Genomic DNA, 72,089 nt, shown 5'->3' with positions numbered 1-72,089 from the left:
CAGTTGATGCACACCCCCGCCAAGTCCTTGCAGTGTGCAAACTTAGCGAGCGGGACTATCTTGGTCAACATGTCTGCAGCATTATCGTCTGTGATAACCTTCACGACCTTGATAGTTCCCTCATCAATAACATCTCGAATAAAATGAAATCTGACATCAATGTGTTTAGTGCGCTCATGAAATCTCTGATTTTTCATTAGATGAATAGCACTCTGACTATCACATCTAAGAGTTGATTCCAGCTGAACCAAACTCAATTCCGCTACTAAACTTTTCAACCAGATAGCTTCCTTTACCGCCTCCGCTGCTGCCATGTATTCTGCTTCTGTCGTAGACAAAGCGACAATCGACTGCAAAGTCGACTTCCAACTGACGGCACTGCCAACGAGGGTAAAGATGTATCCAGTTGTGGACCTTCTTCTGTCAAGATCTCCTGCATAGTCAGAATCCACATAACCGAGAATTGAAATACCTGTACCACTTTTTCGAAAGGTAAGACCAACACCAGAAGCTCCTTTGAGATATCTCAATATCCACTTGACAACTTCCCAATGCCTCTTTCCTGGGTTGGACATGTATCTACTTACCACACTTACAGATTGAGCAATATCTGGACGTGTGCATACCATAGCATACATAATACTACCAACTGCACTGGCATAAGGAATCTTTGACATATGCTCCACCTCATCCTCGGACTGAGGCATTTGTGACTCTGAAAGTTTAAAATGAGGAGCTAATGGTGTACTTACAGGCTTGCACGTTTGCATATTGAATCTTTCGAGAACCCTTTCAATATACCTCTTCTGAGAAAGATGTACAACATCGTCTTCTCTTGAAATCTCCATACCAAGGATTTTCTTTGCAGCTCCTAAATCCTTCATGTCAAATTCCTTACTCAATAGTTTCTTCAAAGCATTTATCTCTGTAATGTTGTTAGCAGCAATAAGCATATCATCAACATACAACAGTAAATAAATCATTGAGTTACCAGACATCTTCTTGTGATACACACAACTATCAAATGCACTCCTTGAGAATTCATGTGTAGTCATGAATGCATCAAACCTCTTGTACCACTGTCTAGGGGATTGCTTCAAACCATACAAAGACTTCTTTAGTTGGCATACGTGATCTTCTTTTCCCTCAGCTAGGAAACCTTCAGGTTGATCCATATAGATTGTCTCTTCTAGATCACCGTGTAAGAAAGCAGTTTTGACATCAAGCTGTTGAAGCTCCAAGTCAAATTGTGCAACCAATGCTAGTAGCACGCGAATTGAGCTATGCTTCACGACCGGAGAGAAAATCTCATTGTAGTCAATTCCCTCCTTTTGGCTGAAACCTTTTGCAACCAATCTCGCCTTGAACCTAGCATCTTCCACTTCAGGAATTCCCTCTTTCTTTCGGTAGACCCACTTGCATCCAACTGTCCTCTTCCCCTTTTGTCTTTTCACTAAGACCCATGTCTGATTCTTGTGAAGAGACTCCATCTCTTCAGTCATGGCTAACCGCCATTGTGCGGCATCCTTGCAAGAAGTTGCTTCAATATACGAGGAGGGCTCCAGATCTTTAATCTCTTCTTGTGCAGCTACGAACGCATATGCAATCAAGTTTGCTTGATTTATAAGGCGTTCCGGTTCTCGTGTCTGCCTCTTCTCCCTCCCCTTCGCAATTGTGTATGGTTCATTGACAGCAAGTTCTTCAACGCCTACATCTTCTGACTCATCTTTAACCTGAGTCTCTTGATCCTTTTCCTTGGCAAGCTCCACCGGAAGCTCCACCTGCTCGTTGTTCTTGTTTCCTGAAAACTCCACGGAAACTTTACGGGGATCAAGTATAGAGGATTCATCGAAGGTGACATCTCTACTAACTATAAATTTGAGTAAAGACAAACACCAAAGTTTGTACCCTTTTACTCCATCCACATACCCTACGAATATGGCCTTCTTAGCCCTTGGTTCAAGCTTTCCTTCATTAACGTGATAATAAGCTGGACACCCAAATACTCGTAAGTATGAATAGTTAGAGGGTTCACCTGACCATACCTCATTCGGAGTCTTAAAGTCAATTGCCGATGCTGGAGATCGATTGACAATATGAGCAGCAGTGTGAACTGCTTCAGCCCAAAATACTTTGGACATTTTGGCTTGTAGGAGCATACAACGAGCCTTTTCAAGAAGAGTTCTGTTCATTCTCTCGGCAACTCCATTCTGCTGTGGGGTATGCCTGACAGTCCTATGTCTTGAGATCCCATGAACCTTGCAGAATTCATTAAACTCTTCATTGCAAAACTCCAAGCCATTGTCTGTGCGAAGATACTTGATTTTCCGCTCCATTTGATTTTCAACCAAAATCTTCCACTCTTTAAATGCTTCAAAAGCATCACTTTTTGCCTTCAAAAAATACACCCAAACCTTTCGTGAGAAATCATCAATAAAAATGAGAAGATACCTCTTTCCGCCCTTCGATGGAAGTTTAGAAGGACCCCATAAATCTGAATGGATGTAGTCTAGCACTCCTCTTGTCTTGTGTTTGCCAGTGCTGAAGCTGACCTTCTTCTGCTTCCCTAGAACGCAGTGCTCACAGAAGTCAAGCGTGCTGATCTTCTCACCTTCCAAAAGTTTACGATTGCTCAACATCTCCAGTCCACGTGCGCTCATATGACCCAGTCTCATGTGCCATAGTCTTGCCTTGTCATCATTAGATAACTGCACTGTAGATGCATTTGCAGAGCCAACAATGGTGCTTCCGGCCAATGTGTAAAGGCCGTTCTCCAGCTTGCCTTTCAGCATGACTAAAGAACCTTTAGTCACCTTCATAGTTCCTGCTTCGCTCATGTACCTGTAGCCTTGTTCATCCAGAGTACCCAAGGAGATCAAATTCTTCTTCAGATCAGGAACATGACGGACTTGTGTAATAGTCCTCACGATTCCATCATGGCAGCGAACCCGAACTGAGCCAATGCCAACTATTGCACAAGTTGCATTATTGCCCATTACTACGGTTCCTCCACTTTTCTCGTAGCTGCTAAACCAGTCTTTTCGGAACGTCATATGCAGAGTACAAGCAGAGTCTAACACCCATTTGTTTTCATAACTACTATTATTATTACACGATGTTGTTAGTACATAATCATTATCAAAATTATGTACCTGTTCAACTGTAGATGCACTCGCCTTTTCCTTGGACTTTGACATTGGGCAATCTCGTTCAAAGTGCCCCTTCTTGCCACAACCCCAACACTCTGTATTCTTCTTGTTCACACGAGACTTTGATCTGTGCTTTGATTTGGTCTTTCCCTGTTGGCTAGTCCGGCCTCTTACAAAGAGGCCACTTGCCTGGTCATCTCTATCTCCTTCAATGTGCCTCCGCACATCACTAGAGTTAAGTGCCTGCCGCACTTGCTCAAGCTTGATAGGCTCCTTGCTATACATCATTGAATTCTCAATATCACGATATCCTGAAGTCAATGAAAATAGCAAAGCACATGCAAGCGTCTCCTCCTCCCTTTTAATTCCTGCAATCTGTAAGTCCATGACAAGTTTATTAAACGCATCTAAATGATCTTGTAACGAAGTACCTGACCCCATCTTAAATGTGTGAAGACGCCGTTGTAACAACATTCTTGTTGTCACTGATCGGTCTTGGTATAGCCCTTCTAGCTTTTCCCACAACTGTTTGGCCGTCTCTTCGGTACCCGTACTCACTTCACAAAGCACGTTAGGTGCAAGGGATAGTTGGATTGCACTCAATGCATCCCCTTCAATCTTCTCCTTGTCGGGAGCTGATATATCCGTAGGATACTTTCCGTCAATAGCATGGATTGAACCTTCCCTCCGCAGTAACGCCATCATCTGGATCTTCCAGATATTGAAGTTGTTGCGTCCATTGAATCTATCAATTTCAAACTTCATGGAACTCATATTTGCTTGTTCTTTCTCCTTGGATCGTTAAAGAATCCTGTCGCTCTGATACCAATTGTTAGCGGAAACGTAAAAGAAAGAACACAAGATTTAACGTGGTTCGGATCAAAATAATCCTACGTCCACCAGAGAACAATTGCCCTTTTAATATTAACAAAGGAAGGGGAGATTTCCCAATTACACTTAAGAGAATTTCTCTCTTAACTCTCTACTCACTACAATGTATTGTATTATTTTGGGATGATTTCTACAAGTGAAGGAGTGCATCTATTTATAGAGGTAAAGACCTCCTCTTGATGTCATTGCTGACATCAAACTACCTCCTCTTGATGTCATGGGTGACATCAAAGGAGGAAGCTTCCTCCTAGCATCCACACCAACTCTTTCCACCAACTCTTCCAATTGGCATGCCATTGTTGACTAAACATAAACCAACATTTTCAGCATGCCATTGTTAACTAAACATAAACCAACATTTTCAATCTCCACCTTGGTTTGCGTTTCGAGCGTGTGAACAACTCTGGCCAAAACTTCTAAGCTTACTGGGCAACCCCGTTGTAAGAAACAAGAAGAATCAAACCATTGTTGAACATACCACCTCCACCTAGCAACTGTTCTCTATTAGTCAGTTATTCATATGATCCATTAACCGTCTAAACCCTTTAAAAAATCATATCCTTACAAACAATTCCCAATAGCGAATATTGCATATTGCTAATTGGTCATGTCACGATTTGTCAAAGTGCGTTAATCTTCTTTTCACAAGTCAGTATTTTTGGGTCTTTCAAAGCCAAACCTCGAAATGAACTTTCCGTAAGTGATTACATTTTCTTAAACTTTGAGTTTTTAAAAGAAAATTGTGCCTTCTTCATTCTATTACTTGAAATTGAAGCCATAATTTTCACAGATTTATTGTAAATGCTAGGGAATCGGACTCAACAGTTTTAGAATATACCGAGAAGGTTAAACCAGTCATTTTTTCCGTATACAATGGGCCTATTAACAGCAATACTAACCACTAATATTGATTCTACATCAAAAGAACATAGGTTCGTTGTTGCTACGTTGTCCAAGTAAAGTGGACGAACTTCAACAATTAACTTTGGAATACATCAAACCTATGAGAAGCTTGCAAAGCTACCAAAATATAAGTTAATTTTATGTTGCTAAGGTTTTCTAATATATGATTTTATTTTTGAGAGGAGAAAAATTCCAATTATAATATGTCTAAGTCGCTTAAATATTACTCTTCATTTTATGTCCCCTTCCATTTTTCATTGTTGGTTTTCACCTAATTAATCAAGTAATTCTTTTTGTGTTTTTTTAATTTAGCTTTCACTTTGCAAGATGTTTTGATAATATTTTTTTCTCTCTTAGACTTGTATATACACAGAGATAGTTACGTTGATTATTTCAATATTTTAGTTTCACTTGGTTTTTAAACTTGATTATGATGTTTGTAGTTGTGTACATTGTTGCAATTCTTTTGTCTAAGCCCACAAATTTATTAGTTTTAAAATATCTTATAATATGAAATAAGTCATAGCATATAAGACATATTATGAATTTGGGGCACATGCATAGATTCTTCATAGAAAATTAGCTTATTACAGAAATTTACGAGATTCTGTTTCAAATTAGTGCATAAGTAGTTCAAAATAAAACTTGTCACACCCCTTTTTACCCCTCCAAGAGATAAGTGTAAAATGTTATGGATTGTGGGTTAAAGAGCTTTTCCAATTAAAGTGACAAATTTGAAGTAGGGATTATTTTATTTACAGAGTCGCCACTTGGAATTGATTTCTACTGGTGTTCCAAGTCACCTTTTATTTGAATCCCTATTCAAAAGTAGGTTTGACTCTATTATTATTGGTCTGCGAAAACAAAGTCCGGGTAAGGAATTCTGTTTACCGGGGAGAAGGTGTAAGGCATTCCCTGAGTCTCGTGGTTCTAGCACGGTCTCTTTATTGACTACATTTGGCTTGAATTAAACTTGGATAAACTGTGGTTTATTTGATTTTTATGCTTTTCTTATGTCCGTTTTTATTTATTTTTAAAAAAAATTAAAGAAAAGATTTGAATAATAATCTACAACTTAACTAATGAGAGAAAATTATTGTTATGAGTACTAATTTAAAAGATGAGAGTAATGAGAGAAAATTATCAATTGACATTACTTAAAACTAGTAAGATGTGAGCTTGTCTTGACATTGAATGAGGCAGCCCACTATTGGGTTGATGGAGTCAAATGGGCTCATGTCCAAGACAAAATTCAAAAGCCCATATGCTTTTGGACTTTAAATCTGCAGATATGGCCTTTTAAAGCTATGTTACAGATTTGACCATATCTTGCTATTTGCAATCCGTAGCCAACTATTTACAAAAATAAGTTTACAGATTGTCTTTCTAATCTACAACTTAACTACCTTACTAAATAAGTATTTTTTAAGAGATAAGAAAAAAGATTATTGGGACTCTAAAATATAATAATAATAATAATAATAATAATAATAATAATAATAATAATAATAATAATAATGAAAACTTAGCTTGGTGACAACAAAGGGACAAACATGGTTACAAGGGTTCAAATTTTAATATATATGCTCTTTTCAGACAACAAAATGTCAGTGGAATTATATCTAATGCTTTGCAAAAATAAAAATAATTAAATATGCTTAACACAATTTAATTAACTAACATATCATTATAACATTAGCAAACATTCAAGAGCATATAAAAATGAATTACAATAGAAGGATAAAGCTACTAATATTTTTCAGCTTCATTATCTTTCATTCCAACTCGATTTTATGAGTTTACATGGTCCGAAAATTACCTGGACAGCAGAAAGAAGAACAAATACAGCAAAGTCAGCTCTTTCCAAAATCAACAGCAAAACAATTAAACGGGTAGCAACAACAGCAAAAGACAGCGACAACCGGCAGATTCAAACTCAAGAAAATAAACTAGAAATACCCCAGCAAAACAGTACAATTATGTAACTCCAGAAAAATCTTTCAAGACTACTTTCACTTAAGAATCAACTCACAAAAGCTGCTAAGGGATATTATAGCTACTGATTTTTTCTCTTTTTTGTGTGTCTAGAGCTCCCTCAGTAAGATGGAGTGTCCTCCTTTTATATCAAAACAATCAGCTATTTCAAAAAAAATTAAAAATCAATCTTTTTGACAGATTTTTCTACAAAATCTGCTCTTAAATTCAAAATGCCAGATTTTCTGGTTCAAATCTTGTCAAGTATTTCAAACAAAATCTGCTCTCCACTATTCAAAGACAGACTTTTATTCAAACACTGTCCAAAGGTCTACATTTTCTTACCAAACAATTTGACTTTTGAGTGTTGTACTCAAAGAGTCTTGAAGTAGTAAATAAACAATCAAACAAGTACCATATACTCTTAAGTATTTTTCACTACCTCACTTTTATCAACACAAAACTATTTTACTACTTCAACAAGTGCAAAAACAGAAAATTTGACATTTCAAACTTCAAAAACTAATGCTAAAATAATTAATAATAGACAAAAATAAGATCTGAAAAAATAAAAATAAAATAAAAAATCAGCCACGAAAAATAATAGGATTTTTACCATTTTATAATTCAAGTGACCGAAAAAATGGTGGTATGCCAAAAGAGGGTGTTCGGGGAGGTCGTCGGAATTTGGCCGGATTTTGATCGCCGGATTTTCATGGTGAAATTGACATCAATAGCTAGGTCTTGAGGAGCTCTATCCATTGATGTGAGTATTGTGGGCTAGTAGTGGTTGGAGCTTCAAGAATTTGGGCAAAAAAGTGACAGGAAAGTTTCCTAGATCTAAGATTCAAGAAGTTTGAGGGATTTTTGAAGGATTTGGTTTGGAGATATGAAAGGAGAAAGTTGTGGAGATTACATGGTGTGAATTTGGAGGTGTTTGGAGGTGGTTTGCCGCCGGCGGCGATTTTCGGCCAGCGGCGGTGGGCGGAGCTGGGGCGGGGTAGAGAGAGTGAAGAGAGAGAGAAGAGAGAAGAAGGAGAAAAGAATTATGGGTGAAAATGAGGATAATTTTCAGATTTTTGAGGCTTTAAATACCTAAGCCAAGAGTGAATGAGATCCATTGGATCAAGATGGAATGGATGAGTATGATTTGATCTTGTTTCATTTAGTGAAACGACATAGTTTTGAGCCAAAACTACGTAGTTTCAGACCCTTTCAATGGCAACCCTTTATCTTGCACTCTTGGACATTTTTTCTTTCAAATTTGGCCAAATTTCTTCCTTAATACTACTTATTAAACTAATTTTACACAAATAAATTAATTAGATAACTTATTCTAATGATCAATTAACTAGATTAATTCACCAACTGAACAACTAGTTAATTCTTAAAATGCACAAATGAAGAAAGAACTATTTTTTTTAGTATTTTATGATAGGAAATATGCAATTAAAATCACAAAAATTGAGAAAATAATTAAAATAACAAAACACTAATAACTTTAGGAGGTGTTAAATAGTGCAAAAATTAGGTGTGCACAGCTGCCCTTCTTTGCTCGAGAACATGAAGAGTTTTCGTGCAAAGAAAAGTGAATGCCATAGCTAATTTTTGCTCACATGTCACTCCAATGGAAGCAAATTTTTTTTTTTGAAAAAAAAGTGACCGAACCTTACTTCCGAGGCTGCCTACATATCCTTGGCTATAAAGAAATCAGGTCAGTGTAGTTCTGGAAAAACTTGGTAGCTGGGACTACTGGACACTAGAGTTAAGACTGTTTCTGCTGTTGCTGTCGTTGTTGCTATTGCTGTTACTTGCTTCTTACATCAAAAAAGAAAAAGAGAAGAGTACTATATATGTCTGCAAACTAAGAGTACAAAATTCCTATCTATGCGTCTTCTGGAGTCAAATCTTGATTCTTGACCTGCTCGCTTGCGTTGACCTTAGATTGGATTTTGATACTCTTTGAAGAAACGATTATGACTCTACCTGAGCGAAGAGTACTTCTACCCGAAAACTATGAGCTGGATCCCCCTAGGCGAAACAATTCTACCTGAGTTAAGCTACGTAAAACACCCTGAGCGAAGAGTCCTTCTACCCGGAAATTATGAGCTGGATCCCCTAGGCGAAACGGTTCTACCTAGGTTAAGCTACGTAAAATACCCTGAGCAAATAGTACTTCTACCCGGAAACTAGGAGCTGGATCCCCCTAGGCGAAACGGTTCTACATGGGTTAAGCTACGTAAAACACCCTGAGCGAAGAGTACTTCTACCCGGAATATGAGCTGGATCCCCCTAGGCGAAACGGTTCTACCTGGGTTAAGCTACGTAAAACTTTTGAAGAGTACTTCTACCCGAAAACTATGAGCTGGATACCCCTAGACGAAATGGTTCTACCTGGGTTAAGCTACGTAAAACACCCTGAGCGAAGAGTACTTCTACCCGGAAACTATGAGCTGGATCTCCCTAGGCGAAATGGTTCTACCTGGGTTAAGCTACATAAAACAACCTGAGTGAAGAGTACTTTTACCCGGAAATATGAGCTGGATCCCCCTAGGCGAAAAGGTTCTACCTGGGTTAAGCTACGTAAAAACAACCTGAGCGAAGAGTACTTCTACTCAAAACTATGAGCTGGATCCCCCTAGGCAAAAAGGTTCTACCTGGGTTAAGCTAATGTAAACCAACCTGAGCGAAGAGTACTTCTACCCGAAAATATGAGCTGGATCTCCCTAGGAGAAAAGGTTCTACCTGGGTTAAGCTACGTAAAAACAACCTTAGCGAAGAGTACTTCTACCCAGAACTATGAGCTGGATCCCCCTAGGCGAAATAGTACTACCTGGGTTAAGCTAATGTAAAACAAGCTGAGCGAAGAGTACTTCTACCCGAAAATATGAGCTGGATCCCCCTAGGCGAAAAGGTTCTACCTGAGTTAAGCTAATGTAAAACAACCTGAGCGAAAAGTACTTATACCCGGAAATATGAGCTGGATCCCTCTAGGCGAAAAGGTTCTACCTGGGTTAAGCTACGTAAAAACAACCTGAGCGATGAGTCCTTCTACCCGGAACTATGAGCTGGATCCCCCTAGGCGAAAAAGTTCTACCTGAGTTAAGCTGCGTAAAAACAACCTGAGCGAAGAGTGCTTCTACTCGGAACAATGAGCTGGATCCCCTAGGTGAAAATGTTCTACCTGGGTTAAGGTTTGGTGACATTCGTTCTTTTAAAATCACCATTCTGCATGCTGTGTTCCTGCTTCAAACAAAGAAATATTTGTGAGTTTTCAAAGTGGTGGTTGGTTTTGTGGCCTTGATTGTTTTAATCAATTGATCTCGGCCCTTTCAACTGAACCTGGTTGCTTCCTGAATACCGATTGCCTTTCTGACTCTGGAGAAACTCTAGCTTATCTAGACTTTGTCATGATGATTGGTTGGTGGAAATCAACCTTTTCGACTTTATCTTGCCTTCGTAGGCCTTTTCCTTCTGATTTCTCTCTTTTTTCTTCTTTTTTTATATTCTTTTTTTTTTCATCATTTTTTTTCTTTTCTTTTCTTCGGAGCATTGGGGAACTTTCGACTCCTCAAACTTTGCTGCAACGGCTAGTCGCGTGGGACTTAACCTTTTCCAATTTTATTTCGCCTTCGATGGCCTTTCTTTTCTGGCTTCTTTCTCCCAACTTCAAATTCAGAGCATTTGGGATGCCTTGGCTTTTTTCAACTCTTTGCCGAGACGGTTAGCCACATGGGACTCAACCTTTTCAACTTCATTTGCCTTTATAGGCACTCCATTTGATTTTCTCTTTCTAAGAGTTTTGATTACGAAGCATCGTCCGCCATGGCTAGTCGGGGTCGACTTGATGCCCGTATGAGACTGGGTGCCTTTCTGCATATTAGCTCGCACCAAATGAGAACCCTATAAATCAGTCTTGCCACCCTTTCTTTGTCTTAGTTTCGGAACAGTGTTAAACCGAAAGGGATTCAAAGAAAACAAACAATGGAATGGAGAATGAGTTTAAAACAAGAAGTGTCCCTTCCGGGGAAAGGAAAGAAGGACGTATCTGGAGTACATGCGGACTTCAATGAACATGACATGCCTTTTGGACTGGATGCCTGATCTGTGTAAACCGTCCGACTCTCAGAAATTCATCACAATTTTTTCCTCAAAATCGAGAAACCTTGCCAGGACTCTGTCGGTGCCGATGACTGTAAGGATCCTCTTTTCGATCAGGGGCGCCCTTTGCGGGTTTTCACAAGTTGACCTCTCTTATTTTTCTTCTCACCTTATAGTGCTCTTTACGAGTTTTCACTAAAACGACTCTCTTATTTTTCATTTCTCTTCTTACCATCGCCTCATGGTGCCCGTGTGAGTTTTCACCAATAAGACTCTCTCATTTTATTTCTCTCATTTTTATTGCATCGAATCCAAGTAGTCTTCTTCTCTGATTGAAGGATTTGGTTTGGAGATATGGAAGGAGGAAGTTGTGGAGATTACATGGTGTGAATTTGGAGGTGTTTGGAGGTGGTCCGCCGGCGGCGGCGATTTCTGGCCAGCGGCGGTGGGTGGAGCTGGGGCGGCGTAGAGAGAGTGAAGAGAGAGAGAAGAGAGAAGAAGGAGAAAAGAATTATGGGTGAAAATGAGGATAATTTTCAGATTTTTGAGGCTTTAAATACTTAAGCCAAGAGTGAATGAGATCCATTGGATCAAGATGGAATGGATGGGTATGATTTGATCTTGTTTCATTTAGTGAAACGACGTAGTTTTGAGGCAAAACTACGTAGTTTCAGACTCTTTCAATGGCAGCCCTTTATCTTGCACTCTTGGACACTTTTTCTTTCAAATTTGGCCAAATTTCTTCCTTAATCCTACTTATTAAACTAAGTTTACACAAATAAATTAATTAAATAACTTATTCTAATGATCAATTAACTAGATTAATTCACCAACTGAACAACTAGTTAATTCTTAAAATGCACAAATGAAGAAAGAACTATTTTTTTTAGTATTTTATGATAGGAAATATGCAATTAAAATCACAAAAATTGAGAAAAATAATTAAAATAACAAAACACTAATAACTTTAGGAGGTGTTAAATAGTGCAAAAATTAGGTGTTCACAAAACTAAACAACAAGAAAAATAAAAATTACAATTAGGTAGCATATTTATGTTTAGTGCATGTGAGTAGATGGACAATGGCTCATTTACATTTGACTATTTCTTCTCCAACTATATTTCTAATATGTATCCCAAGCTTCTTCATGTGAAGTGAGACTACCAGCCAATTCTAACGAAGTATAAAAATATTTTGCACCAAAATCTTTCATGAAATAAATAACTATAAATATGAATGTCCAATAAATTATTACCACACTACTCATAACTTTGTTATTATGTATTTGTGTACCAATAGTTAATTCTGTGAATTCTCATTCTATTATTTTAGTTTGTTGTATTCCTCAAGTTACATAAGTACATGTAGAAAGCAACACTAAAATCAATCATTTTGATAAATATATCAATTCCTTCTACCCTTTTTTCTTTATCTCACTTTAATAAATTAAATCTCACTTTAATTTATTTCCACATATCATAAATATTTTTTTATTGAGTTTATGTTGCCTCTACCTAAATCCCGTTTATCCAAATGGGGAGAGGAAGAAGAGTTCATTATTTGTGATAAGGCTAACAAAAAGAAAAAAAACATGACAATATGAGGAAGATATCAATTAAGAAATCAAATAACGTCCTAGAATGGCACATGAGACATATGGATCTTTCCCTTAAATTTGTTACGTAATTTTTAGTAGATAAAAAAATAACTAATATGCAATTCAATCTTACATATCCGCTAATGAGATTTGAAGGTGTATTTGATAAAGATGTATAATTCGAGTATGACATGTATATTAAAATAGAAAAGGCAGGGGTCAAGTATTCTAGAAGGTACCAATCAAACTTGAAAAGATAATTATACCAAGGCGCAATTAATATTATTATACATGAATGATACAAGAAGGTAAAGTTGATCAAATTAATTACTCTCCGATCCATATTTATAATTCTTTTTTTCTTAATATACATTTAAATATATAATTTTCATAAAAAATAAATAAGGGTATTTTAATTATTTTAATAAAGGAACAACTTATTAAGTAATTATTTTACTAAATACATCAATTGTGTGTTACACGTTTTAATATTTCTATCCAAACAAGTAGCTACTTATTATAAGTGAATTCAGCACATAAAAAAGTCTCTAGCACCTAAAGCTTATCTATGTACAATTATCATCTAATCTAAATAAGCTTTAAGTAAGTGGCTCACGTGCAACGCACGTGTCGAGAAACTAGTATATATATATATATATAACCCTTTGAAACTTAAGTGGTAAGAGTTGACCGGAGTTTAACTTTTGTGTAGACAACTCTGGAATGATGTTTTGATGATTCCATAAACTTCGTATGTTGGATTTGGACTTAGGCGTATGTCACGACCCTAAACCCGGACCCGATCGTGATGGAGCCTCTCGTGAAGACAAGGACAACCAACACTTTTCCATTTCAGTTTTAATCAGTCAAACAATAAGAATTAAGTCTAAAACGTAGTAAATAATCCAAAAGTAAGCAATGAACATTATAGTTTGCGGAAATAAAATCCAACACATGCCGATACTGGGTGTCACTAGTCATGAGCATCTATAGATACACTACAAGTCTGAAATGTCTACCAAGCTATTATAGAATAACTGACAAAGAGGAAGAAATGAGATAAAGGGGGAGAAACACGGGACTGCGGACGCCAAGCAGCTACCTCGTGGACTCCGAAATCTGTCGGGAGCTCTCAACCCTTGCTGGTAGGATCAGCAACGCCTGAATCTGCACAAGGGGTGCAGGGAGTAAAGTGAGTAATCTAACTCAGTGAGTATAATCATAAATAAAGACTGAAAGAAAGAAATCACGTAAGGCACATTATAGGCTATACAGATGCAGTAAAAGCCAGTAAAAACAGTGAAGCAGTGATAATGTGTAAAGTCATTTTAATTCAGTTCAAACTTCATGAAATGCCTTTTTAACAATTAAGCAGGTAAATGACAGACAAATAAGATAGATAAACACATAAAGGATTGCCCCTCGGGCACAATGTCAACAATACCAGCCCCTCGGGTTATATCTCACATCACAATGGGTACCCGCGCTCACTGAGGGTGTGCAGACTCCTGGAGGGGCCAATTACTGCCCAAGGGCAATATCAAACCATCTCATGGAATAATCACATAGGTTCTCGGCCTCATATAAACAATCCACCTTGTGGCGGACAAATATTAGGCCCTCGGCCTCATAATCACAATCAGTGTATCCTTACATCATAGGCCCTCAGCCCTACTCAGTCAGAATCTCACAGCCACTCGGGCAATAGTAAAACATAGTGCTCAGCCCAAAATATCATTTAAGTGTTAAAGTAGAGTATACATGGCTGAGTTATGAAAAATAGTGGATTATAGCATGACTAAGTTCAAGTATAAAGTCAAAACAGTGAGAAAATATCAATAAAAATCCCCTAAGGGTTCAAATAGTTGGCACCAGGCCCAAATATGGCATTCAGCCCAAAACATGATGTTCACAAATAGATTTCAGTCAAATATGCGGTTAAATAGTCATTCGGGACGGACTAGTCACAATCCCAACAGTGCACGACCCCACGCTCGTCATCAAGCGTGTGCGTCACCGCAATATAGCACAACGATGTGCAATTCAGGGTTTCATACCCTGAGAACATCATTTACAATCATTACTCACCTCAATCCGGTCCAAACTCTAGCCCGTGAAGCTTTGCCCCTCGAATCGGCCTCCGCTTGTGTCGAATCTATCCAAAATCAGAATCACGATGTCAAAATATGCTAAGAGAACGAAACCCAAGCGAAAATAATCAATTTACAACACAAATCCCGAAATTACCAAAGCCCGACCCCTGGGCCCACGTCTCGAATTTCGGTAAAATCACATCAATGAATTCCTTATCACTCCCTGAGTTCATTCATACCAAAAGCATCAAAATCCAACCACAAACGACCCCTCAAATCCCAAATTCTAGGTCTCTAATTTCAAGCCCTAGTTCTTCAATTTTAGGCTTAATGTCCATGATTAATTAGGTAGATTTCACATTAGAATCTAGTTTTAAGTCCATGAATCATACCTCCAAGTGATTATCCTTGAATCCCTCTTCAATCCTCTTCAAAAATCTCCAAAAATGCTCAAAAATGGTGGAAATAAACCCCAAAATCGCGGACAAGACGACTATTTAAACATTCTACCCAGGCCTTATTTCCTTCTTTGCGAATGCGGTCAAAGCCTCGCGTTCGCGAAGCACAAATCAACTTTGGCCAAAATTTCCTCTTCGCGATCGCAACCTGCCCATCGCGAATGCGATGCTTCCTCAGACAACTCTTCGCGAACGCACCCCCTCTCTCGCGAACGCGATGAACAACTCGACATCCAAACAAACTGACCAATTTCCTCTACGCGAACGCGGAGCTTCCCTCGCGAACGTGATGCTCGATCACTCAACCCTTCACGAACTCAGAGCCTTCCTCGCGAACGTGACGGTTTAAATACCAGCCTTCACTAACTAACCCTTCACGAATGTGAGGACCTACTCGCGAACGCGAAGGTCTAATTCCGCTGCAACACACAACAGTTTTTCTGCAATTCCAAACAACATGAAATGGTCCGATTGACCACGCGAAACTCACCTGAGGCCCCCGGGACCTCAACCAAACATGACAACATATCCCATAACCTCATTCAAACTTGTTCCAACCTTCAGAACACTAAAAAACATCAAAACACCAAATTCGCAATCAGATTCAAGCCTAAAAATTCTAAAATCTTCTTAATTACGCTTTTGATAAAAAACCTAACCAAACAATGTCCGAATGACCTGAAATTTTGCACACACACCCCAAATGACACAATGGAACTAATGCAACTCTCGAAATTCCATTTCGACCACTATATAAAAATCTCACCTCTCAACCAGAAATCACCAAAAATCCAATTTCGCCAATTCAAGCCTAAATCTACCCCGGACCTCCAAAACTCATTCTGATCACGCTCCTAAGTCCCAAATCACATCTCGAAGATATCCAATCCATCGGAACTCACATCCAAGCCCTCTAAAACATAAGTCAACATCTGGTTTACTTTTCAAACTTAAGCTTCCTTAGAAGAGATTAAGTGTCTCAAACCTTACCAAATCTTTTTCGAACCTGAGCCAACCAACCTGATCACATATAGAACCGATAGACAAAGCAATACGAAGCCAAAATGGGAGAAATAGAGCAGCAACTCATGGGACGGCTGGCCGGGTCGTCACATCCTCCCCAACTTAAACAAACGTTCGTGCTCGAATGAGCCAAGAAACATACCTGAAGCCTCAAACAAGCGAGGATATCTGCTCTACATCTCCCACTCGGTCTCCAAGGTGGCCTTCTCCACGGGTCGACCTCTCCACTGCATTGTCACTGAAGCTATATCCTTTGATCTCAACATTCGAACCTGACGCTCCAAAATAGCTGGTAGCTCCACATCATAAGTCAAATCACCATCCAACTGAACCGTGCTGAAATCCAGAACATGAGATGGGTCCCTGATAAGTAGGGATTTTAACGAGTTTCATGCTCCTTCTTGCCTATGCTTTGATTATAAATCGTTACAAAATAGTCCCAAAAGGCTCATAAGTTGTGCTTGATTACAGGTTTGATCGACAAAGTGACGAAATATCAAAGATCGGCTCAAAAGGAGTGAAATTTGCTCAAGTATCAAAGTCAAAGTAAACTGAGGGCAAAGAGGCCTAGTGTGGACCGCACAAAGTCGAATGCGGCCGCACTAGGTGATTCAGAGAGATGACAAAAACCAGGCTTCAGGCAATGCAACCACAGTACACATTGCGCGGTCCGCAATAAAGGTTACATGACCACACTACCTTTTTGTGTGGTCCGCAGAAGAGATATTCAGAGAGATGGAAAATGCCAATGCGGTCCGCGGTCATGGTTGTGCAGACCACGATAGCTGCCTCCGCGGTCATGGTCCATTCTACGCGGTCCACGGAGCCCAAGTCAGAGAGCCCAGAATTGAAGTCCAAGAACCTAGCGCGGCCGCGGTCCATTTTATGCGGCCTGCGCTGACCCCACAGGGGTATTTTGTCCAGTTTTTCCAGGCTAGTATAAATAGAACATTTCACCAGTTTTAGGTCATGAGATATATCCAGAACTTAGCTGCGCTTGTGGGAACTTCATCTGTAGCCATTTTTGGCATCTTAGCTTCAAATTAATGATAGATTCTTGTATTTTAATTTAGCATTTAATTAATATGCCTTGTTCTTAATCTATTTCTCTATTTTCTCCTTCAAACATGAGTAGCTAAATCCATTAGCTAGGGTTGTGGCTCAACCATAGTGTGGGTAATTGATGGGTGTTGCCATCTATTGTTAGATTGACTATGAGTATTTGTTATTTGGGTCAATTTTATGATTTAATCTATGAATTGGTGGTTGCAAATACTGGTTTGTGCTAAGTTTACTTGGCTCTTCTTGAGAAAGAGAGCCTAAGTCTCCAAAATTGACCCAACAAGGAATTGGGATGGACTCAAAAGAATTGATAGTCCCAATTAAAGGGTTAAACCTCGAGAGAGTAATTACCCAACTTGAACCCTAGTTGCTTGAGCTAATTTGCCTACCCGTTTAGTCTTGAGAGAGTCAATTGGGCAAAATCACTCTCTTTACCGAGAGGTGTGAGAGCGGGTAGAATTGTGCAACGGTTATAGCATAATCCCCAACTATGACAATCAAACTTTAGTAATATCTACCCATAAAATAGTCACCTAGGTAATGTCACGACCCTAGTGCCTTTCTTCCCATTAGATACAACTTAGCAATTATCTCGTAGTGTAATCTAGTTTCGATTAATAGTTTTATAATAGTTGTTTATAATCAAAAACCCAAAAATGTATGGGAGTGACATTAGAAACAAATACATAACTCTTGTCTAGATAGATACTCGACTCCATTCCTAGCTCCCTATGGAAATCGATCCCTACCCTCATATCGGGTAAAAGCTATTGCAACCCTCTCTTCCTACCTTTTTGTAGTGTGGAGTTGGCAGCGATCACTTTTTGGCGCCGTTGTCGGGGAGCTAACGGTTTTGGCTATCTATTTAGTTAGTTTTGGGTATTGTTCTTCTTTCCTTCTTTGTTACTTACTTGTTTGTGTCATTACTCAGGTACCAACATGGCTTTAAACAACGCTAATGATCCTCTTGGAAACGTGATAGCGGGGGAGGCGGTAGATGATCTTGAAAACAATGAGGTGCCTCTTGCACCTCAAGGTCAATAGAGAGGCCGAAATGCCAATGCTAATCCAAATGACAATATTCCAGACCCTCCCCCGATTCCTCCAAGAGTGGATCCTAGAGTATTACCGAACCAGGGCTGCGCAAGTACTATTGTCCTACCCCGAATCCAGGCGGGCAACTTTCAGATAACCAATGTAATGTTGACCTTACTTGAGCAACGTGGGTACTTCAAGGGCGCTTCAAATCAAAATGCCTACAAACATCTCAAGGGGTTCGTAGATACATGCTGGGGGAGTAAACAGACTAATGTGTCTGAGGATGCGTTGAGATTGAGACTTTTCCCATTCTCACTTCGAGGAAAGGCATTGGATTGGTTCGAGAGACTCCCCAACCATTCCACCACAACTTGGGATGAGTTTGCGGATAAGTTTATTGCCAAATTATTCTCTCCTAGTCATATGGGGGCACTTCGAGATGAAATATTAGCCTTCAAGTAAGATTCAACGGAACCTTTGCATGAGATTTGGGAGCGGTATAGAACGATGGTGAAAGAGTGACCAAATAATGATATAACCGAGGCCATGATCCAATAAACCTTCTAACGGGGCATAAATACTACAAATCAATGCATTGTTAACCAATTGGCCAGGGGAAATTTTATGAAACTTTCTTATGAGGAGGCATGTGATGTACTTGATGAAAGTGCGGACACTTCTTTAGCATGTCAGAGTAGAGAAAATGTTCCTTAAGGTGACCTTACGGTTATCCATTTGCACAAAGAATTATATGATCACGAGCAAGTGATAGCTGAACTTACCACTACGATGAATCAATTGGCTAAGGCACAGTTGCAACAAGTTCAGAATCCTCGCCAAGTGAATGCCATGGAGGGTGTTAGTATGCTTGTCAACAAGAGAAGGTGGCCTAGAAGGCAACAAAATCAAGGAAATTCTGAGCAATTTGTTGATGAATATGATGGGTGTCAAAATGATGGTTATGATGACCAAAGTGAAGAGGTACAATATGTCAACAACTATCAAGGCAATAGAGGCAACTCTTCAAACCAACAATGGCGACCCCAAGGAAATTGGGTCAATCAACAACAAAGTGGTGGCAATTGGAACAACAACCAAAACAACAATTGGGGTAATCAGAACAACAACCAAGGCAACTAGAATGGAAATAACAGCAACTGGGGCAACAACAACAATCAAGGCGGGTGGAACAACAATAGAAACCAAGGCAACTAGGGGCAAGGATTTCAAACGCCCGCAATGTACCAACAACCGAACAATCCACCCACTTCCCTTCTCAAGATCCTAGTTCATCTGGTAATGATATGGGTAGAATTGAAATGATGTTCGAGCAGATGATGAATAGGAATCGGATGCACAGTTAGCTTCTTACAACACCTCTATCCGAAACTTGGAGGTGCAACTAGACCAAATCTCTCAGTCATTGAATAATCGCCCGAAGGGTGCTCTACCAAGTGTTACGGTAGTGAACCTGAAGGGTAAAAATAACAATCATGTGATGGAGGTTACAACAAGAAGTGGGAGAGGCGATGATGTGAATGCCTTAAAGCAAAAACAAGTTGTGGATGAAGATGTTGAGTTGCGGGATGATGATGTACCTTTGATTGTTAAAGATGTGGTTGAATAGAATGTGAACAATGATGTGAGGATTGATATTGGTGAGGCCGAGGTAGAAACCCAAGATGTAGTGAACCCGTCTAGGGAACACGTGATTGACATGCCCGAGCTGGTTGTGCCAAAAGCCAAGGCTCCTCTGCCAAGGCCACCTCCCCCTTATCATCAAAGGCCCGCAAATCAGAAGAATGATAATCAGTTTAAAAAGTTCATTGACATGATGAAGAGCTTATCTATTAATATGCCTCTGGTGGAGGCACTTGAACAAATGCTGGGTTATGCAAAATTCATGAAGGACTTGGTTACAAAGAAGCGTTCTATGGATTATGAAACTATAAAGATGACTCACCAAGTTAGTGATAAAGTGCATTCAATGGCCCCGAAGCTTGAAGATCCCTGTGCTTTCACCAGTCCTTACACCATTGGAAGTGCAGATTTTGCCAAAGCTCTTTGTGAGCTGGAAGATAGTATCAATTTGATGCCCTACTCGGTTTTCAAAACTTTGGGTATCGGGCAACCTAGGCCAACTTTAATGAGACTTCAAATGGCGGATCGATCAATGAAGTGAACTTTGGGCATTATTGATGATGTGCTTGTCCGGGTGGACAAATTCATATTGCCGACCGACTTTGTGATTTTGGATTGTGAGATGGACTATGAGGTTCCTATTATCTTGGGCAGACCTTTCCTTGCAACAGGAAGGCATTGGTTGACGTTGAAGCGGGTGAGCACACTTTCCGAGTGGGAGATGAGAAGGTCATTTTCCACGTTTGCAAATCTATGAAGCATCCCAATAGCACCGAGGTGTGCTAATTTGTAGACCTTGTCACAGCAGTGATTGTGGATGATACCAGTGCTATGATCAATGTGGAAGATCCTCTTGAAGTAGTGCTCTTGAACATGGATGTCAATGATGATGCAAGTAGAGTGGAGTGTGTCAATGGCCTACATGGGATGGTATCTTATTCTTATGAGCCGCGGAAGCTATATTTGGATCTTGAAAATCAGAAAACTCCACCAACAAAGCCATCAATTAAGGAGCTACCGGTGTTGGAGTTGAAGCCACTTTCTCCACACCTCAGGTATGAATTATTGGGTTCAAATGCTACTTACCAGTTATTCTTTCTTCTTGCCTTACTAACATGCAGGTTGAGGCCACTTTGGCGGTGCTTCAAAAGCGAAAAAGGGCAATTGGATGGACTCTAGGTGACATTCGGGGAATAAGCCCCACATTTTTCATTCACAAAATCATCTTGGAGGAGGATGCAAAGCAGTCTTTGGAGCATCAAAAAAGATTAAATGAGGCGATACAAGAAGTGGTGAAGAAAGAGGTTGTCAAGTGGTTAGACGCCGGTGTGGTTTATCCTATTTTTGATCGTTCTTGGACTTCTCCGGTGCAATGTGTGCCGAAGAAGGGTGGTATGACTGTGGTGACCAATGAAAATAATGAACTCATCCCTACTCGCACGGTCACTGGGTGGAGAGTATGTATGGATTACCGGAAGCTAAACAAGGTGACCCGAACAGATCATTTCCTATTGCCATTCCTTGACCAAATGCTAGATCGTCTTGTGGGGCATGCTTTCTATTGCTTCTTGGATGGTTACTCGGGGTACAATCAAATTTTAATTGCCCCGAAGGACCAAGAGAAGACAACTTTTACATGTCCTTACCGCACATTCGCTTTCTCTCGAATGCCGTTCGGATTGTGTAATGCTCCGGCAACCTTCCAACATTGCATGATGGCTATTTTCACCGACATGATGGAAGATATCTTGGAGGTTTTCATGGATGATTTCATCATGGTTGGGGATTCTTTTGATGAGTGTCTGAAAAATTTGGATAGAGCATTGGCCCGGTGTGAAGACACAAACCTCGTACTCAGTTGGGAAAAATGCCATTTCATTGTTGAAGAGGGTATAGTGTTGTGTCACAAAATCTCGAAGCGAGGAATTAAGGTTGACAAACCCAAGATAGAGGTGATTTCAAGATTTCCTCCCCAATTTCTGTCAAAGGGGTGGGGAGCTTTCTTGGGCACGCGGGTTTTTACCGGAGGTTCATAAAAGATTTTTCCAAAGTGGTACACCCTTTGTGCAAGTTGATAGAGAAAGATGCAAAGTTCTTGTTCTATGAGAGTTGTATGAAAGCATTCGATCTTCTCAAGCTCAAGTTTTCTACCCCATCATTACCGTACCAAATTGGAGCTTGCCTTTCGAGCTCATGTGTGATGCTAGTGACGTTGCAGTTGGGGCTGTTTTGGGCCAAAGAATCAACAAAATGTTTCATCCGGTGCACTATGAAAGCAAGACCATGAATGAGGCTCGAAGGAACTATACAGTCACCGAGAAAGAGTTGTTGGCTATTGTGTTTGCTATGGAAAAGTTTTGACCTTACCTTATGGGAGCCAAAGTTATAGTGCACACCGATCATGCTTCCCTTAGGTACTTGATGACCAAGAAAGACTCCAAGGCGAGATTGATGAGATGGGTGTTACTTCTTCAAGAGTTTGATCTAGAAATTGTTGACCGGAAGGGTAGTGAGAATCAAGTGGCAGACCACTTGTCCCGTTTGGAGGAGGAGGGGAGGCCTTGTGACGGCCTTGAGATCAATGATTCATTTCCTGACGAACAACTCCTTGCGGTGTCAATGAAGGATATGCCATGGTTTGCCGATGTTGCCAATTACCTTGTGACCGGAATAATCCCATGTGAGCTCTCTTCTAACCAAAGGAAGAAGCTCAAGCAGGATAGTTTGGATTTCTATTGGGATGAGCCATACTTGTTCAAGATTTGCACGGATGGTGTGATTCGTAGATGTGTCCCGGAGGAAGAACAATTGTGTATCTTAGCGGCTTGCCATTCTTCACCCTATGGTGGCCATCATGGTGGGGTGAGGACCGTCTCGAAAGTTCTTAGTTGTGGATTCTATTGGCCCACCGTGTTCAAAGATGCGGACGATGTGGTGAAGAGGTGTGATGAGTTCCAAAGAGCGGGTAGAATTTCAAAAAGAGATGAGATGCCTCTCAATATGATTCTAGAAGTGGATATCTTTGATGTTTGGGGCATCGATTTCATGGGTCCATTTGTTAGCTCTTGTGGGAATACTTACATTCTCGTGGCAGTTGACTATGTCTCAAAATGGGTTGAAGCCTTGGATTTGCCTAATAATGAAGCCCGGAGTGTTGTGGCATTTCTTAAAAAGAGCATCTTCACAAGGTTTGGCACTCCTTGTGCGATTATTAGTGATGGGGGGTCTCACTTTTGCAATAAGGCTTTCGACACGTTTCTTTCCAAGTACGGTGTCAATCATATGGTTTCTACCCCCTATTATCCTCAAGCTAGTGGTCAAGTGGAAGTCTCCAACAGAGAAATTAAGAGCATCTTGTCAAAAACTGTCAATGCTAATAGGACCGATTGGTCGAAGAAGTTGGATGACGCTCTATGGGCTTATCGGACGGCTTAAACTCCGATTGGTATGTCTCCGTACCGGTTGGTATTTGGAAAAGCTTGTCATCTTCCGATTGAGTTAGAGCACAAGGTCATGCGTGCTTTGGGGAAGTCGAATTTAGAATGGGATGTTGCGGCAAATCTTCGTGTTGAACAACTCAATGAGCTCGATGAGTTTAGATTCCATGCCTACTCAAGTTCATTCTTGTATAAGGACAAAATGAAGTACCTCCATGACAAATATTCTCGGGGTAAGGAGAAAGGTTGGAGATATGGTTCTCTTATTCAATTCTCGGTTATGTCTGTTTCCGGGTAAGCTCAAGTCAAAGTGGAGTGGGCCATTTGAAGTTGTGTTTGTGACCCCATTTGGTGCTCTTGATCTAAGGAACAAAAATGGTGAAGTTTTCAGAGTTAATGGGCACCGGGTCAAGCATTATCTTGGAAAATTTGATAACAGCCACGTGGTGGCACTTCTTCATCTAAAGAGATGTGATGGTAACATGCGTCGTGCCGCGACGTTAAATCAGGCGCATCTTGGGAGGAAACCCATGTCTTTTTCTTCTTGTTTTCTTTGATTTTCTTTGTAGTGTAGGATTGATTTTTGAGCTAATTGGTTGTGAGATGTTGCAGGGATTGTGTTGATACAGTGCAAAACGTTTTGGAAAAATTGAACAGTCTCTGAAGTTGCCAGTGCGGACGCATTGCACTTTGTTCGGTCCGCACTGGTGAAGGCCAAGTGAAGTACTCTTTGAAGATTGCCATCACGGTCGCATTCTATTTAGTGCGGACCGTGGTGGACCTCCGTGGCCGCGGTCTGTTTTGTGCGGACCGCGGAGGTTGACTTCTCAAGCTTCTTCTGAACTAACCCAGCGCGGTCCGTGGTTCGTTTTGTGCGGACTGCGGAGGTTGCCTTCTCAAGCTTCTTTTGAACAAACCCAGTGCAGTCCGCGGTCCGTTTTGTGCGGCCGCGCTGGTAGTTATGACCGGCTCCCATAAGTTTTTCTATAAATTAACCTTAGGGGTCACCAGTTACCCTTTTCGAAAAACTGATTCTCAGAGACCTAAAAATTACTGTTCATCTTCCCTCTTCTTCGTAATAGCTTGTTTGCATTGTGTTTCTTCACTTCTTTTCAAATGTCTGGTAACAATTCAACCATTTCTTGTTGTTTTAATTATTTAATTTCATTTTATGCCCTTTTCTATTAACTGTGTAGACTTCTTCCCCCCTCCCCCCCTTAATTCTTCAATTTTGATGATAGTTTAGTTTAACTGTTAAATTTTGTGTGCCTGAGGATTATTATTAACTGGGTAAATTGAGTAGGAACAAAGTTAGGTGAAAACTTGAACAAAAAGGCAAAGCCCATGAACCCTAACTCAGTGCCTTGGCTAAGCACCCTCCGCGAACTGTAGTCCCTTTTGTGCGGTCCGCAGTGCTCTGATGCAGTCCACTGTACCACTTTGTGCGAACTGCAATGCTTATGTTCTGAAAGATTGACTTGTTGCCCAGCGCAGCCGCACTGCATTTTGTGCGGTCCGCGCTGGCCCACCGCAGCCGCGATGCAACTTTGTGCGGACTGTGGTGGTGAGATTCAGAGGATGAATTTTTAGACTTAACCCCCAATGCGGACAACAGTTACTTTTATGCGGTCCGCGGTGCCTTCAGTGCGGCCGCACTCCTTTTTGTGCGGTCCGCGGTGTACTGTGTCTGCAACATCTTCTGAAACATTTAGGCTTCTATTTTGAAATTCATTTTCCATAACTGATTCATTTCCTGTGCTGATACTAACAAAGCTAGATGTTTGTGCTTGCAGAAAATGGTTAAACAACAAGGCAAAGGCTCGAAACAACCCGGTCGAGGTGATTCTTCCCGGGGAGGGAAGCAAAGGATGGTAAAACTCCCCAGGCTATAAAAAATATCAAAGACATGAGGAAGGCCATAAAAGCGGCTAACAGAGCCATTGACTACTCGGGGAGTGAGTACGAGCCCTCCCGGGAGATCTCTTCAAATTCAGTTCCACTATACATACCGTATCCGGAGAGGGCCATACATAGAGACACTCCTCCCTCATCCCCCGATGCTCAAGCTTCAATCAACATTTCTTCTGGGTTGTTTGAGGGCTCAGCAGTAGGTAGTGGGGATGAATACTCTACCTCTCCAACAACTTCAATATCTGGAGAGGGTGCTAGAGGTGATGAGGGAGATGGGGAGTTACCTGTGGGTGGTGTGCCTCAGGTTGGGGGTATTGACCTGACTAGAAATCCCGCTGTTTAGGATGTTAGATTCGTCAGCCAAGTGGCATTCCACAAGTTTAGGGAATGGTGGCCGACACGAAAGTTGATTATTGAGAGGAGCTTCATTGGCAGAGACCCTCTACCCCTACACCCCAATGTACATAGACAGTTTTGAGCTCGAGTGGGTTGGGAGCACTTTAAAGATAATTGTGTGAAGGCGAATGAGCACATGGTCAAGGAGTTTTATAGCAATGTGGCCCACATCTTGAAGGGCACTAAAGTGACCAAAGTGCGAAACAAAAATGTGGTATTTACCGGGAAGGCACTAAATGAATACTTGGGGTTCAATGAAGAAGAAGAGTCCCTTTATAATGAAAAGTTGGCAATGGGCGAGGAGGTTCGTCCGTGGTTAGCTTCATACCTGGCAATCCCGGGTACGGTTCCGGAGTGGTTGCAAGCAGGGGTCAAAATACTTTGGAGGACCTTTAACTTTGAGGCTAGGGGGTGGTTGACTTTTGTGTGCAGTCGGCTCGACCCCACTACCCATGATCAGACTATTCCACTTGCTCGGGTTGTTCTTGTTGCATCTATTATGGCGGGATACCCAATCAACGTGGGAAATGTGATGTCCCGCATCATTTCTGCAGTGGGGGTTGAGCATGACCGGAACTACCCTTTTCCCAGCACCCTCACTATGTATTTCCGGGACCTGGAGGTGGAGAAGAGACCTTTTGACATCAAGGTCAAACTTGTGGCTTTGTTTTCGTGGTATAGTTTGAAGGGGTCAGATAACCCCAAGGACAAGAATTACAAGCCGCCTGCTTCTGCCCCAACTGGCCAGTTTGAAGAGCTGGTTACGGTAGAGCCCTCCACTGAGCCTGCCTCCACAGTTGCTGACATGCCTCCCGGACCTTCCACTACTACTGGCCCCTCTACTTCAGCTGGACCGGGGATTCCATCTTCCCAGGCCCATCCTATCACCGCCCACCAGCTGAGCCAGACACTTCATAGCTTGAACAACTGGATGGCGATTGCTTCGTCCAAGTTATCTATATTGACCTCCACCATTGCAGCTCAGTCGTCACCACAACCAGTGTAGGTGCTCCAGTCTATCGAGGATTCACTTAAGGAGATTCTTGCCAATCAGCAGAAAATCCTTGATTCTCAGGCTGCCTTGGCTAAGGCAGTGGATTCACATGGCAAGGCCCTGAAGGAGCTTTCCAGGGAGCACAAGAAGCTGCGCAAAACACGGGCTTCCAAGGAGTCTATGAAGGAGCTTAGAGCGGATGTGGACAGACTGAAGGCAGACCAGCTGCCTTTAGATTTTCTATTTGAGGACCCAGCTCCACCAGCAGTACTAGTAGCAGAGCCACAGCAGGAGCAGACACAGAGGCTTCCTAAGAAGAAAAGGAAGCTCCCTAGTGCAGATGAGGTGATCAACCAGTTGGCGGACAAACTGGAAGCTTCCTTCAGTCAGCCACAGGATGCTCCTGATATTCAGCCCGTCCAGGTCCAGGCCCCAGTCCCAGCAGCTAAGCAGCAGGAGACCGGGAACCAGTCTAAGGTTCCCACACATACAGAGAACCCGGGGACCATTGATGATCCCATATAGACGGACATGGCGTAGGGAGTTCCCATATCCTTTCCTTATACTTTTTGGTGCTTATTTGTTTAGTTGGCATTGGGGACAATGCCAGCTTTTATTTGAGGGGGTGCGCCCTACATTTATGGATGACTGTATATATTGTTACATTTTATGTCCTTTTGTTCTTCTATTGGTCTGTATATAACTTTACATTTAGCTACTTTTATCGCATTTTTTTCTTCTTCCCTTTGGTCTGTATATAAAGTTACATTATTATATATATTCATCCCCCATTGTATATTCAAATCTTCTATTGTACATATTCATTCTATCTTCTATTTTTGTAAAAATTCCTCGTTTTAACTTCTTAGATAGGCTTGTAGCTTTCTGTTTCGTTTTGACGCTTCAATAAGCCTTTGGTTTTCTTAATGCCACGGTTCTTTCCAAAGGTGGAGTATTGTGTGAACCGGGTGGCTCTTCCCGATGATGGATGGCGTGAAAACCTTCTTAAGGGTTTGAGTCCGTTTTTTTGTTTTTATTTTTGGTAGCTTATAGTTAAGGGTACCTCAAGCAAAGCTTCATTTGGGCCTAACATATTTGCCTTTGATCCCATGATCAAAGACAAGTTGTTGTGTTTAGGATGGTGAAAGTCCTGACCTTGAGACTCTTGTGTTGACCAAACAATCATCATGTGGTCTTTCGGGACTATTGTGTGCTCAATCGTGTCTAAGTTTGTTGTGGGCCCCCAACTCTATATCTTTAGCAATCCTTGAGCTTGTGTGGTGAGAAATTGAACTGTGAGTCCAAGTCCCGAGCCAATGATTTATAACTTGCCCTGTATGTCTATTGAGGCGAAATCTTGAGTGAAATTTAACTTGAGAAGTGATTATAGGATCTCCTTGATCCAAATGATAGTTGGACAACTCCATAGCCCACCAATGATATAATCCCTAGTTAACCCTTTTGAGTCTTAAACCTTTTTCTTTCAAGAACCAATACTATAAGCCTATATCCGTTCTAAAATATACCCTCTTTTGGTACCCGATCTTCCCTTGAGCAATAGCAAAAGTTTAAGTTTGGGGGGAGAGACGAGAGAGGGAACAAAGTGGTAAAATGTACTAAAGCGAAGAAAAGTAAGGCAATGAAAAAGAAAAGAAAAGAAAAAGACAAAAAGAAAGCCCAATGTGAAAAAGAATAAAAAGAGATTCAAGAAAAAACAAAAGAGAAAAAAAGGTGTTGAAAAAGTTGAAAAAAGGAGAAACGTTTTGAAGTGCATAAGAAGTGCCAAATGAGTCAAAAGAAGTGCTTAAGGGAAGATGGAACCCATTTAGACCAAAAACATTTCCTACCCTGAACCAAAAGCCTTCACATTGACTCCTCAAAAGGCCTATATGATCTTGAGTTGAATGACGCTTACATTAGTGGATACTTACATGAGGGGCAAACATATGGTACTTAGAGCCGGATTTGTGGCCTTTCCTTGAGAGAGATGAGTGAATTCCCGTTAACCTCGGTTTGTGTGCTAATACTCTAAAAGGTGAGGTTTGCTTAGGGAGAGTTGAGGATGTACGAGTTTGGATTCCAAAATGACAAAGTAATTGAGAGAGTTCTTTGATGTAATGAGTCAACTCTTGATGCTCTTGTGTCACACTTGATCCATAGTTTTTCAAAGTTTAAATGTTGTGAATGATTCATTCGTATTGAGGGCAATTGTTAGTCACAATTGATGCTTGTTGAGGTTAATTTAGGATAGTTGGGAATACTTGGATTTTCCCTTAAGGGGTAGGTCTTATTTTGTTTGCTTGAGGACAAGCAAAGACTTAAGTTTGGGGGAGTTGATAAGTAGGGATTTTAACGAGTTTCATGCTCCTTCTTGTCTATGCTTTGATTATAAATCGTTACAAAATAGTCTCAAAAGGCTCATAAGTTGTGCTTGATTGCAGGTTTGATCGACAAAGTGACGAAATGTCAAAGATCGGCTAAAAAGGAGTGAAACCTGCTCAAGTATCAAAGACAAAGTAAATTGAGTGAAAACAGTCCTAGTGCAGACCGCACTAGGTGATTCAGGGAGATGACAAAAACCAGGCTTCAGGGAACGCGGCCACGGTACACATTGCACGGTCGGCGGTAAAGGTTCTACGACCGCACTACCTTTTTGTGCGGTCCGCGGAAGAGATATTCAGAGAGATGGTAAATGCCAATGCGGTCCGCGGTCATGGTTATGCGGACCGCGACAACTGCCTTCGTGGCCGCGGTCCATTATATGCGGTCCACGGAGCCCAAGTCAGAGAGCCCAGAATTGAAGTCCAAGAGCCTAGCGCAGCCACGGTCTATTTTATGCGGCCCGCACTGATCCCGCAGGGGTATTTTTGTCAAGTTTTTCTAGCCTAGTATAAATAGAACATATTACCATTATTAGGTCATGAGATATATCCATAACTTAGCTGCGCTCGTGGGAACTTCATCTGTAGCCATTTTTGGCATCTTAACTTCAAATTAACGATAGATTCTTGTATTTTAATTTAGCATTTAATTAATATGCCGTGTTCTTCATCTATTTCTCTATTTTCTCCTTCAAACATGAGTAGGTAAACCCATTAGCTAGGGTTGTGGCTCAACCCTAGTGTGGGTAATTGATGGGTTGCCATCTATTGTTAGATTGACTATGGGTGTTTGTTATTTAGGTCAATTTTATGGTTTAATCTATGAATTGGTGGTTGCAAACACTGGTTTGTGCTAATTTGACTTGGCTCTTCTTGAGAAAGAGAGCCTAAGTCTCCAAAATTGTCCCAACAGGGAATTGGGATGGGCTCAAGAGAATTGATAGTCCCAATTAAAGGGTTAAACCTCGAGAAAGTAATTACCCAACTTGAACCCTAGTTTCTTGAGCTAATTTGCCTAGCCGTTTGGTCTTGAGAGAGTCAATTGGGCAAAATCACTCTCTCTACCAAGAGGTGTGAGAGTGGGTAGAATTGTGCAAAGGTTATAGCATAATTCCCAACTATGTCAATCGAACTTTAGTAACATCTACCCATCAATTAGCCACCTACGTAATGTCACGACCCTAGTGCCTTTCTTCCCATTAGATACAACTTACCAATTATCTCGTAACATAATCTTGTTTCAATTAATAGTTTGATAATAGTAGTTTATAATTGAAAATCCAAAAATGTATGGAAGTGACATTAGAACAAATACACAACTCTAGTCTAGAAAGATACTCGACTCCATTCCTAGCTCCTTGTGGAAATCGATCCCGACCGTCATATCGGGTAAAAGCTATTGCGACCCTTTCTTCATACCTTTTTGTAGTGTGGAGTTGGCAGCGATCAGTCCCCAATATACTTCTGGAGCATAGAAACATGAAATACCAGATGCACACTCGACAAGCAGGGTGGCAAAGCAAGCTCAAAAGCCACCTCCCCAACCCTCCGAAGCACCTTAAAAGGCCCAATGAACCGAGGACTCAATTTCCCTTTCTTCCCAAATCTCATAACAACCTTCATGGGCGAAACCTTCAACAGAACCTTCTCCCCAACCATGTAGGACACATCCCGAACTTTCATGTCAGCATAACTCTTTTGTCTCGACTGCACTATACGAAGCTTCTCCTGAATCACCTTCACCTTTTCTAAAGCATTCTGCACCAAGTCTGTCCCCAATTGCCTAGCCTCACCCAGCTCGAACCAACCAACTGGAGATCTACACCGCCTCCCATACAAAGCCTCATATGGAGCCATTTGAATACTTGACTGGTAGCTATTGTTATAATCAAACTCTGCAAGCGGTAGAAAATGATCCCATGACCCTCCGAAATCATGACACAAGCACGCAACATGTCCTCCAATATTTGAATAGTGCGCTCGGACTGCCCGTCCGTCTGAGGGTGAAAAGCTGTGCTCAACTCAACCTGAATACCCAACTCTTGCTGCACAGACCTCCAAAACTGCGAAGTAAATTGAGTGCCCCAATCTAAAATTTTGTAAACTGGGACACCATGCAAACGAACAATCTCCCGGATATAGATCTCAGCCAACCACTCTACAGAATAGGTAGTACACACAGGAATGAAGTGCCACAAATCCCACAATGTCTTTCTTCATTATTCTCCACAAATAATGCCGCCTCAAATCCTGATACATCTTCGTGGCACCCAGATGAATGGAATACCGCAAGCTATGGGCCTCCTCCAGAATCAACTCCCAAAGCCTATCCACATTGGGTACACAAATCCGGCCATGCATCCTCAACACCCAATCATTACCAATGGTCACATCTCTGGCATCATCGTGCTGAACTCTGTCCTTAAGGACAAGCAAATGCTGATCAACATACTGGCGCTCTCTGATGCGCTCATATAAGGAAGACCGAGAAACCACACAAGCCAATACCCAACTAGGCTTCAAAATATCTAACCTCAAGAACTGATTTGCCAAGGCCTGAACATCAACTGCTAGAGGTCTCTCCCCAACTAGAATATATGCCAAACTCCCCATACTCACCACCTTTCGGCTCAAAGTGTTGGCCACCACATTGGCCTTCCCCGAATGGTATAATATAGTGATATCATAATCCTTTAGCAAATCCAACCATCACCGCTGCCTCAAATTAAGATCCTTCTGCTTGAACAAGTGTTGGAGACTATGATGATCAGTAAATATCTCACAAGACACACCATACAAGTAATGCCTCCAAATCTTCAACGCGTGAACTATGGCAGCCAACTCCAAATCATGAACGGGGTAGTTCTTTTATGGGACTTTAACTGACGAGAAGCATAAACAATAACTCTACCCTCCTGCATCAATACACACCCAATACCAACTCTCGAAGCATTACAATACATGGTATATGAACCAGAAGCTGATGGCAAAACCAACACTAGTGTCGTGGTCAAAGCTGTCTTGAGCTTCTAAAAGCTCTCTTCACACTCATCCGACCATATAAATGAAGCACCCTTCTGAGTCAACTTGGTCAAGGGCGATGCGATAGATGAGAATCCATGAACAAACTAGCGATAATAAACCACCAAACCAAGAAAGCTGTGAATCTTTGTGGTTGAGGACGGTCTGGGCCAACTCTGAACCGCCTCTATCTTCTTCGGATAAACCTGAATACCCTCGCTGGACACCACGTGCCCAAAGAAAGCCACTGAACTGAGCCAAAACTCACACTTGGAGAATTTTTCATAAAGCTTCTCATCCCTTAATCTCTGCAACACAACTCTCAAATGCTCCGCGTGCTCCTCCTGACTATGTGAACACACCAGAATATCATCAATGAAGACTATGACAAATGAGTCGAGATAAGGTAGGAACACATTGTTCATCAAATGAATGAACGCTGTTAGGGCATTGGTCAGCCCAAAAGACATTACCAAGAACTCATAATGACCATATCGGGTCCTAAAAGCTGTCTTAAGAATATCCGATTCCCTAATCTTTAACTGGTGATAACCCGAACGTAGATCAGTCTTGGAGAACACTCTCGCTCCCTGAAGCTGGTCGAATAAATCATCAATGTGAGGTAAGGGATACTTGCTCTTGATTGTTACTTTGTTCAATTGCCTATAATCAATGCACATCCTAATAGTGCCATCCTTCTTCTTCACAAATAGAACCGGCGCATCGGAAGGTGACACACTAGGCCGAATGAACCCCTTATCAAGGAGTTCCTGAAGCTTCTTCTTTAACTCCTTCACCTCCGCTGGTGTCATACGATACGTCGGAATAGAAATGGGCTGAGTGCCCAGCACCAGGTCAATACCAAAGTCAATATCCCTGTCCGGTGGCATGCCCGACAGGTTTGCAGGAAACACATCGGGAAATTCTCTCACAACTGGAACAAAATCAATACTGGGAGTCTCTGCACCGACATCCCTCACAAAGGCTAGATACGAAAGACAACCCTTCCCAACCATACGCTGGGCCTTCAAGAACGAGATCACTCTACTAGGAACATAATCAGTCACACCTCGCCACTCAATCCATGGCACACCCGGTATAGCCAATGTGACTGTCTTGGCATGACAGTCCAGAATAGCACGACATAGATATAGCCAATCCATGCCCAAAATGACATCAAAATCTGTCATACACAATAATAAAAGATCCACACGAGTCTCCAGACTCCCAATAGTCACCACACACGACCGGTACACATGGTCTACAATAATAGTATCACCCATCGGGGTAGATACATGAACAGGTGAAAAAAGAGACTCACATGGCGTACCCAAATAACGACCAAAGTGTGATGACATATAAGAAAAGGTGTCACCTGGATCAAATAATACAGAGGCATCTTTGTGGCAGACTTAAACAATACATGTAATAACAACATCGGAAGCAATAGCATTGGGTCTGTCTGGAAGTGCATACAAATGGGCCCAATCGCTACCTGATCAACCTCCCCCTCCAGGACGGCCCCTAGCTGACTGACCTCCACCCCTAGTTGGCTGGGTGGGTGATGATGAAGTAACTGGCGCTAAAGCCAATGACTGACCCCTCTGCTGAGATGGACCCGCCAGACGACGAGGACACTGCGCCAACATAAGACCCATCTCTCCACACTCATAGCAGCTCCTGGGTGCTGGAGACGGGAACTGAAGGGAACCCCTAGCACTGGAATGACTAGCAGATGCACTCGGCATAAAAGAGACTTGAACTGATGGAGCACAGAACAAACTCTGAGCTGGAAGGGCACTAAGTGATAACTGTCCCTAATGAGAACTATGAGAACCATGACCCGATGATGCCCCACAATAACCTGAGTGAGCTGGCTAAGCATGCCTAAAGGGACAGCCACTACCGTGCTGAAACTGACCTCTCGAAAGAGCACCACTATAACTACCAGATCCTCGAGGCCTCTTGGCCTCTCTCTCCTCTTGCTCTTGGCAACGAATTGACTTAATCTTGCGAGCAATGTCCCCAACCTCCTCAAAAGTAGCACCAGTCACCCTCTCCCTGGTCATGAGAATATGAAACTGATAAGTGAGGCCATCAACAAACCTCTTAATCCTCTCTTTATCTATTAGAACCAACTAAATAGCATGACGAGCTAACTCTGAGAACCTAATCTCATACTGCGTCAAAGTCATCTCACCCTGATACAACTACTCAAATTGTCTGCGCAGCTCCTCTCTACGAGACTGCGGTACATACTTCTCTATAAAGAGAATGGAGAACTGCTGCCAGGCAAGGGGTGCTGCACCAACAAGCCTACGCCTCTCAAAAGTCTCCCACCAAGTGAAGGCAGCTCTAGAAAACTACTAAATAGTGAAAGCGACACCGCTGGTCTCCAGAATACCCGCTGTACGAAGAATCTGCTAACACTTATCCAAGAAACCCTGGGAATTCTCACCCTCTGCACCACTGAAGGTCAGAGGCTGGAGTCTACCAAACCTCTCCAACCTACGTTGTTCATGCTCTGGCATGGCAAGAACTACATAGTCCTGAGCAGCTGCAACCGGCTGGGCAGGATGTGCCTCCAGTGTCTGAAGTCCCTGAATGACCTGCTCAGGTGTGCCAGTGGCGGGAGTTTGAGTGCCTCCCCCAACCTGAGAAGTAGCTACAACTGTAGTGACTGAAACCGCCTGAGCTAGGCCAGTGCAAACTAATAGAATTTGAGCCAAGGCCTCTAGATGACCAGGAATCACAATGGGCACAGTTGGTGCCCCTAACGCGACCACGGCCGTGTCCCCGACCTCTAGTGGCCATAGCTGGTGGTACTGGTGGTCGTCCATCCTGACCGGTAGCGCGTGTCCTCACCATCTATGAGAGAATAGAATAATAGAAGTTTAGCACCCGGATCAACAAATTCGCACGACAAGAATTTCAAGAATATGAAGTTTTTCCTAAAGGTTCTGCAACCTCTCGAGGATAAATATAGATGTCTCTATACCGATCTGCGAGACTCTACTAAACCCGCTCATGATTAGTGAGACCTATGTAACCTAGGCTCTAATACCAACTTATCATGACCATAAACCCGGACCCGGTCGTGATGATACCTCTCGTGAAGACAAGGCTAGCCAACACTTTCCCATTTCAGTTTTAAGCAGTTAAACAATAAGAACTAAGTCTAAAACGTAGTAAATAATCCAAGAGTAAGCAGTGAACATTATAGCTTGCAGAAATAAAACCCAACACAACCCGATACCAGGGTGTCACTTGTCATGAGCATCTATCGATACACTACAAGTCTGAAATGTCTACCAAGCTATTACCGAATAACTGAGAAAGAGGAAGAAATGAGATAAATGGGGAGAAACATGGGACTGCAGACGACAAACAACTACCTCGTTGACTCCAAAATCTGCTGAGAGCCGTCAACCCTCGCTGGCAGGATCAGCAATGCCTGAATCTGCACACGGGGTGCAGGGAGTAAAGTGAGCACTCCAACTTAGTGAATAATAATCACAAATAAAGGCTGAAAGCAAGAAATCACGTAAGGCACATTATAGGTTATACGGAAGCAATAAAAGCCAGTAAAAACAGTAAAGCAGTGATAATGTGTAAAGTCATTTTAATTCAGTTCAAACTTCATGAAATGCCTTTTTAACAATTAAGCAGGTAAATGACAGACAAATAAGAAAGATAAGCACATAAAGGATTGCCCTTCGGGAACAATGTCAACAATACCAGCCCCTCGAGCTATACCTCACATTACAATGGGTAGCCGCGCTCATTGAGGGTGTGCAGACTCCTGGAGGGGCCTCTTATGGCCCAAGCGCAATATCAAGCCATCTCGTGGCATAATCATATTGGTTCTCAGCCTTATATCAACAAGCCACCTCATGGCGTACAAATCTCAGGCTCCCGGCCTCATAATCACAATCAGTGTATCCTCACAATATAGGCCCTCGGCCTTACTCAGTCAAAATCTCACAGCCACTCGGGCAAAAGTAAAACATAGTGCTCAGCCCAAAATATCATTTAAAATATCATTTAAGTGTTAAAGTAGAGTAAACATGGCTGAGATATAAAAAACAGTGGAATATAGCATGATTGAGTTCAAGTATAAAGTCAAAACAATGAGGAAATATCAATAACAATCCCCTAAGGGTTCAAATAGTTGGCACGAGGCCCAAATATGGCATTCATCCCAAAATATGATATTCACAAATAGATTTTAGTCAAATACGCGGTAAAATAGTCATTCGGGACGGACTAAGTCACAATCCCCAACAGTGCACGACCCCACGCTTGTCATCAAGCGTGCGCATCACCACAATATAGCACAATGATGTGCAATTTGGGGTTTCATACCCTCATAACATCATTTACTATCATTACTCACCTCAATCTGGTCCAAACTCTTTGTCGTGACGCCTTTGCCCCTCGAATCAGCCTCCACACGCGTCGAATATATCCAAAATCAGAATCATGACGTCAAAATATGCTAAGGGAACGAAGCCCAAGCGAAAATAGTCAATTTACAACATAAATCCCGAAATTACCAAAACCCGACCCCAGGGCCCACGTCTCAGATTTTGATAAAAATTACATCAATGGATTCCTTATTACTCCCTGAGATCATTCATACCAAAAGCATCAAAATCCAACGACAAACGACCCCTCAAATCCCAAATTCTAGGTCTCTTATTTCAAGCCCTAGTTCTTCAATTTTAGGCTTAATTTCCATGATTAATTAGGTAGATTTCACATTAGAATCAAGTTTTAAGTCAATGAATATTACCTCCAAGTGATTCCTCTTGAATCCCTTTTCAATAATCTTCAAAAAGCTCCAAAAATGCTCAAAAATGGTGGAAATAAGCCCCAAAATCGCAGACAAGACAACTATTTAAACATTCTGCCCAAGCCTCATTTCCTTCTTCGTGAACGCGGTCAAAGCCTCGCGTTCGCGAAGAACAAATAAACTTTGACCAAAATTTCCTCTTCGCAATAGCGACCTGCCCATCACGAACGCGATGCTTCCTTAGACAACTCTTCGTGAATGCACCCCCTCTCTCACAAATGTGATGAACAACTCGACCTCCAAACAAGCTGACTAATTTCCTCTACGCGAACACGGAGCTTCCCTCGCGAACGCGATGCTCGATCACTCAACCCTTCTTGAACGCGGAGCCTTCCTCGTGAACGCGAAGACTTAAATTCCAGCCTACACCAACTAACCGTTCGCGAATACTGGTGAACGCGAAGGTCTAATTCCTCTGCAACACACAACAGTTTTTTTTGCAATTCCAAACAACATGAAATGGTCCGATTGACCACCCTAAACTCACCCGAAGCCCCCGAGACATCAACCAAACATGCTAACATATCCCATAACCTCATTCAAACATGTTCCAACCTTTGGAACACTCAAAACAACATCAAAACACCAAATTCGCATCGGATTCAAGCCTAAGAATTCCAAAATCTTCTAAATTATGCTTTTGATAAAAAACACAAGCAAACCACGTCCGAATGACCTGAAATTTTGCACACATAACCCAAATGACACAACAGAACTACTGCAAATCTCAGAATTCCATTCCGACCCCAATATCAAAATGTCACCTATCAACCAGAAATCGCCAAAATTCAATTTCGCCAATTCAAGCCTAAATCTACTCCAAAACTCCAAAACTCATTCTGATCATGCTCCTAAGTCCCAAATAACCTCTCGAAGCTATCCGAACCATCAGAACTCACATCCGAGCCCTATAACTCATAAGTCAACAACCCGTTGACTTTTTCAACTTAAGCTTCCTTAAAAGAGACTAAGTATCTCAAACCTTACCAAATCCTTTCCGAACCCGAGCCAACCAACCCAATCACATATAGAACCGATAGAAAAATAAATAAGAAGTAAAAATGGGGGAAACAGAGCGGTAAATCATGAGACTACTGTTCGGGTCATTACAGCGTATGTCAGAATTTGGATTTGGAGGCTCATAGGTTGCTTTGGCCTGAATTGGCGAAAGTTGGAAAGTTAAAACTTTGGAAGGTTTGTAGGTTTAACTAGGAGTTGAATTTGTTGATATCAAGTTTGGATTTTAGTTCCGAGGATTGGAATAGGTCTGTTGTGTCATTTGGGACTTGCATGTATATTTGGGGTCTTTCCGAGTTTATTTGATATGATTCGGCATGAGTTTGGAAGTTGAAAGTTCATTAGTTCTTTAGACTTGAATTGTGGTGTGATTCATGGTTTTGATGTTGTTTTATGAAATTTGAGGCCTCAAGCAGGTTCGTGTTATATTTTGAGATTGGTTGATGTAATTGGACGAGATCCCGAGGGCCTCAGGTGTATTTCAGGCCATTTTTCCGAGAATTGCATCAACTGTCTTCTGGTATTCTTTTGTTCTTCCCGATCGCGGAAGGTATTTGGCGGCAGGTGAGTTTTGGCTCTACCTATTTGCGATTGGGAGTTGGAGTTCACGGAGCTTGAGCAGTAGTGTGTTTCTCATTCGCATATAGGTAGTAGCGTTCACGAAGAAAGAAAGGATAGTCAGCATGTGAGGTACTTAGCCTTCGTGATCGCATGGTTTGTTCCACATTTGCGGAGTATTGGCAGCTAGAGGGTCGCGATCGTGAGCTTGGGGCCGCGTTCGCATAAGGTGTTTGGGAAGCTGGAATATTTGTTCATCGCAATCGAGGTGAATATGCATGGGCAGAATATTTAAGTACTCTATTTCGAGGGTTTTGGTTATTTTGTCATATTTTGAGTTAGAGAGCTCAGATTTAGGCTATCTTAGAGGGAATTTTCATGATTTGGATTAGGATAATGTTGATACCCAATTTTTTTCCTATGTATTTTTATATATAAAATAATTTCAAAATAATATATATATGCATACATAAGCATACCCAAGTGTTTTAGTATTTTTCAAAATCTTTTGAAGAGTTTTTAAATCAATTTACTATCCATTTTAGCAGTACAAAATCCATAATTATTCCCAAAATCATCAATTTTGGCGAGTAATTTATCTTATTACCATATTTATACCAAAATATATTTAATATGATTTTTGCATATTTTTATAAATTTATTTAGTATTTTTTAAAACTAAATTGCATATAATTACAATTATAGCCTATTTTAAGATTAATAGCATTTTATAATTGTAAAATTTGTTCCAGTATTTTTAAATTGATATTTATATATTATTTGTTGGCTAAGTACTTTTAATTCACTTTTAAAATCAATATTACTATTTTTATAAATAAAAAGGAAAAACTGGCTATTTAACATTTAGCCGCACTTCATTTCAATTACAACCTATTTTACATTTCAATTTTAACCCTTAATTGACCCAATCCTAACCCCAACTGAACTGGCCCAATTTCAATTTTGACCCAACTCATAACCCAATTCAAATGACCCTTCCCGGTTTCCCACCTACCCTCTTAAATCTAGGTTGTTGATCATTCAGATCAACATCCATTATTTACCCTTCCATAATAAAACCTAAACGACTACCCTAATCCCCTCATTCTCACCTGACCCACCGCCTTGAAACCCTTCGTCACTCAAAACACTCTCAAGCTCTCTGAAACCCTAGCCATCTCCCACCTTATTCTACCATGTTTCCCCCGGAATCCATGGCTTCTCAGGACATGGATGGCCTGTACTCACTCCCCTACACCACTCAACCTTGGATATTCGATGTTTTAAGGCCCGACTCCGATGGCTCTCTTCAGATCATTCTCAGTTCCGTAGATCTATGGCTTCTCCGGTCATTATTCCGGCGTGTTCAAGCAATATGAGCAGACTCAAGATCTGACTTTCCTCAAGACCTTTCTCATTTCTAGGCTTTTCTCTGAATCCCTAAGCTGTCCGGGGTTCTTTACTTTCTTTTCTCCTGTACTCTCATGTTAATCCGTGTTATGTTTTCCTTACTCTTCTAGTATATGTATTTACTGTGAGTTCTTTGATGTTGTTTGCTTTACTGGACTATGTTTATGTTCTTACTAAGCATGATTCATCTGTTTTTACCTAAGAACTTATTTAAGTTCTGAGTTTTTTCTCAAAATGTGTTCTCCATGCTCTAGACTGTGTATCACGTCTGTTTGTTTCTCATAAGTCTTTGGAAAAGACTCCTGGGCCTCTATCGAGTGGCTTGACTTCTCATCTCTATCGTTTAACTCAATTCGAAACCCTAAGATTTGGGGATTTCTTGGCAATTTTGATCTTTTGTGTGCGAGTTAGGGTTCCACTTTGGGACCCTGGACTCTTAGACTCATTGTGCCTGCAAACTAGACTTGTATCCCTTTGCTTATGATTCTGAACCTTTCTATGTTAGACTCTTTACTAAGTAACATGACAGTTTCTTCTTGATTCATATATTTGTGTGCTTTATATATGAGAAATTCTTCTTTCAATAGGGTTTTGACAACTATTGATTGATTCCGAATTCCTTTTAATAGGGTTTGATTGATTGTTACTGATTTTCTCTAATTGAACCTTCTGTACCTTTTCCTGACTTGGTTCATTCGAACAAAGCCTGCAATTTCGATTTTTTACCGGCTGTTTGATTGATTCCTTTTCCTTTTTTTTTTCACAAACCGTGTACCATTGGACTTTTTCCTTAAATAAGCCCTTTGTATTTACCCTTCTTGTGTTACTTTGGAAAAGATTTTTAATCCAATTCTTTCTTTAATTGTCTTCTACCCGTTTGAAATCAGAATCCATATGATTGATTGCAAGCTATTCCCTTACCTTTTCTTACTTGTTTTCTGCACTATAAAAGGGGCACGACCCTTCTGCACCTAGACACCTTGAACCTTCAGTTCAACACTTCGAATTCAATACTTTACACACACATCTCTCAATTACAATATTCTTTTAATACTCTACTATCTTCTGAGATCTTTTGTACTGTTTGCTTGCATTTTGGTTTACAAGACTTCAGCTTTCATTTATTTGTTTTCCTGAAACTGGTATGTCTTAATTTTGATTTCAGCACCATCCCTATGTGTTTACTTTACAATTGCTACACTCTTGTCTACTTTGTTGTTCATGTTATGAATTGAATATGCCACTCTCTTTTTGCATCTATTATACATGTTTGTTATGAATTCCCTATACCCCCACTCCCTTCTATGTGTTTGAGTTATGTTTCATGGACTGAAAACATCCAAATTGCTGCTTAGGTCTGAACCTGATCCTCAGTGGATTCCAACTCTTAAAATTTGGCTAACAGGGTAGTCAGGGGTGTGACAGCACTCCTAATTGCTGGGCGCGACCACCAGCCTGCCATGGCTCTCCCTGATTCCCCCCTGTGCACTTACACTTACACTTATATTCTAAGTTCTGCCCCTCCTTTATGAGCCTTGCTTTGGGACCTTGAGTTCCCTCTGAACTTGGACATCTGAGGGCTGACATTTTCACACTGCACTATGCTCTTAATTCTGCAATGTGTTTGGGTGTAAGCATTGCCCGAAGCCCTTTAAGACTCTTGGGAACTTTGACACATCCCAAACATGAGAAAGGCTTTGGAAACCTGATCCTGGAAGTTGGTTCATCTCATATTGTTAGACCTTGAGTCTGAATTAGGCTCCTTGGTTGTAACTTAATTTCTGATGTAATTTTATTTTTTTGATTCATTCTGATCTGTAATAATTTGTAGCAACTTATGGGGTTTTAGTAAAAAAAAAGGGAGGGTCATTTATGTATGCAAAGGGTAGGCAACATGCTCATAGGTATTACTATTTACAGGTTTTCGGCACTTTCGCATATCATATAGAAATCCTGCCTATAAGTTTTTGCACTTCTGCATATCATATAGAAATCCTATCTGTAGGTTTTTAGTGGAGGCAATAAATAGGGGATCGGGGCTAACATACTCAAAATGATCGTCCGGATCGATACATCAGCATGTATTGAGTAAGTATCAATTCTAACACAAATGAAGTAGTGTGAGGTTTTGACAAAAATACTTACTCCTTATAAATTGTATTATTTATAAACATACACAATAACACAGTAAACACAAAATAAAATATCATATATAATATGCACAATCAAGCATAGATGTAAAGCATGCTTCCTTAGATATCATGATCAATGAATATGCTAATATATCAAACATTACATAAATGGAATATGCATCAAATAACATTCTTAAGAAATGCCTTAACAAGATTTTACAATGACTATGCATGATGAAAGCGCAAACTTTATAACAAACTGACACTCTCAAGTGTCAAACAAATTTGTGTGCATATAGTTAGTAGGATTTCGGTGTTCAGTTGCTCTAGAGGAACAGATCCATATCCACATGCAACTGCACGTCAAGTTCAACATGCCATAATTATAACAAACTACACAGACCAATCTCAATGTGTCATAATCATCACAAGTCACATGGAATAATCTCAATATGCCATAATCAGAAAAAGATGTGTATATTCTATATACTGATAAAAGTGCATAAGTACAAAGCATAACTATCATCAAACATGTAATCCTACATACATAGAATCTCTCATGTTAAACTAGCATGTGAATAAATATGTGCACGATACTAACATGGAAAAGAAGCCAAAGGAGTCATGCAATAAGAAGAGATCACACAAAGCATGTAAAGCATAAAGTACTTATACTACTACAATAAGAAAAGCACCTGATATCCGCATATACACTGGTTACTTTGCGTAAATGTTACCCCAAACACGTAGCACGTAGCGAACAAATTTATTGTCACGACTCAACTCCCACCAGAACTGTGACGGATCCTAACACTACTTGCTACGCAAGCCAACAATTTCACAATAACAATGAAGCAAATAAGGCAGGACATGATAATCTCAAATAGTGGAAATATCATTAAATATCGAAAAAAAACAACGACAATACTACTACAACCATCCATAATATCTGGTGTCAACGAGTACATGAGCATTACTGAATGTCAAAATACAAGGCCAAATCCTCAATACAACTGTCTGAACAGTAGAATAGTAATAACATATGTAAATGAAAGAAAACTCCAAGTTCTGTGAACGACATAACAGTTACTTCGTAGTCTCCTCAACTGGTACAAGTGCGAACTCTAGCAATCACAGTGCCCGGAAGTACCTGGATCTGCACATGAAGTGCACAATGTAGTATGAGTAAAACTAACTTCATGTACTCAATAAGTAACAAACCTAACTTTTGGTTGAATGCAGTAACGAGATCAGAAGAAAATATTTAGTGAACAACATCAATAATTAATAAGAACTTAAAATATAAGGGAAACAGAAAAGTAAATAACTCAATGATTTTAGGTTTAGCTCATTAACAAATTACATGAATCTAGACATAATTTTAAAATAAAGCAGTCAAAGTCCAACATAGGTAAGACATATCCTTTGCCAACTAGCATGAGAAAACTACATCTCTATAACTACATGTCAAATATATATGTCAAGACTATAACATAATGGTGAAACCATCAAGAATAACAACACTTAGCATGCTTATGGTGCCTGTCACAATGCCCCTCACCATTACACACAACTACACTCAGCAGTGTAACCAAAGAACATAAATTTCACTATGCACGTGCTCACTGTAATATCAGACTCTGGAGGGACAAATCCTGGTCCAAGCGCTAATAAATAAAACCATTGCGGCTTGCAACTTAATCCAAATATATATTTGTTGAGGCGTGCAACCCGATCCAAATATTACTCTGTTGCGGCGCGCAATCCGATCTATGTATCAATCTATTACGTCATGCAACCCGATCTAAATATTAATCTATTACGACATGTAACTCGATCCAAATATCACTCTGTTGTGGCGTACAACCTGGTCAAAATATAACTCACAACACGGCTCTATGAGCCACATCAATCATCAACCTCTCAAGTCTCGAGGGATCACAATCTCATATAACTCAACCCATAGAATATCACATATTGAAAACAACAACAACACGTGATGTAACAACAAATAATGTTCATAGACTGAGGTATGACGGGTAAATGAAGAATTATGACTGAGGATATAACTACAATTAAGGCAAATAGCTCAAAACAACAAGATTAGCCCTATTATTCCTCAAACAAGTAAACACATAGCCTAGAAATAATTTCTAACATGAATCATAGCAAAATAAACATAAGGTAGAGCAAATACGGATATTACGAGGCATGGTAGCAAAACAAGTTCGGTAATAGTCTAAAGTCCACTCGGATCTGAATACTCCGCTGTACGCACACGCGCCTGTCACCTACCACGTGTGTCACCTTAACACATCTCAAATAACATAGTTCTCTAGGATAATTACCCTTAATTCCAAATTCAGATATGTTACTTACCTCAAAACACGTGAATCAATACTTCTAAAATCCCTTCACATGCGAATTGACCTCCGAAGGACTCGAATCTAGTCAAAATAACATAAAATCATCAAATAATTCGTAGGAAACTACCCCAAACAATAAAGCTTCGATCTTTATTAAACTCAAAAAGTCAACCCTTGGCCTGCACCCAGAAACCCGATAAAACTCATAAACTTCAAATACCCATTCAAATACATGTCCAACCATACCAATTTCATCCAATTCCTACCTCGAATCTACCTTCAAATCATCAAATTTCATTTAGAAATGTTTTTACTAAAACAAACCCCAATTTCTTCACTTATATTCATCAATTAACTGCTAAAAAGAAAGGATGGAATCATTGATAATGAACAAATCCGAATTAAAAACACTTATCTGTCGCGCCCCCTTTTTCTCGTGAAATTGGGCTTGTGACATTTGGGAGGACAACTCGTTCCCTTTTGGGAATTGGGTTTTGGAACTTGAAGAGTCGCCACCTAATGATTAAGTGCATTAAGACACTAAGAAGGGTTTGAGTTTGAAGAACCAGAGTTTGGGTAAGGGCTAGAAATTATCTCGAGGGGATGGTGTTAGGCACCCCTCAAGATCCACTAGTGTGGTTCCCGGCCATGTTATAATTGTGACTTCACATAATCAAATAAACAATTAAGGGCTCAAGTAAGAAGGGGTTCACATATTATTGCAAGCAAATTGAAAGTTTGAAGAGAATAAAGAAAGCAGAAATTTTAAGGAAATAGTTCGGACAATAAAACAAGTTAAAAAGAAAGGGGGTCCTAGGTTTACAAATAATATGGATCACGTCAATGCAATACCCGATAATCACTCCTCAAAAGAGGGGTTACACGTGGTATTAGCGCACTGGTCATCATATCCATATCTACCCTTTCCCACCCCGTTAAGGTATTAAGCGCGGAATAGTATCGTTACTTATTGCATGCTAGTACCCGCCCCAATCCTATCAGTCTCGGAGGCCCGGAGGCATTTGGGACTACTAGTCCTAAAGGGAAGGGAGATTTGGCTTTTCAGAGTTTTAAAAGGATAAAATTCTAGGGCGACAATCAAAACATATAAGGCAGGTATGGGGAGAACACATAACAGTTTAAAGGGCTCAAACATGCCTCCTCATTTAAAGAAACAAATTGGCTAGCATGACTTACAAGTACTGGTTATGGTCTGAATCAAATTAAAGCGTAGGATAGGCTGATTCATCACATATTTCTCAAGTGAGGAGTCCGAATTAGCTTTCCCTGGTTGTAATTTATCAAAGACTGACGCAGTTAATTAATTACCTAATGGTTTGCCTAGGTGAAACCTATAAGCATGATATCTAACAATGCTTACTCTGATTTTAAAGAAGGCTTATTGATTGTAGAAAACACATAAGTTCTGTAGATGTTAAACGACATTACTACTGATTTTAGACTTGTAGATGAAATAAACGAATCAGATTCAACTGGTTACTCCTATAGGCATGATTTCTAGGCGTTGTTGGTTTTAAAACGATTATAAAAGTGCAGGAGTCCTATAGACATGGTATCTAGAATGAAATTTATTATTACTTAACCTATAACTGTTTGCCTAATGATAAATGTAAAATACAGAAGTGCCGAAGACCTATAGTCATGATTTCTATATGTAGAAATGCCGAAACTTATAGGCAGGATTTCTATATGATATGCGAAAGTGCAGAAAACCTATGGACATGATCTCTATATATGCAAATATATTGTATTAGGGTTATGTGACTTTCCAGGAGTTGACTTTATTGATATCGGGTTCGGATTCCGATTTTGGCAGTTGGAATCATCCCATCATGTTATTTATAACTTGTGTGCAAACTTTGAAGTCAATCGGAGTTGTTTTGGTACGAATCGACATTAGTTTTGGAATACAGAAGTTCATAGTTTCATAGGCTTGAATTGGGTTTGTGATTTGTGGAACCGATGTTGTTTGATGTAATTTTTGGCCTCGAGTAGGTCTATTGTGTATTTTGGAACTTGTTGATATATTCAGACGGGGTCTCGGGGTTCCCGTTTGTGATTCGGATTGAATCCGGATCAAATCTTGACTTGTGTGATTGCTGAAGCTAGGCTGTGAGTTTAGGGTTTAGTGCAATCGCACCTGCGCACTTTGGGCCGCAGGTGTGACACCGTAAAAGGGGTCATCGATCCACAGTTGTAAAGTTTGGCCTTGCCCATCTAGGATTGCAAGTGCAGCCAATGCCACTCATAAGCGAATGAGCAGGTGCGACTAGACTTCCACAGATGCACATATGAGTTCTGCATGTGCGAGCCTTCCGAGCCTAAGTTAGAACCGCACCTGCGATGGATTTTTCGCAGGTGCGGCATCACAGGTGCGACCCCAGGCCCACAAAAGAAAGGATCGCTGGGCAAAAAAAGGGGTCTTTGACAATGTCACGTGCCAAACTCAGGGAGTGCAATCGGTGCTCAACCGAGTGAACCTGACCGAGCAATCCTATTAAATTTCCTTCTCTCCAAACTCATCTATGAATAAATAGGAGACTCCATAAATCGAACACTAAAAATATTTTATTAACAACTCCCATTTTATTTCCATTAGCAGTTTCATTAATAATTTCAAAAATATTACATGTTTATAGATATGATAAAAAACATGTTTACCAAATATCAACATTTCTAGTTCAATTCCAACATCAAATACCGATCTAACATAATTCCTCTATTCGTTCACACATTCCAAGCGTCCAATTTGTTTTACTAACTCTTAGTTTTTCAGAAATTTCGACAGAGTTTCTCTTGTAATTGGGCCTATCCACCTGTCAGGGAATCACCAAAACCATCATAACAACACATCCACAACTCGACAAAGAATTACAATGTATATTAACAACACTAATCTCAACATTATGGCATTAGATTAACAGAAGTGGTACCTTCACTTGAACTATACATCTTTTAAGTCATAACATATAGAAAGCACCTTTCGGACCACAACCATTTGGCTATACAAACAAGTTAGAATATTTTCTTTCCTTAACACTTTCGGCCATTGAGGTGGACTCCTCGACTCACATACTTCTCCATGCCACATTAACAGAGGCAATCTCAACTCCCAGACTAATCTAACTAGGATGGCAATAAGATACCCCTCATATGCCAATTATCGACTAACTGGGCTTCACTAGCTTTCACCGGAATGATATACAAATGTTTTCCAACTACCTTTTTATACATAGACTAAAACTTTCTTCAACTCTAAATCTCTATGCCGAACACCCAAACTAAACCTTTGCCAACCTCCAAAAATTACTCTAAAATGTGCTAGCATGAATATGACCATAAATATTTCTTACCCAATATATTCGATCATGGGATGATGCTTCCTCTTCGACATGTTTGAAACTTTAACCCCCATAGATCTACTATAAATAAGAATAACGAGGTTCGAGATCAGGCTGAAATTGTTCAAGAATCCATCAATGTGCCGAGCAGAGTATTTCAAGAGATTTTATCCTAAGAGACATGAAGGTTACCACCAATAGCGCTAACATGGTTAATCATTGTGATGACATCATTGATTCAACAAATAAGGCATAAAGTTGCCTAGTAGGCCTTGATAATGTAGGGACCATGTACATGATCATAAGATGTAAAAGAAATAAGTCGTTTTAGACATGTGAAATATATGAGGCACGATTTGGAGGATAAAGACATTAGCATCAGTTATTCTTGGATGACTATGAGTCATAAAAGGATAGTAAAAATTGTTTCATTCCCTATGTGTATTGTTCAGCAATAGTAAGTCTCAAAGAGAAATAGTCGAGTACGTGACACTAGTAGCCCACTTGAGTGTAGGGAAAAATTCAGTTTTACTTGAAATGAGAATATTATGGCACCTTGAAAGTGGTATGGGTTTCAAAATACATGAAGATGCGTTTCGCTCTTAATATTATTGCTACAAGGAAACTACGTCCCAAGCCTACCAGGCTGAAAGAAGTTGAGCACTTATGAGACTATTATTATTTAAAGAGCTTAACTCTTCCCGGTAGTTGATCCTATATGAGAGGACTAAAAATACAACAAACTTGTCTTTCAAATCAATATGCTCGTGACAAGTGCAAAAACCTAAGACATCTAATTTGAACCTTTCACAAGTGAAACCATATAACTAGAACATCTTAAAATTGGGATGATATCAGCTGCTGGTTACAGAGAATGAACACTTTGCTGTGAGCTAGACATGTTTATGCCATAATAGTTCTTAAGCTGCAATACTAGGCACAAAGTGATCTACTTATTGCGGAATGATCTAAGTGGACATGAAAGTCATATTGAGATGGGCTAACAAAAGATCTTCCTATGACGAATTTTGAAAAATCTCAAATTTCTCAAATTGTTACACCCCACGTTTTCGTACGTAAGAGTACGTCATAAGTCAATTAATGTAAGCTCAAAAATGGAATCATCTTTGAAAACTTTACAAAGTTAGTTCATCATGTTAACGCGGAGGTTACAAATATTTAGGATCATTGATACCAAGTAGAAAGAGGGTTTGAAGGCTTAGAAGCTAAACAAATTAAAGAAAATAAGTTTCATCGAAAGTCGACAAGTTGGAATGTTTTGCCATGTACATTTGGGGTGAAACTAGGGTTATTAACATTATAAAGAGATTATAATATGAGTTATTTTAGTCATATGATAGTTGGTGTTATGTTTTAAAGTCAAGCGAGTTATGGAACAAAAGTTGAAAAAGGTCATCACAAGTTCCATTCATAAATGTACTGAAAATTAGGTAAAATGTAACCGAGCTTTTCTCCCAATATACTTGGAATTAGGGGATGATCTACCTACCAAATTAAAGATCTATGAGTCTAGTTTCTAAATCATTAAACCGTTTGTCGATCAAAGTCGTAGTAGATAGATACTTGTATTTTTGCGAGACTGCACAGACTGGTAGGTGACAAGTAGGTGCATCACCTACTTACCAAAGTGAGGGAACTCAATTAAAAGCCCCAAAGTCGGCCAAGAGGGGTATTTTAAGGGATTATCAACTCATTTATTTCAGCCATCTTCCAGACCTTGAAACCTAATTGAACCCCTGCAACTCCTCCCCCAAAATCCTACACAAACCCTAGGGTATTCCGGGTGTTACGATGCGATTGTAGTGCTGAAAAGTCCGGACAAATTTCTAGTTTCTCTTTCTCCTTCTTTTAGACGTGTTGAGGAACTTATTTTTGATGAAAACGGACTAGGTTTCATGGGTTATACTCAGTTCAAGGTAAGTTTATGCTTCTACTTCCATTATCTATGCGTTTGTGAGTTGTAACTCGATCGTAAAGAATAGACCTAGCTAGTTTCGAAAGAATGGTATGTTGTTTGTTCTTGTGTAATGGTTGGCTGGTTGTGAACTTATTTTTAAGTTGAATTCATGGCTGGTTTATTGGATAATAGGTATAATGATGTACTTTTGGTTGTATTTCTCAATTTGAAAGAAAAGACAAGTCAAAACGTGTTTAAGTAAACTGAAAAATTATTTTTGAGTTGATGAATTTGTGGAACTGTTTTTGGGCTGTTTCGTGTTGGTATTGGGTTGCCTCTTTTACTACTATTTTATGGAGTTGAGAGGAGGAAGGGTGAGGAGAAACACCACATAATGGCAATGTTGTTTGTTGGTCGTTCGTCGTAACATTTTCGGATTGTTTGACACTATTATGGTTGTCATGTTATGCATGAAGTGATAGGGGTATGTTGGGCTGTTTGTTATTGTTTTGACTAGTGTGAAGTCATATATATAGGGGAGGCGATGTCCATTTCATTGTAAAATAGGTTATGGTGGATACATTATAGTTACGACGCTTAAACGATAACGAGAGTGTCATTTCTCTTATTGTAGACTAAGGAGCCGTGAAATTGCATAGCTTGAGGTTGGGAAGAATATACAAGGTATGTTAAGGCACTTACTTCTTTCTTTTGGCATGATCTAAAGTGACATGAACATAAATGGTACGCTAATTCATAACGGATCTACTCCTAGAAACTAAGGTTGTCCATGTTGTTCTTTCCTCATAAAGTTATTCTAAATAAGTTTGTATGATCTTTAACTCCTACTAAGGTTCATATTGATGGTATGGATGTCCATAATGTTAATCGAAGGTGCAATGACCTTACATCACTTCGAATGGGTTAGAACGTGATTCCATGAGTCGAGCATGCATTATATATATGTATCTATTTTACTCTACCAAGCCGTGCTGTAGTCGACCGGGTACGGTACCTATTGTGCAACCACTAATCAGTTGGGGTTACCGAGCTCCACGTGGCCAGGTATGATTCTACCGAGCCTTATGTTGGTCGAGTACGTTTTTTACCGAGTCCTCTTTGAGGACGGGTACAATATGATGATGATGATGCCCATAGAGGCGTATGCTTTTTAAAAGTTTATGTATATATATTTATTATGAATTTCATGAAAGTAGCTCCCAAAGGCACTCAGATGTTACATGTTGTATCTCCTCTATCTCTCTTTACATTACTGTTCTTATTTATGTTTTCCTGCCTTACATACTCGGTACTTTATTCGTACTGACGTCCCTTTTGACTGGGGACGCTGCGTTTCATGCCCGCAAGTCCCGATAGGCAGGTCGACATTTCTCCAAGTAGGCTATCAGCTCAGCGAAAGGTGTTGGTGCACTCCACTTGCTCCGGAGTTTCCTATTTGGTCAGTATGCTTTGGATATGTATTGATTGGTATGGGGGGGGCCGCCGTGTCCTGACCTTTAAAATATTAGGTACTCTTAGAGGTTTATAGACAATTGTCAAGTGTATGGATAATTGTATGGCCTTTTCGGCTTATGTTTTGAGTTTACAAATGGTCATGTCGGCCTTATAGGCCCGTATGTCACATGTATAAGTTTGTATATCATGTTGGGTCGTCATATGTTGTGTATTCCCTTATGTTTCATTCTTGTTATCTCATGACGAGTTTTCTAGCTCATTTACCCATGATAGTATGATAAGAAAGATATGTTACGGGTTGGGTAAGGCACCGGGTGCTCGTCGTAGCCCATTTTGTTTGGGTCGTGACACAGATACTTTATGCGTACAAGTGATGGCTTCCATTGACATGTACACATATGATGGGAGCTGAGATATTCCTCAGGTTACTAGATAGTGAAAAGGTTTTAAGATAATGCTCAAAAAGGAGTAGATTGACTGTTTAAACTATAGGAGCCACGTACACATGAGAGAAAAATAATGGCTCATGAAGGATCTCAGCATTAGGCTATTTTACGTTGGATATGACACCACGTAGATAAACATTACAGCGGTGCATGGATAAGCACCTTTGAGCAGATGTTATCCATTGAATCAAAAGGTTCTGTAAGAAATTCATCAGGTATAGTCCCTTGTTGAGAATTTAGGGAAGCAAGTGGGAAATATTAACCTAGAGTTGTGACTCAATTCGAAGAAATTATTATAAAACTCAATTCCCTAAGAGGTTGTAAGTAAGATAATCATGATAGAGAGGCTTAGCGAATGATACATATCATTCAGAGAGTAGATACAGAGAATGGATCATAAAGCTGTTCCGGTTCTGTCCCAAATTCTATAGCAACATAAGGAGTGAGATATGACAAAGTGGAACCAGATCAATAAGCGTATACACATCATGCGATTGGATAGTCAATATACATGTAACCACATTTGGATAAGCCACCGAATTTGGACACCTTCTCATAGCTTAAAGCATGTTGTGCCATCCCGGGCTCTAGACACCACCCCAAACTGCTGCACGCCCTGCATGCGCTATAGTGCCTCGGGCTGGGGGAGGCGTTGTGGATGTAGTAGCTGCAAAACTGGCTTGCTGCGTCGCACCCCTTCCCATGATCTGGCGAGACAAATGAAAATGTCTTTGAATGTGACCCCTCATACCACACTTGCAACATACATATGTGTCATACCTCCCTTTTCACTACACCCCATAAAGGGTATAAATATAAGGGAGTTTTTCCAACTAAAGGGCAATCGAAACGGGATTGTTTATTTATTTAAAAATCAGAATTGCCACTTGAGAGATTTATGGTGTCCCAAGTCACCGGTTCAAATCCCGAGTCGAGGAAAAGATTAACTCTGTATTACAATCTGCGAACCAGAACTCCGAGTAAGGAATTCTCTTAACCTGGGAGAAGGTGTTAGGCATTCCCGAGTTTCGTGGTTCTAGGATGGTCGCTTTGATCATACTTGGCTTATTAAAATTGTTTAATTACTGTCTTTACATCCTATGTGCATTTATCCTTTACCGCTTTTTAATTAAGAAAATTATCTTGAAACGGGTCACGCGTACGTGTACCCATTTATTTGGCGTGTCAAAAAATCACGTCACGCGAACGTGTCCACAATTAATAACGCTTTATTATTATAAAAAAAGAAAAGTTTGGCCAAAGTTGCGCGTGCCTAAAGAAACCTACGAACATTTGTCATTTTGTATGATTAAATGGTAGACGACACACCTCGGACTATATGAGCTAATTTAATTAATAACCTACGAAAACCCATTTTATTATTAAGAAGGTTTGTTCGAAGTTGCGCGAACGCATACTCCGAATTAGTTTTTAGAACTGTAATCATATCATGCGAACGTGTACACAATCACAATTGTATTTAAAACGGCCCTAAAGGCTTTCTACGAATATTCAAGAAGTATTTAGTATCTTGTAAATCCGATTTATAAAATATCAAACCCATTATTAAGAGGCCCAATTACTGAAACGGACGTTTGAACAAATTCCTATCAATACTTCAGTAATTAAAACCAAAATTACTGTGCCAATGTAAGAACCCATATTCAATTTTTTAGGGCTCATTATTGTTCAATGGCACAAATCTAACAATCCAATACCCGTCTAAAATGATCGAATAACCAAGAGGAGGAACTGCCACTATGAATCTAATTTTCAAGAGAAAATCTTTGGTACTATTCTTAAGTCACAATAACTGTTAATCATAAAACTATCTTACACATGAATAACCGGATGAATAGTAGGCAAGCATGGAGACCAAATGTTATCATGAGCCAAGAACATTGTTTCATTCAAGCACCAAATACATATCAACTAAACACTAAATACATAATCACACTTATTACCAGAACAAACTGCATATTAACTCCCCCTTAAATGCTAACATTCAGATATAATGGCAGATCTAAATCACTTAAAGCCATACAAGTCGAGGGTTCATTTAATACGACTGAATCTTCTCATACAAAAGTTCCATAGTCCTAATATAATTACAACTATATGAATCAATCTCATCGAATAACAGTGTCAGAATTCGTGACACTTCAAATGACCAAAGTACAACAATAACATGAAAAAGAATGCAAATGCAGTAATGCCAGGTTGATTGCCATGCTTTTAGCTTTTATTTCCATCTTCATTATAGTACTTACATCAAGTAAAGCTTAAGAAAATGTACCTGAGAGCACAAATAAGAGAAGGGTAAGAAGATCAGCAAAGAGCAGTAACAAGAGCAAGGGTTAGCAACAGAAACCAATCAACAGAACTAACCAGCAGCTCCAAAATCAAATTTCAAACCCAGAAATTGAAGTAAACGACCAGAAACTAGTTCAATCCAAACAATGGACCAATAAAACTTCAACCAAGCTGATTTTAATTCATTTCTAAGGTCAGCTAGTGGGGACTTGTTGCATCACTAGGAAAATTGCAGAAATTAGCAGAAGAACTTAATGAAACAGTATTTTCTGAAGTTTTTAGTCATCTGGAATTTTTAGGGATTTTTAGCTCTTCAAATCTTGCCTTGAAAGGCAAGAATGATACCTCTTATAGGCCCAGCCAATAGGGCAGTCCCCAGAACTACTTATTTACCTTTTACCCTCCTTTTAGTTCTTGTTTTAGCTTAAGGGTCCTTAATGTACAATCTAGAAATTCATAACAGCCCCAACCCCAGCTTCCTAGTTAGTTAGAACAAGATTCCTTACCCCAATTCCGTAAATTACCCTTCAAGTTCCTTGTTTTTACTTTGAGAACCAAATGGGTCATATTGAACAAATAGCTCAACAGACATGGGCTCAGATTCAAACCAAATAGAATTCCTTTAACATGAGGTCTTAGACTGACCTCAGAGCCCAAAGATGAAACCCAAAAAAATTTAGAAAACTTAAAAACCAAACAAATCAACTAATTAACAAGCACAAACAGGCGGGGAACTAATTAAGCTAACTAATTAAGCTCAGTGACCAAACCAAAAATCTAGCAGGATAGTTAATAAATCAGAAAACAAATTAAAAAAGAGGAAAGACGAACGGGACTTACCAGCTAGACTTGAAATCAAAACTGAGGCACTGATTCGACCCAACACAGTGGCAAACATTTGTTCTTGGTGAGGAACAAACGAGTGTCACTATTTTGTGTCAAAACCGACTTGAAACAACCGGAAAATTCATGAAAATGCTTGCTTGCATGCATGATTTCGACCTTAGACTCTCATGGCTCGACTCTTCGATTTGATATTCGAGGAGTTCCAGAGATGTTGGAAGAAATATGAGTGAGGATTTGGGATGAGGGAGAGAGGACGGTCCTAGGGTGTTAATTTGGGGTTAAACAGAGGTGGAACCACCACCGTAGAGAATAAGGGCGGCGGCTAGGGTTTCAGAGTTTTGAGGGATTTCGGTGGGATTTGAAAGGGGTTGATGGTGGATTCATGATGAGGAAGGGGAAGGGGAGCTCTGGTGTGAGTTTGGACCCGATTGGATGAATTAGGATCTTGGTCATCCTCTTTTATCCAACATTCGAAGAGTTTTGGTGGGATTTGAGGGGAAAGGAGTGTGGGTTCGAAATAAGGAGAAGAAGAGGGATCTAGCGTGTAAATCCGGTGGCCATCAGAGACCTACCGCCGCCGTGGGGCGATTTCCGGCGGCGGTGCACGGTGGGGTGGAGTTGGGGTCTTTGGTAGTGTTGGAGACGACGAGGGGGGGGGTCTGAGTGGTTCGTACATTTAAATATCAGACGATCCCATCTTTAGGACCGTCCGATCAAGAAACCTCGATGGTCCTGATCTGTTGCCCATGAAACGGTGTCGTTTTCATTTGAGTGGGGCAGACTAGGTATTGGAGGCGGATCTGGGCTTGGTTAGATGGGCATGAAGGGAATTTTCGTTTGTACTGGGGGAAATTGAATTGGTTTTAGCCCAAAATATGATCCTCTCTAATCCCTTTTCCCTCTTTTCTTTTATTATTCCAAAATTCTTTTCCTTTTCCACAAATTAAAAATAACAACTACATTAATCAAATTATCTTACCAACTTCAGATAATTAACTCTAAATAATAACAACCACAATTAATTAAAACCAAATTTAAAGGAAAACTGCCAAAATTCAAAATTAAAATTTAAAAGTGTAAAAATAAGTTATTTTTTGTGATTTTCCATTTCTTAAAATAACTAATTTGCTAATAAATCTAAAAATATAGAATTAAATCTTGAATGCAAATGCAACATATTTTTTGTATTTTTCATGAATTTAAAGAAAATTAACATGCGCAGACAAATGCAAAAAATTAACGAAAAATGCTACAAAAATCTACGAAATTGCAAATAATGGGAATTTGTTTTTTGAATTTGTGGGAGTAATTCATATAGGGCAAAAATCACGTGCTCACAGCTGCCCCTCTTTGCCCGGAAACACGAAGAGTTTTCGTGCAAAGATAAGTGAGTGGATACGAGCGATTTTTGCCCGTTTGAATCCTCCGTGGGAAGCATTATTGAAAGATTTGACCGCAACCTGCTTCCGGGGTTACGTACATATCCTTGGCTAAAGAGGAATCAGGTCAGTGTAGTTCGGAAAGTTTTGGTAGCTGGGACTACCGTGAAGCTGGGCTTTCACTGTTGCTGCTATTGCCATTACTGCTTACTGAACCCCTTACTACACTATGTCTAAAATAAAAGAAGCTAGACTAGACTATGATCTATGTTTTACAAAATCCTATCTAGATCTTCAAACTTGCTCTTGTGTTTCTTGTTGCCTTGTTGTCTTGTATTCACTTGGTAAAATTCCTTTGTTGCTGCCTTGAATTGTAAACTGAGATGCTTCCCATTCTCCAGGCGGGCTCCTGACTACTGCATTTGAAAGTATTCCCTGCTCTCCAGGCGGGCTCCTGACTGCAACATTTGAAAGTATTCCCTGCTCTCTAGGCGGTCTCCTGACTGTTGCATTTGAAAGTATTCCCTCCTCTGCAGGCGGGCTCCTGACTGCTACATTTGAAAGTATTCCTTGCTCTCCAGGCGGGCTCCTGACTGCTACATTTGAAAGTATTCCCTGCTCTCCATGCGGGCTCCTGACTGCTGCATTTAAAAGTATTCCCTACTCTCCAAGCGGGCTCCTGACTTTTAACTTGAAATGTATTCCCTTCTCTCCAGGCGGACTCCTGACTGTTACGCTTGAATGTATTCCCTGCTCTCCAGGCGGGCTCCTGCTTCAACTTTAAATATGTTCCCTGCTCTCCAGGCGGGCTCCTGACTTCAACTTGAAATGTATTCCTTGCTCTCCAGACGGGTTCCTGACTTCAACTTGAAATGTATCCCCTGCTCTCCAGGCGGGCTCCTGACTTCACAATAGATAAAACAAAGAATTTAAATGCTACAACATAAATTGTACTCCCTTGTTCTCCAGGCGGGCTCCTGACTGATGCGCTTGAAACGTATTCCCTGCTCTCCAGGCGGGCTACTGACTTCAAAATAAACAAAGCAAAGAATTTGAAAGCTAAAACTTGAATTGTACTCCCTTGTTCTCCAGGCAGGCTCCTGATTGCTGACTTGAAATGTATTCCCTGCTCTCCTGGCGGGCTCCTGACTTCAACTTGAAAGTGCTCCCTGCTCTCCATGCGGGCTCCTGACTTTAAGATAGACAAAACATAGAATTTGAAAGCTAAAATTTAAATTGTACTCCCTTGTTATCCAGGCAGGCTCCTGATTTCATCTTGAAATGTATTCCCTGCTCTCCAGGCGGGCTCCTGACTTCAACAAAATAGACAAAAACAAAGAAATTTTTTTGCCCTAGTTTGGTAACTAGGCATATATGTGAGTGTTAAACTGAATCATATTACCAAATATTACTAAGAATTTGAAAGCTAGGTCCCATTATGTAGGGGGGTCCTGACAACTCTTAACTAAACGACAATTTTAAATCTAAGTTATATCTTCTACAGGTGTGACTTCTTCTAAATCTTGCTATCTAAGAGAATCTTTAAACTATTCCCCATTATCTAGGAGGGTCCTGAAAATCAAATGTCAAATTTTATCTTAAGGGTGACAACTTTCATGTCTGAATTATACTACCCTACAACAGAGCTTATGCTAAATGTTATTATCTAATCGAAATTTTAAAGCTAAGTCCCATTATTCAGGAGGGTCCTGGAAACTCCTAATTGAATCCTATATCGAACATGCAAACTTCTAAGCTAACTTATATTCTTTTGGGATACATTTATGCTAGATTATGCTATTTCTGAACTTTAAACTAGGTCTCATTTTCCAGGAGGGTCTTGAAAGTTTACGGTCAAACCTATTTTGATGCTTTCTCTTTCCCCTACGGAGAGTTTCTCCGAAACAAACAAGTTTTCTGCCCCTGTTTCAATCAAAGAAAATTTGTCAGTTTATGGTGGTGGTTAGCTGATGGCATTCTTGCTGAAAATCTTTCCACTGCATTGTTTTGTTCTGAATGGCTTTCCCGACCTGGCCCTGAACCGCTTTAACTTTCTGACTAACTTTCAACTCCCACGACCTTTGACAAACCGAGTGTTCTATACCCATGTTGTTGTTTCACACCTCTAACCCCTTTATCTGAAACTTTTGCATCTCCCATGATATTACCAAATCATTCCACCTTACATCATGCTGTCTTTAGTATGCTCTGACCACATTGTGATTTGCAATTTTTGGAAGTTGGTAGTGAGCTTTGAAATTCTTTTCCCCTTACTTGGGACAAGACTGAAATTAAAACATCTTAGACAAATAAACCCAAAAGAAAATAAAATGCAATGACTTTGCGAGATAAGGATAAGAAGAATCCAAAACCAGATGACTGCTACAAAGGGAAAAAGAAAAAGAAACTTATCTGAGTGGAACAGCTGGTACCAATGATCATGACATGCATTTCGGATTAATCGGCCCAATCTGTCCAACCAATCAACTTTCAGTTGTCGTACTTTGTCGCCTCAGAATTTCCATGACCTGATTACTTTACCCAAACCTTGACCTTGTTCATCCTGCGGTGCCTTGAAATAGTTTTCCACCAACAGACCTTTCTTACTTGTTGACTTTCCACCTCACTTTCGCCTCAAGGTGCCCGTGAGGGTTTTCAACAATAAGACTCTCTCATTTTAATTTCTCTCAGCTCCCATTGCCTTACGGTGCCTGTGGAGGTTTTCACCAATAAGACTCTCTCATTTTATTTCTCTCAACTCCCGTCGCCTTACGGTGCCTGTGAAGGTTTTCACCAATAAGACTCTCTCATTTTATTTCTCTCCTGCTTGAACCAGAGTGTTGCCCCTGACATAAATTACCTTTACCTGCTCGACTTGGCATTTCTCAAAGACTGATCAGAAGGTCTTTCTTTGGACCGTAATGTGGGATTTTGGACAGGGTTAGAAAGAAAGGGCATGCAGGGCTCAAAACAATTCAAATGGTTTAAAATTACAACTTTCGGAATCAGATTTCTCACAACAACCACGATGTCTACCCCAGTTTCTTGTTTGGGGGCTTTTGGATGTTTATTTTGATGATATCGAACCGCGAGACTGCCTACGTATCCTTAAAAGGAATAAAGTCGAACGTAGTTCATGTCATAGAAATTACTATGTTGTTGTGATTTTTTCATTTCTCTTTCTTTTTCTCTCTCTTTTACTTTCTCTTTTTCTTTTTATTGTTTTTCTTCTTCTTTTCTCTTTTCCTCTTTCTTTTTCCTTTTTTTTCATTCTTTTCTTTATCTTTCCTTTCTTTCTCTTTTTCTTTCTTCTTTTTCTTATCTTTCACGATTGTGTTTCTGATATTCACTACTGATTCCGAAAGAGGGGTAAGAAAGAAAATAAATAAGGCTCAAAAGGGATGACGAGGGATAAAGTGTTGAGATAGCAGAACAAAATGCCTTCATCATTTCAATCTTCAAGATATGCCAAATACAAACAAGTACAATCAAACAAAGAAATCATACATAGTATCTCTTGACTGCATCGGAATTGGTAATCATTTCTACACATTTCCCTTCTACATCTGTCAAATATAACGCGCCATTGGACAACACTCTAGTTACGACAAATGGCCCCTGCTAGTTTGGGGCGAACTTTCCTTTTGCTTCAGCCTGATGAGGCAAGATACGTCTCAACACTAACTGACTCACTTCGAACTTCCGTGTACGTACCTTCTTGTTATATGCTCTCGCCATTCTCTGTTGGTGCAGTTGGCCGTGACATACTGTTGCCAATCTCTTTTTATCAATCAGACTTAATTGCTCCAAGCGGGTTTTGACCCACTCGGCATCATCAATTTCCGCCTCAGCGACGATCCGAAGGGATGGGATTTCAATTTCTGCAGGTATTACTGCCTCCGTGCCATACACCAACAAATAAGGAGTGGCCCCTACTGAAGTACGGACAATAGCGCGATAGCCCAACAATGCAAACAGAAGATTTTCATGCCACTGCCTAGAACCTTCCACCATTTTTCGAAGTATCTTCTTTATATTCTTGTTGGCTGCCTCGACTGCTCCATTCACCTTGGGTCGATATGGGGAGGAATTGCGATGTATAATATTAAACTGCTGACATGTCTCCATCATCAGGTGACTGTTGAGATTAGCGCCATTGTCCGTGATGATTACCTTCGGAATCCCAAACCGACAGATGATATTTGAATAAATCTGTGTCCGTTTGATACTGCTGGCTCGATCGGCCCAATGACATCCATGCCCCAAGCAACAAAGGGCCATGGTGCCGACATTGTGTGCAATTCAGATGGTGGGGAATGAATCAAATCTCCGTGCATTTGGCACTGATGACACTTGTGCACAAAACTGATGCAATCTCGCTCCATGGTGAGCCAATAATAACCTGCTCAGAGAATCTTCTTTGCCAGAACGTACCCACTCATATGCGGTCCACAAACTCCAGAGTGTACCTCAGTTATGATAGTTGTGGCCTGTCTGGCATCTATGCATCTTAGCAATCCAAGATCTGAGGTTGTTTTGTATAACACCTCTCCACTAAAGAAAAATCCACTTGCCAATTGTCGAATTGTTCTTTTCTGATCACTTGTGGCCTGTACCGGATGTACCCCCATCTTGATGTATTCTTTGATATCATGGAACCATGGGTCCCCATTAAATTCTTCTTTCACCATATTACAGTAAACATGCTGATCACGGACCTGAATCTGCAAAGAGTCCACATAAGCCTTATCTGGATGATGTAACATTGACGCCAGAGTAGCCAAAGCATCGACAACTTCATTATGGATCCTTGGGATATGCCTGAATTCTATTGACTGAAACTGCTGGCAAAGATCATGCAAACATTGTCTGTATGGTATGAGTTTCAAATCCCGTGTTTCTCATTCTCCCTAAATTTGGTGCACCAGCAGGTCCGAGTTACCCAAAACCAAGACTTCCTGGACACCCATATCCATAGCCATCCTCAAACCTAGAATGCATACCTCGTATTCTGCCATATTGTTAGTATAGTAGAACCGAAGCTGAGCCGTAACAGGGTAATGATGCCATATTTCAGAGACAAGTATCGTTCCTACGCAAAAGCCTTTCATGTTAGCAGCCACATCAAAGAAAAGTTTCCATCCTGGCCTTTCAATATGTTCCAACTCATCAATGCGCGTTACCTCTTCATCAGGGAAGTAAGTCTTCAATGGTTCGTATTCTTCATCCATATGATTCTTAGCCAAGACGTCGGCCAATGCTTGTGCTTTCATCGTGGTCCGGGTCACATAGACAATGTCAAATTATGTGAGCAAGATCTGCCACTTTGTGAGCCTTCTTGTGGGCATAGGCTTCTGGAAGATATACTTCAATGGATCCAAGTGAGAGATGAGGTAAGTAGTATAAGAGGACAAATAATGTTTCAACTTCTGGGCTACCCAAGTTAAGGCGCAACACGTCCTCTCAAGCTAAGTGTACTTAACCTCGTAAGATGTGAACTTCTTGTTGAGATAATATATGGCATGCTCCTTCCTACTAGTGATGTCATATTGACCCAATACACAGTCGAATGAATTGTCCAAAACCGTCAAATATAGAATCAAAGGTCGCCCTAGTTCTGGCGGGACCAACACGGGTGGACTTGACAAGTACTCCTTTATCTTATCAAAGGCTTCCTATCATTCATCTGTCCACTTGACCGCAACATCTTTCTTTAATAGTTTAAAGATTGGCTCACAGGTTGTCGTGAGCTGAGTAATAAACCGGCTGATGTAATTTAATCTTCCCAACAGACTCATCACCTCGGTCTTATTCTTCGGAGGTGGCAATTCCTGGATGGCCTTGACTTTCGATGGATCCAGTTCAATGCCCCGATGGCTGACTACGAACCACAACAACTTTCCAGACGGCACCCCAAAAACACACTTTGCAGGATTGAGCTTGAGATTGTACATGTGAATCCTTTGGAAGAACTTCCTCAGATCCCTGACATGGTCAGACTACTTTCTACACTTCACGATCATATCATCCACATACACCTCGATATTCTGGTGTATCATATTATGGAATATTGTTGTCATTGCCCTTATGTAGGTTGCCCCAGCATTCTTCAAGCCAAATGGCATGACCCGATAGCAGTATGTTCCCTACAGCGTGATGAATGCCGTCTTTTCTACATCTTCCTCATCCATTAAGATCTGATGATACCCCGCGTCACAATCCACAAAAGAACCAATCTCATGTTTGGCGCAATTATCGATCAAGATATGGATGTTTGGCAATGGGAAATTGTCTTTTGGAGTCGCATTGTTGAGATCCCGATAGTCAACACACACCCTAGTCTTGCCATCCTTCTTCGGCAAAGGCACAACATTGGCTAACCAGGTGGGATACCGGGTGACTCGAATGACTTTGGCATCGAACTGCTTGGTGACCTCTTCTTTGATCTTTACACTCATATCCGTTTTGAACTTTCTGAGCTTCTGTTTGACAGGGGGGAATTCCGGGTCAGTGGGCAATTTGTGAACCACTAAATCAGTGCTTAGACCCGGCATGTCGTCATAGGACCATGCAAAAACATCTTTGTATTCGAACAATGCTTTAATTATCTCCTCCCTGAGTTGAGGTTTCAGATGTACACTTATTTTAGTTTCACGGACATTATCTTGGTCCCCTAGATTAACTGCTTCTGTATCGTTCAAATTAGGTTTGAGTTTTTCCTCAAAATGACGTAGTTCCTTACTAATTTCTACATAGGCCTCATCATCAAATTCCAACTCGTCATCACACTCAATTTCTTGTATTATTATTTCAGAGTTAGATTGGCTTTTAAAACCGGGCCTAAGATTCCTCTTGCATGTCGTGTCATTGATATTAGCATAAAAAGAACTATACAAAAGAAGAAAAATAAAATAAAATTAGAAGAAATGAAGGGAAAAGAACAATTGCATTTCATTGAATTTAAAGATAACAGGGTTTTAACACATCCAACTGGACGTAACATAATATCTGAATTACAGACCCTGTAATAATCCTGACAACTAAAAGAAAATCAAAATCCACTACCAAGACTCCCTCCGGGTAGGAAGAGGAGTAGCTTCCCAGTTGTTGACTTTTGCACATGGTCCCACGAATTGCACATCTGCCTTGCTGGACCCTTCCCCAGCCTCAACCATGTTAACCTCGGCGAATAACCTTTCGAACCCCTTCTCCAAGTCTCCATCGGCACCAATAAGTGATCCAGGAACCTTTGACAATAGTTCCTTTCTGATACCTGGCCTGAACGATCTGGACAGACGCGTGATTGGCTTTGGCAATGCCCATGCTTTCTGTTTCATTTTTCTATTTCTTCTCACGTCTGCGACTGTGGGCTTGAACCCCAGACCAAAAGTATCTAGATTCTTTGGAAAAGAAACTGGCTGCACAATACCTTGCAGAGATGCACCCAAACCCTTGCCCGGTACAAAACCATTTTTCAACATTTCAACGGCTACCATGACAGATGCAGTAGCTACCTTTGGAGTTGGAACGCACTTTCCTTCTGGAACTTTCTCTACCAATACTGTGTCGAAAACCCGATAAACCCATGGCCCCTTGTCGTCTTCAACCTCTATGAGCGGAACAATGGCATCATTGGGCACACACAAATTATCCTCATCGTGTACGACAATTTCCCATCGATCCCATTCAAACTTGACAATTTGATGCAGAGTAGGAGGGACCGCTTTGGCAGTATGAATCCAAGGTCATCCCAACAGCAGATTATAAGAAACAGCCACATCGAGTACCTGGAATTCCATAGTAAATTCAACTGGCCCTATTGTGAGCTCAAGCACTATGTCCCCGACTGAATCTTCCCCTCCACCGTTGAATCCCCGAACACAAATACTGTTCTTGTGAATTCTTTCATCCTCCACTTTCAGCTTGTTCAATGTGGAGAGAGGACAAATGTTCGTTCTATACCCATTGTCAACCAGTACCCGAGTAACCACGGAATCTTCACATTTCACTGTTGGATAGAGGGCTTTATTGTGCTCGGTACCCTTCATGGGCAACTCATCATCAGAAAAAGTGACTCTGTTTACCTCAAATATCTTGTTAGCTATCTTTTACAAGTGGTTTACTGAGATTTTGTCAGGAACGTGGGCTTCGTTTAAGATTTTCATCATAGCCTGACGGTGTTTGTCTGAATGGATCAATAATGACTAGAGCGAGATCTGAGCTGGTATCTTCCTTAACTGCTCCACAATGGAATAGTCTTGCACTTTCATCTTTCTCAGAAATTCTTCTTCTTCTTCCTCAGTCACCGCTTTCTTCACCAACACTGGATTATCTTTTGATGTCTTAGCATTTCTCAACTCTTCGGGGGCAAAGCATCTCCCCGATCGAGTCAAACCATAAGTCTCACACACTTCTTCTTTAACCTCTTTCCCTTTGTAAGTCATGGTCACTCGTTCATAATTCCATGGGACTGCCTTGCTGTTGATTATCGGTAATTTAGTTACCAGTTTGATACTGACAGGATCTGTGGGGGCGCCCTTCACAATTACCACAGGCTTATTCGTCACTCCTGGCACAACCACTTTTTATTTTTCATGTTTTCCTGTAACGTCACTTGAGGACCCCTTCGTGACCTCCACATATGGTTCATTATTTGCCCTGTTCAACTTGATCACATACTTCTCACTTGCTGACTTTTCAAATGGCCTGACTTCACTAGCCCGAATCAACATGACAGTTTACGAAGGCCTCTTAGGCTCCCCTACCTTATGCAGTATCTCAATCATATTTGTTTCATGATGGGCTGGCAAGGGATCCTGATTGATATTGGGCGCCTCCGAAGCTTGGACCTCAATCCGATTGGTGTCAATGAGTTCTTGAATGGCTTTTTTCAATTTCCAACATTTCTCTGTGTCATGTCCCGGGGCCCCTAAACAATACTCACAACTCACCGAGCGGTCAAGATTTCTGGGAGGGGGATTCGGCAATTTAGCCTCGATCAGATTCAACATGCGCAACTGTTTTAGTCTATGGAATAAACTAGCATATGATTCTCCTAATGGAGTGAAAGTCTTTTGCTTCTGCAACCTCTCATTCTTAAAGGTTTGGTTGGGTCGAAATCCCGTTCTAGAAGGATTTCTGTAGGCTTTTGGGGGTGGATAGTTATTTTATGGATCTTGGTACAGATTTTGTGGTGAGTGAGCGGGAGGTTGGGTATAGGTTTTTGGTGGGTTATATGGAGTGTGGGGGTAATTTTGGGGATAGGTTCACGGCTGGTTGTAGGAACGGGGAAGGTTCCTGGATCCAACCCAAGCTCTTGACTCAATTGTCGCAACATCCTCCTTCTTCTTCTTCCCGAGCATACCCCCAATACTGTTTTGAATGGCCTGAGTGGTCGCTTTGATCACGGAATAACTCATGATCTTGTTGGACTTGAGTCCCTCTTCAACCATGCCTCCCATTTTTACGACTTCATTAAAGGACTTACCTACTGCTGACACCTAGTGACCAAAATAAGTGGGTTCCAAAGCCTGCAAGAAATAATCAACCATCTCGCTTTCTTTCATCGGAGGGTCAACCCTCGCTGCTTGCTCTCTCCAACGGAATCCATTTTCCTGAAGCTCTCACCGGGCTTCTTCTTGATCTTTGTCAATGACAGACGGTCTGGGATAATTTCGAGGTTGTATTGAAAATGACAGGCAAAGGCTTGGGCCAAATCGTCCCATGTGTACCACCTGTTGTGATCTTGTCTGGTATACCATTCTAAGGCTGATCCACTTAGACTTTGGCTGAAATATGCCATCAACAATTCATCTCTTCCACTTCCTCCTCTCATATGGCTACAGAATCCTCTTAAGTGTGCTACTAGGTCACCATTCCCATCGTATAGATCAAACTTGGGAATTTTGAACCCTGCTGGCAACTGAACATCTGGGAACAAACATAAATCCTTATATGCCACATTTACTTGACCTCCTAACCCCCTCAAATCTCGGAACGACTGTTCTAAGCTATTGACCTTTCTGATCATCTCTTCATGCTCATGATTTTTGGGTGGATTCTCGGTCTCTATCGGGAGATCAAGATGAGGGGTGTAAGGATATGGTTCTGGAACTTTGAAGGTGGGTTCAGGGGGATAGTACTGGTTGTCGTGAGTTTGGAACAGGGGTTCACTGGAAGATCGGTAGAATGTAGCAGGTGGAGGTGCCACAAAAATAGGTGTAATTGGTAGGGGAGGGTAGGGGACTTGTTTGGGTGGAGGAGCTTGTGATGTATGGGAGGTGGTGCCTTGGCATTGTTGGTAGAGGGGAAAGGCTGGAGATGAGTTCACAGTAGGAGGCTCCGAAGGTTGGGCTGATGGTGGGATATAAGCAGGGTTAGCAGGATAGACTGGCGGTGGATGCCCCTTTGCCCAGGCTTGGTACATTTCAGCCATCTGTTGCTTTAGCTTATACATTTCTTCCTTTATTGCATTAACATCCAATTCTTCCACTTTGTTCGATGGGTCGACAATACTGGTTTTCGGTTCCTGGTCGGCCATATTCAACCTGTCTTTCGATCGGGTGTTGTATGAGTGAGTTGCCAGAATGCCAATCAACTAACCACCTGCCTGGACTCAATGCATCAACAATAACTTTGTTAGCGATTGGGTTCTAACAGATTGGTAACCGCACATTGGCCATGAATGCACCTAAACAGTTAACCGTCTCTATTATGTATTTGATCGGTTGCATGCGTCATCTCAGCCTTTTAATTGCAAACTTCCCCTTTTCTTTCTTTTCTTTTCCCTCCTTTCATTCTCTCTTTGTTTTTATTCTCTCTTGATTTTTTATTTTCTCTCTTTTCTTTCTTGTTTTTCCGCTCTCTCTCTTTTCTCTTTTTTTTCTTTACTCTCTTGTTTTCCTCTTATTTTCTTTCTCTCGTTATCATTTTGTTACGGTCAAATCCTATGGAGATTGCCTACGTATCATGACCCCGCATTAATCAGACCAAGCGTAGTTCTTGGAGATAAGTGTGAAATAAAACATTTTGGAATTTTTAAATTTTCATAATAAGATTCGGAAATAAACTTAAACATAAACTAACAGACTCTGATGAAAGACGAAATACAGACTAAAGAAAAATAATCAACCCACATACTCTGTTAAATGAAATACAGACTCCAAAACAACTGGCAAACTTTAACGGAAAGAAAATACAGACTCAAGAAATCGCGAATATATCAGTGCCTCAATTCCCCCCGGGACTCGCGGGGCATCATTCGGCCTTGCCGCGGGCCGACTCGCTAAATTTCCTTGGAGGTGGTAGAGATTTTCCATTACCCGGCGAACGAAAATCATCACAGTAGCGAAGAACATAGATCTAGTCATATCCTCATAGCTACTGCACTTCATCGCGATGTAGTTAGCGACCCTTTTGACTCGCTCTCTTATGACGCCCTTCTCTCACAACAAACGCCCAATTTGTTCGGTTCTGGCTTCCAAAGTTCGTTCGGCTACCTGGTTCTGCTCTTGAAGTTGTTGCAAGTCTCTTTCTAACCGTGCCATTAAGGCGTAACAATGTTCTCTTTCAGCCTTAAAATCTTTGGCTTGTTTAGCCATTTCACACTCGAGGTTGCCAATTGCCTTTTCCCAACCTGTGACCCCTTTTTCATATCTTTCTTTCATCCGTTGAATTAAAGTTGCACGCCCTTCGGCGCTTTTAGCCAACCTCGACCGTGCTTTTGCTAGTTCAAACTCAGCTTTCTGCAGGTCATCTTCATAGTCACGTACCTTTTGTGTGAGGTTGTAAATAAGCCTTTCGTCTTTCCTGCTTCGGCCTGGATTCTTAGCTTCAAGTTTCAACTGTCGAACCTGAGCTCTGAGGGCTTCATTTTCTCGCACCAATCTTCTCCTTTCACATTCGGCCTCTTGTGCCTGCAAATCATTGTTGAAGGTGACATTTCTCAACTCTTCTCGTAGGCCATGGATGCTGGCCTTATATTCCTTTTCCTTCTCCCCCCAAGCTAACCTCTCCTGAATTTTATCATCAAAGGCTTGAACATGAGGCCTCTTGGCAGGCCTTTCGGGCTCTGGCTCGTCGTTTACATAGGACATTTTCTCAAACCAAGCAGCATAATTTGGATCTACTTCCCCCTTGGTGATGTCTAGTACATGGGTGCCATTTTTTAGATACCGACAACTATTCCAATCCTGCTGAACTATAGCCTCGGGCAATGCTGCTTATGTATGTAACTCTATGACCTGGGTGCTTAGATCTTCATCTTCAAGCATAATCTGATATCTTCCTAATTGCCTCAAGACCCTCTGCGGTGCATATGGATGGATACTCCTTACACCCATTAATATTAGGTAACCTTTGGTAGCAGTCATATAGATGGCTTCTGTCATCGGGAGCCCTCCTATAGTCCACTCGACCTGACCTGCGTTAAGAACTTTCAAGTGAGAGACCCATGCTTCAAAGCCTTCTGGTGCGTTATAATCTTTTATCCTCTCCTCGTAACTAGTGATAAAGTTATTCGGGCTCGAACCATAACTCATGAATCTGGGATGATGGCGAAGGTGCTCGATCAACCACATTTGCAGAAGGATGCTGCAACCTTCGAAAAATTGAGCCCCTGCTTTGCATAGAGTCATTGCTCGATAAATTTCCGCCAGCACCAACGGGGCTGTCACACCTCCTTTTTCACCTACGCCCGCGAGGGCGTAAAGGAATTTTTCCACTTAAAGAACAATCGGAACGGGATTTAATTATTAATTATTCAGAGTCGCCACTTGGGAGATTAATGGTGTCCGAAGTCACCGGTTGAATCCCGAACTGAGGAAAAATATGACTATGTATCACAGTCTGCGAACCAGAAATCCGGATAAGAAATTCTGTTAACTCGGGAGAAGATGTTAGGCATTCTCGGGTTCCGTGGTTCTAGCACGGTTTCATTACTGTTGTATTTGATTTTATCTTATTTAAATACATGCTAGCTTATGTGCTTTTTATTCGTAAACTACTTTTGTTATTATTTTAAAAGAATTGCAACGTCGCGAAAACGCGTTTCGAACCACGTCGCAATAAATGCACCCGTGGTTGTTAACACATTTTGACTTCGTTGAGATTTGGATTTGGGTCGCATCAATGCGCACCCGAGTTTAAGAAGATTATTTTATTTAAATTGTGCCTAAAGAATCTAACGCATATTTATTTTAAGGAAGGCCGTGAAATTCGCTGAACGGCCCGTCCCGAATTTCTAAATATTTTTTAGCTTTTATTGAGGGCCCCCAATTTTATATTTCGTTGGGCGAAGCTCGTTTCAACATTTTATTTAAAGGTCAATCCTAAAGTGACTATTATTTTCTATTTATTTGTCTCTAAAAATAAAAGAAAATCCTAAACAATTATTTCATTTGAAATGGCCAAACCTTATGAACTTATTTCATGACTGCTGGCCCAATGAACCAGGCTTGTGAAAAGCCCAATTCCCATTTCAGTTTCAGGCTCCAAACAGCCCAATTCGAACGGACTGAAACTGGACAGGAGGCGAGAGAAAGGTCGAGGGATCGATTCCCTGAGCCAGTCAACTCACGAACTGTTTCTCAAATCAAATGTCACGACCCAAACTGAAGGGCCATGACTAGCACCCGACCACACTTGCCGAGCACCAACGTACATTTCATCTAACCTTCATTATTATCTTTTAAGGCTGACTAGATCAATATAAATGGTAGACCTAGATCATGGACAACCAGCAATAAAATATGACGACATGAACATACATAGCAGGGGATGACCAGACAATCAAGAAACTACGTATAAGGTATGAGCTACCACGCTACTATGAAAGACTATACAACAAAAACTAGCCGACAAGGCATACCAAACTATACATGAGCCGACACCTGTCTATGAGCCTCTAAAAGAACATAAGTGTTGCAACATAGCCGGAACAGGGCCCCGACATACCCATAATGTCTATAACAAAAATTGCATACCAAGACCAAGGCAAGTCCGGAGAAGGGATCTCGCCAATCACCGCTGAACTGGACAGTCTACTGTGGTGGGGGAGCTGCACCTGCCTGTCTATCAGGACCTGCAGCACGACATGCAGCGTCCACAAATAAAAGGACGTCAGTACGAATAAAGTACTGAGTATGTAAGGCAAGGAACCATAAATACGATCAGTAATGTAAGCAAGGATAGAGAATATACAACCTGTAACATCTTAGTACCTCTGAGGGCTACTTACATGAAATGCATGATACATATGTATAAATACATAAACCTTTAAAGCATTCGCCTCTGTGGGCATCATCATCATCATATCGTACCCGGCCATAATAGGCTCGGTAGAATCGTACCCGGCCACGTGGAGCTCGGTAAAACCCAACTGATCAGTGGTTGCACAATAGGTGTCGTACCCGGCCAACTATAGCGTGGCTCGGTAGAGTAAAATAGATACATATATATAATGCATGCTCGACTCATGGAATCACATTCTAAACCTTTCGGAGTGACGTAAGGTCGGTATCCTCTGTACACGTTATTAGGACTAACTCTTCACTATGAACCTTATAAGAATCAGGAAGTACCAACAACATTGATAACATAAGACTAAGAGAAGCAACATTAACATCAATCGTTCCATAAGAGGGAAAACAATGTAAGTACTGCTAGCTTCTAAGAGTAGAGTATCTTGGAAGATCGTTCATTACATTATGTGCAATCGGAGTCGTGCAAAAGAAGGAAAGGGATAGCCTCACATACCTTGTATATACTGCCCCAATCTCAAGCTATGCAATTGTCAAAACTCCTTAGTCTACAATAAGATAAACGATACTATCGTTATCATTTAAGCGTCATAACTATTATGTATCGACCACAACCTATTTTACGATGAAACGGATAGCACCTCCCCTATATATATGACCTCACACCATTCAAAATAATCACCAAACAGCCCAAACAACATCAATAATAAACATATTGAGCCTCCCAAAATAGTCCACACACAGCCTAATCACTCCATACATACGACGACCACCGTAGTCGTATCAAACAACCTGGAAATATTACGAATAACTATCAGCCCATAACCCTACATATATATGGTGTTTCTCCACACCCTTCCTCCTCCAAAACTCCACAAGATAGTAGTAAAATACGCAGCCCAACAACAACGCAAAACAGTCCACAAAACAATAACATTACTTCCAAGCCTTTCGATATATATTTCACAAGTTCTAGCTTCAATGGCTTAGCTGCAACTTGGATAATCTTAAATACATATAGAGTAAGAGGTTCCTTACCTTTATACAGAAATAACAACTCCAATTTGACCTTAAATTTCCATGAAATATCCCTCCAATGCTGCCACAACAACAAAAAAACGAAACTAGCGATCAATTAGTGTTTTTCGGCACTAGAATCACTTTAGAAGGCTTGAAATCACCTAGGATTGATATTAAGAACATGAGGGAGTATTTACAGAACATAAACCCTTTAAAACAACCTCCCACATGAGCTGGAACGACACAAAAATGAGCAACAACAAGAAGAACAAGAGACTTACTAGCGCCACGGAATTCCCGACACTTGATTTGTGTTGTTTGCCCTTTTTTGGGTCTTGAATCTTGAGAGAACCTTGAGAGGATGTTCCTAGGGTTCTAAGGTCTGAAAATAGTGAAAAGAAATGACTTAAAACGGGTTGGAGTCATCCTATATAGGTCCAAATATCTTAAACCGACTTAGTGGGCCCCATAGAGAGGTGCTTGGCGCAGTCTCGCGAAAACGCGAATATCTCTCTACTCCGAGATCGTATCGATGAACGGTTTAATGCGTTGGAAACTAGACTCATAGATATTTAATTTGGTTGGTAGATCACCCCGTAATTCCTTGTAAATTATGAGAAAAGATTAGAAACATTTGACCTAATGTTTAAGTAAAATTATGAA

General features: G+C 40.7%; 2 protein-coding genes and 1 long non-coding RNA gene across 3 annotated transcripts; all 3 read right to left on the bottom strand.

The window, feature by feature from the left end:
- Nucleotides 1–6,497: 6,497 nt before the first annotated feature.
- On the bottom strand, nt 6,498–7,689 carry LOC138882257 (uncharacterized). The gene is made up of 2 exons (XR_011403739.1): nt 7,534–7,689; nt 6,498–6,762 (listed from the first exon to the last, which is right to left on the bottom strand). It is a non-coding gene; the product is annotated as an uncharacterized lncRNA (long non-coding RNA).
- A 39,445-nt stretch (nt 7,690–47,134) lies between these two features.
- Nucleotides 47,135–60,162, bottom strand: LOC138881221 (uncharacterized). The gene is made up of 2 exons (XM_070161430.1): nt 59,863–60,162; nt 47,135–47,245 (listed from the first exon to the last, which is right to left on the bottom strand). The coding sequence occupies exons 1-2, from the start codon at nt 60,160–60,162 to the stop codon at nt 47,135–47,137; spliced, it is 411 nt and encodes a 136-aa protein (XP_070017531.1).
- A 392-nt stretch (nt 60,163–60,554) lies between these two features.
- Nucleotides 60,555–61,421, bottom strand: LOC138881220 (uncharacterized). The gene is made up of 2 exons (XM_070161429.1): nt 61,152–61,421; nt 60,555–60,872 (listed from the first exon to the last, which is right to left on the bottom strand). The coding sequence occupies exons 1-2, from the start codon at nt 61,419–61,421 to the stop codon at nt 60,555–60,557; spliced, it is 588 nt and encodes a 195-aa protein (XP_070017530.1).
- Between the last annotated feature and the right edge of the window lie 10,668 nt (nt 61,422–72,089).

Source organism: Nicotiana sylvestris, chromosome 11, assembly GCF_000393655.2.
Source record: "Nicotiana sylvestris chromosome 11, ASM39365v2, whole genome shotgun sequence".
In the NCBI taxonomy this organism is placed as follows: Eukaryota; Viridiplantae; Streptophyta; class Magnoliopsida; order Solanales; family Solanaceae; genus Nicotiana; species Nicotiana sylvestris.
Note: the sequence above shows the minus strand (reverse complement) of the source record. Positions and strands in the feature narration are given on the sequence as shown.

Coding starts and splice junctions, on each gene's coding strand:
- LOC138881221 (XM_070161430.1), bottom strand. CDS start 60,162: ATGGTGGAAGGTTCTAGGCAGTGGCATGAAAATCTTCTGTTTGCATTG. Junction 47,246..59,862: donor CGAGAGCATATAACAAGAAG/GTACGTACACGG, acceptor ATTCCCTGACAG/GTGGATAGGCCCAATTACAA.
- LOC138881220 (XM_070161429.1), bottom strand. CDS start 61,421: ATGAAAGCACAAGCATTGGCCGACGTCTTGGCTAAGAATCATATGGAT. Junction 60,873..61,151: donor ACAATATGGCAGAATACGAG/GTATGCATTCTA, acceptor GACTCTTTGCAG/ATTCAGGTCCGTGATCAGCA.